This window comes from Lethenteron reissneri, chromosome 19 (genome assembly GCF_015708825.2).
Source record: "Lethenteron reissneri isolate LAM-NWPU_2019-01 chromosome 19, ASM1570882v1, whole genome shotgun sequence".
NCBI lineage: Eukaryota > Metazoa > Chordata > Hyperoartia > Petromyzontiformes > Petromyzontidae > Lethenteron > Lethenteron reissneri.
Window position 1 is genome coordinate 12,842,707 of NC_083797.1, and position 72,089 is coordinate 12,914,795.

Sequence of the window (72,089 nt, forward strand, 5' to 3'; positions counted from 1 at the left end):
GCTGTCCATGTGTCTTGGAAGAAGTGGGATCACCCACATTTAACCGCACCACGCATGACCTGGCGATCGACTGTTAGTGTACCTAGATTCGCACTGCTGAGTGGACGGAGGAGAGGTGGAGGGGCCATTGAAGAAGCTTCCTCCATTGTTTCAACTGCCCATAGGACGAGATCCAACCGGCGACCTCTGGACTGGCACACTAACAATCGCACTAGGGCAGCATCCGCGGATAAAGAATAACGCGGAGAAAATCCCCGGACTATGGGCGCGGGAAGATGCGCTGGAATCCGGGCTTGTTTTAATAGGCGGAGAGGGAGAGAAAACCCTGCCTAGTCTCATTTCATAAACACCGTGAGATGAACCTCCCGTCGTAGGCGGTCATTCTGATGCATCGCTCTTGTGTTTTTCCATGCCCTAATTACATTCCTGGGAATGTGAACAGAAGAGCTCTCCTGGCACCCTCCCCTCCTGCACCGCGAGTGGAGGAGTGCGAGCGTGGAGAGGGCGCGTGGCTGTCAGCGATTCTCACGCTGCTCTGCAAATCCCACAGCTGGGTTCAATTCTTGGGACGAGGCCCACGGTGATACCGCTGGCAAAGGGACAGAGTCTGAACCCTGGCATGGGGCCTCGCCAATGGTAAATTGCTTTGCTTCTCCCACTGCTGGCCTCTGCGAGAGATTACCTCTGCGGCAGCGGTTCTCAACCCCGGGGGTACGCGAACCCCCTTGGGGGTAACGTGGCAACGACCCAGGGGGGTAAGTGGGACGATTTATGAATGAGCCAAATTAGACCGTACATGGCAGTCATTGGTGAATAATCATGTATGGATCTGCCAATATAAAATATGTACGCTAAAATGTAACTACATATTGTAACCTAGAACAATATTAACGACCTTTGTAAACTCATTGTAACGTAAAAGAAATATGTGGTCCCAGCGAGCGAGCGCGAAGACATTATGTCGCACGTGCAGAGCGTCCCTTGAATTTTGTTTTGCTCACTCGCGCTTACCAGATAGTTAGGATGCCTACCATAATCGACAATTGGTTAAAATATCGATGCTCATTATCCATACATTATATCTCAGAACCATGCCGGGTCAGGCAAGGGGGGAGTACTCGGTTGAAACCAAATTCAACAAGGGGTAGAGTAGCAGCCAACCAAAGGTTGAGAGCTACTGCTCGAGAGAGGCCCTCTCCTCTAGCCCTCTCTAGAGGACATTTGGCCTACCCTTCCACGTTCGCCAGACATTTTGTAAGAGGGGAGGGGGGGGGGGGTACCCACGGTTTACTCCACCACACACTACCTGCCGATCAACAACTGTGCTGTACCCATTTATACTGCTGGGTGGTGGACAGAGGCTGTGGGGGGATGTTGTGAAACTCGCAAACGTCCCAAACCAGGGGATTGAACCTGCGGCCTCTAGATTGCGAGATGTTAGCTACATCGCCTGGAATACAGGAGTGCGTGGGTTCGATCCTGACGCCTGTATATTTAAAGTGTGCGTGTCTCTCTCTCCCCGTGGTCGCATTTATGTTTTTTTCCGGGTCCTCCGGTTTTTCCCTCCACATTTAGAAACACGCGTTTACAGTATTTGGCTTCTATATTCTAGATTTGAAGTTTTTGTGACTGCAAGGATACATACTGTTAGGTTCTTTCGGTAAAGTCACGTAGATGAAAAAAAATGAAAATAACTAAATTAAATCACGATGTTTTGGAGGCAACACAAGCCTCCGTCATCAGGTGGAACCGTAATTTTGCTGTGGCTGCTCCACCTGATGACGGAGGCTTGTGTTGCCTCCGAAACGTCGTGATTTAATTTGGTTATTTTTATTATTTTTATTTTATTTTTTCATCTACGTGACTTTACCGAAAGAACCAAAGAGTATGGCTTCTATATATTTAAGCCACCTCGTTTGGCTATCGTTTGTGGTCAGGTCGCTTCTATCAAAGAGCTACATAGCTCAGTGAGCCTTAGCTGGTAAAATCAAAAGTTTAGTTTTGGTTAAGTCCGGTGTGTTGAACATTGCACTGCGGCAGCACAACCTTCTAATTCAACATTAACCTTCATTGAATAAGTAGCCTTGTGTGTAGATATCAGGTAGACAAAGGTGGCTGGTTGTGCTTTTGGTCTCCCCACTAACATGTGTGCCACATTGCTCTTAACAGGTGCTTGCTTGCTCACGTAACTTAAACGCCTACAACAGCGTTTACGACTATCCGTGATACCCTTGTCTTTGGCTATTCGTACAAACTCATTGGCAATGTGGGGAGGTCTCCTGTGGAAATAACCCAGGCACCTGTAGTGGGAGTCGAACCGTTACTTCTGTACTCAACTAGCTCAGGGTTGAGTGATGTACTGTAACCACTGGGGCAGGTGATCACTCACGCACCACGTTCTCCATCACGCGTATGGACCACGGTGACAGTTGAGTGCCTTGTTAAACAGCAAACAGTTAATAATTACCTTGATTTGTAAACATACGTTGCTCCTCCGTTATCTGTGGGTGTTGTGTTTATAATGTGCGTGAAACAACAAAGCGTCTCCTGCATATGAGCGTCTCTGTTGGCTGCCCTAAGCCACATTTCACATTCAAGAGATGAAAGCCTTTCGATTCATCTCCAACATCAGCCACAATTGATCCACTGCCGGATAAGGCCTCCCAAAGTCATCACATATTCTATCCATATATGGTACTATATAAGCCCATGACCTCATCACCCGAAATGTGTCTGATGTCACAATATCTCATAAAGCAAAGCACTCACAGCTTTTCAGTGTCCTTGGCCCTCTACATCGGTTTAAATACCCCTTGACGTGTTCCCAATGCTAAAAGGTGCATAAATGAATGAATGTCAAACGGTACATGCGGAGGCAAAACACATTTAGGCACGCAAAGCATCGTGGGAGAACCCACAATACGTTGCTCGTACTATGCTGGTGTGCATCTGCAAAGCAGCCGAATATTAAATATTAAAAGCGATGTGTTTTTTTTATTTCCAATGTTGCAATTTATTAGTTTCCTGCTCCCACGTATGTATGTATGTTGAACTTATTTCGTAACGCAACGTAGCCAGCCGTGCTGATCGGAGGCGCGATTAGCACGGAGCGAGAGGCAACGCTCGTCATGCTTGCAGCCCTGAGTCAGAAGTGCAATACGCATCTTGCTATGGCGGGGGGGGGGGGGGTTTGCCAGCCCCTAGGACAACTAACGGCTGACTTTCCAGAGTGGAGCTCATTTGATCGACCCTGAATGGACAAAGAGCTGCTTAGATGACCCTCGGCTGGGATTTGAACTCACGACCCTGCGAGTCGCGCGTTGGCGTGACTTCTTCTCCCGGTCGATTTCGTGTTTGTACTGCTACAATGCTGCATTTTAAGCCGCTAACTCGCGCAGTACTTTCCAATCCTTTATAACTCGCGTCGACATCACACCTTTAGCAAGCTCACTCTTGCAAATGAGACCTATCCTGGCCTCTTGAGTTCTCGCCTGATGAAATTAAATACACTTCACTTGAATCCCGAGATTGGGGCTGGCGACCTTCTGTTTGCGAGCCGCTGTGCCAGTCCCCTAGGCTATTCGATTTTTGGGCAACATGGGAATGTGTACGGGTCTCAAATGTATGAGGAACCATTAATAGAGAACTTACCTCCGATTTACCGCACCTCCTGGCTACTGTAGCCGGTCCGTCCTTGTCCCTCTCATCCCGTGAATTCTAACGAGGGAGGGGGGGGGTCGCCTAAATAGACAACAGCAATAAATAATAATAATAAAGTTCGGAGACAATGAGTAGACATTTCCGCGTTGTGTTGTGTCCTCCGGAGAAGTGGGCGACTCCACAACAGCTGAGCACGGAGGAGTTTGTGAAACGGCAAAAAACACTTTATTTCAAAGTGTTCTTCTGAAGGGCATTCGCGTACAGGCAGGGGGGGGGGGGAGTGTGTATTTGTGTGTGTGCCTGTGTGTTCAATAGAATAATAGATATAACATATAATGTGTGTCTTGTGTGTTCAATAGAGGTGGGGTCTTACCATCAGTCCCACCAAAACTAAGCACCTGCCCTGGGTATTTTGTGCCATCAAACTCTCCACCCCCTCAGCTCCCCATTGGTGATAGAGCAGTTGTGGAGAGAGTGGAGAGTTTCCCATACCTGAGCAGTGTGCTTATGACCGGCTCCGGTTTGACAGCAGAGGTCTCACTCCAAATCAGTCGGGCGGCATAAACTTTTCGTCGACTGCGCAATGATGTGTGGAAGCTACCTGGTCTTTCGCTCCGCAAGAAGCTTCGGGTCTTCTCGGCTACATTCATGCCCCCCCCCCCCTTCTCTATGCTTGTGAAACGTGGATCCCTCTAAGGGAAAACCTGCGCCGGTTAGAAACATTCAGGCTGGCATGCCTACGATCCATCCTGGGTTTAACCAGGTTGAATTGTGTGAGGAGCTCACAAATCCTTGAAAGATCTGGACACTCTTTATTTTGGAGCTTTCGTGACTGCAGGAATTATTCTTTGGTTATTTCGGTTAAGTCACGTATAAAGATAAAATAATAAATAAATAAATTGCATATTACGACGTTTCGATTGCAACATAAGCAATCATCATCAGGCATAAAAGAAATAGCAACAAAAATCTAACTAGAAAACTATAGACAGACATACAAGCAGACAGACATCACAAGGACACACAGAGAGAGAACACATATCGGCACAAAGAGAGAGGTCGTTTCTGTGACGGGGCCTTAAATATAGAGAGGGGGCGGGGGCGGAGAGAGGGAGGGGGCAGAGAAAAAATTAGCATATCAATAAGTGGACGACAACGTGATGCTGCAAGTAAGATGACGACGCGCAACGCAAGCTTGTTCTCTCTGCCTGTGTCCTCTCTTTGGAATTTTCACACTTAAATTCTAACTTAGCAATCTTTGAAATACGTAATCAACCGGGCTATGCGTTAATTGCGTGTTGACCGACTCTCTGTGTTGCATTACATTACATTTCGATATTTTACTCGGTTATTTAATTTTAGTGTGTCTTTCTCCTGATTTTCAAGCTTGCGTGCCATGCCGCGTCGTCTATAGTTTTCTAGTTAGATTTTTGTTGCTATTTCTTTTATGCCTGATGATGATTGCTTGTGTTGCAATCGAAACGTCGTAATATGCTATTATTTAATTTATTATTTTATCTTTAGACGTGACTTAACCGAAAGAACCAAAGATCTGGACACATTCCCATCAGTGAGTTCCTCCGGCAGGCAAGGCTGGGTTGGTTGGGTCATTTAGCCCACATACCTAGCCACCACATGCCCAAGCAGCTTCTGTTTGGCCGGATAGAGGGGGCTAAACGGGCACGACATGGGCTGGAGAAGAGATGGACTGATGTGGAGCTAAGTGGACTTGCCGACGACTGGTACCAGCGGTGTCAAGATCGGCCTCTATGGAGGAGGCTCATGAAGGACGCTACTAGGCAGTCGCCCTCCAGCAACAACGGAGGACAGAGGAGCGACGCTCACAACAATGAGCGGAGCGCCGGGTGGCTAGAATGCAGCAAGTTGGCACAGCAGGGGGTACAGCTGGTGCATCTACCAGTCATCTCAGTTAGCCAACCCATGGCACCACCTGGGTCTGTCTCGAGACCTCCTGTCAGCGAGCCTTCGACACTTCACGTGCATCGGGCCTGGCACAGTCGCCGTGGTGACGCCACCGTCACTGAGTGGTGAATGGCGGGTATTTGTATTGGTCTGTGTGTGCGCGCGAGCCCCGTCTGTGTGTGCAATTGTGGTGACTCATTACCCCCCCCCCCTCTTCTGACTTCAAGCTAGCTTAAAGACTCAAGCTAAGTGGAAAGAATTTTTTTTAAATATGTGTTACTTTTTTATGTTGTATTTACTATACAGTAATTTTCAAATTATGAGTGTAATAATGCATTCCTTTTGTGTTGAACCGTAACACATTTCATAACACTGGCCGTATGGACATTTAAATGCGGTGCATTGTCGTGTGCCGATGAACAGGCCTGAATGAACTAATTCGAATTCAAAATAATTAAATACAATGTTTATTGCAGTGCGACGATCGCCTCGCTGTACACGAGAAGCCGTTTTAATCACAGGCGACTGAAACCTGGATTTGAAGCCAGGATTTTAGTGGTGCTGGCTTAGACGCCTGGTCCAGTATCAGCCCCGGGAGCTAATTGTACATATTGGGAAGGATGCTAAACATCCAGCTGTGTCAGAGGTCAGATAACTGAGCCGGCACCACAGAAATACTGGGCTTGAATTTGGGCAGCTCCACTTGATGACAATGGTCTCCCAAGTGTAGTCCGGTCACCAATAACACAACATAAGTAAACAATTACGTACAATATTGGTATTTTTTTTCAGTTCATCTAATTTATTTGCAGATGTGAAACTCATTTCAGCTTCACACGCGAAGCAGAGTAAAATATCTTCGATGTTGGTGTCTTCAAGAGCTATCTCTGCCGCCGCGCGTAAAAGCCACGCTCTCCCAAAACGGCTCTCTGTGCCAAACGTTTCGTTTCTCTCAGACTCACACGAGGGTATTATAAATGACCTTTGCAAATATTAAATATAACAGTCCCTGGCCCACAAGTTTGGTAATAATCATCTGACAGCTCAGATATTAAAAAGGCAAAATGATAAGCAAACACATTTAAGGCTTCATCTAAAGTCTTTGCCTCTCAAATTATTCACACTGAGCTCATTCCTCCGGCTGGTGTACAGCTATAGAATAATAATTATTATTACACAACAATAATAACAATACAAATATACATCCCTTTGTAAATCCTCTGTTGGATTGCAGGCCTCCCCCATGCTGTGCTAGTCACGGGGCTTATTGTACCATACTTGTTAATTTCCTGCTCATACGTATTGCATGTATGTTAAGTATTTGCCTGCTGCTATAAATTTCCCCGTGATAAGCCACTTTGTTGAGCTATCATTTGTGATAACCAGGTCGCTTCTGAAAAACAGAGCTGTATAACTCAATGGGCTTAACCTGGTAACGTAACATTTGTTTTAATTTTATGTGTATAATTAATAATTCACCATTGTGGTTGGCACGGGTTGGTTGCAAGGTTTGGAGGCCGGTGACTGATTCACATGCTTCTGATGTCAGATGTGGCACAAACCGCCGCAGAAACACCACCACCTCCACCCCCACCAGAGCCCCAAGCCGCCCCCATCAGGGCTGTAAATCTCCCGTTGCTGTTTTTCTTAATAACTCCACTTGCATTGGGGTTGAATGGTGCCCGAATTTATTAAGTGATCTAATCCCTTGCACATTACTCATCCCAAGCTCATTTATTTTGGAATGTAAAGGCAGTGTCTATATGAGCGGAGGCATACTGTTAATGTGTGATGTGGACACAGGCTACAAAAGATGTGAAAGTTTAGGTTACCGACTCACATTACTGCTGTGTTTGTACATGGGCACGCATGTGTACATATGTGTACATGCACGGTACGTGTACACGTCTGTGTACATGCACAGTGTGTGCACATGTTGCACTGCTGACTCGACCACACCACAAGTGGTTGGAGAGCGCAGCTCGTGGTCTGAAGGTTGTGAGTTCAAATCCCGGTGAGGGGTCGTTGGAGCCATTCGTCCTTCCAGGGTCAATACAAATATGTACCGCTTTGTGGAAAGTCGAGAGTAATGGTGCTGTGGAGAAACTCAACCCTGCCATAGAAATGTGGAATTTCCACCACTGGTTTTGGGCTGTATACTGGAAAAATGTTAATGTATTGATAGTGATTTTTTTCGGTTTTGTCCACTGATAAATATTTGCTCAGTCTTTCGACGAACAGGCCTTCAAAAAAGGCAGTCCGTAGTAACAGGGCCCTGTCGTTCAGATGGAGTGCCCTTCCTAATGATATCTGGTGATGCAGTAGCATTTGTTAAACACGCCTGTCGACTGATAATACCTCGAAGGTTGATTGATACCGGTACAGAATTTGAATTTGCTTGCTTAAACAAATGCCAATCAGTGGACCTTACCTAGTAAGCTATATAGCTTTTCCCGAAGCGACCTGCCCACAAATGACAGCTCAACAAAGTGACTTATATTATGGAAATCGAAAGCCACCAAATACTCTAAGCACTTTTTTCTAAGTGTGGAGGGAAACACCGGAGGACCTGGAGAAATCCACGCGACCACGGGGGGAACATACACATTCCAAATATACACGCATCAGGGTCGGGATCGAACCCACGGCCTCCTGCAAACCAGGCGATGTAGTTAACATCTCGTCACCGCGGCGCCCATTTTGCAATGAACACATTCCTGCGGAGGGAGCTGGTAGGAACGTTTGGTTGCTCGGTCAATGGCCAGGGTCAACGGCGGCGTGGTGTATTCCGCAAATATGCCCGACTGTTAGGGCGGGCACAAGCCGGCGTGAGTAGTTTAAACGTTGAGTTTTATAAGGGCACCACGGGGTGACCAGCCCCTCCCCACCCAGCCCCTCCCTCCCCACCCAACCCCTCCCTGCACGACGGACGGACACAATAATCCCCTGTGGGCTGGTGGAACCAGTGGGTTCCTAGCAGTATAAACGGTTCATGCCCCTGCTATACATTTCTAAGGGAAGGCTGAAATGCTATGATGGGTCCTCATGCTGCAAAGACTGCCAAGGAGGGTGAGCAGCATAATTTGCCGAGCTCACCACAGCTACAACATCGGGCTCCTGAAAGTTGCATCCACAGTTATTGTAATGCGCAGTTTCTCTGCAGCTCGTGAACCTCGGCGTCACATGCTGGTGTAACACGAGTCTGCAGAATTTCTGAACTGGATGTCGTCTCTGAAAAGTGATCAGGATGTTGATAGGCATTGTTGATCATGCCTTGTTAATGAGGCATTGTTGATCAGTCATTGTTGATTAGACATTGCTGATCAGTAATTGTTGATCAGGCATTGCTGATCAGGCATTGTTGACCAGGCATTGTTGATGTCGGTGTTGGCTGCCTTCCCGCTTGTCTGTGGTCACCCGCAATCGCTGAGTCGTGAGCAAAGCGGTGTGGTGCGTTCCAGATGGTCCACTGTGATAGTTACATTGAGAGGGGATTGTCTGGATCATGCGTGCAGGATGGAGCAGGTCCGGTTACCGAGATGCACATTGGAGTGGCACCCAGTGGTCAGTGACCGAGCAGAAGGCCCAAAGCCAGAGAGATGTTTTGACAGCGTCCGGCAGCTCGGTTTCTTCACCTGAGGACGGCTGCTTGCGCTATGGCCGAAACGTCGTGAGAATTTTATCTTGATATGTTTTATTTTTATTATTGTATTATTTCCCTTCTACGTGACTTTACGGAAAGAACCAAGAATATGAATCCCTGCAGTCACGTAAGCTCGAAATGTTTTGAGATGTTGTAGTTTGTCCGATTATTAAGCTGGTGGTGGTAGGTGGGTGGAGTGCATACTTATGTTTTCAGCAATATCTTAAAAGCCAGAAGTATTTTCATAAAATATGTTCCTCCCCTGCTGATTACAGATTAATTAAGGATCTTCGTTTAATTGAAATACAATGGGAATTCCATAATTATGCATGCACTCGCGTTGAAATACAATGGGGGTCTGAACACGTAATGTGCTATTAATGCTTTTATGAGATGGCTGCTTTTGTGTGTTTTTTTATACTTCACAAACACTTAACTGGAAATATATTTGTATTTATTGTGATAATTAGAATTCGATGTGTATTACATTAGCTGGTTTTATTGGGAAATATCAGGCGTGATGTTAAGAAACAGATGGGGGGGGGGGGGAATTATGGAAAATTTATTGAAGATGAATTACACTCCCACGTTGATTAATTAAATAATTTGCATAAATAAGTCTACATCATTTAACTTAATGGCTTCTTTTTAAAATCGGTGCTCATGCATGCTGGAGTCGGTCCAGCTTTAATGTAGAGATCGGCAAGGGCTGAACTGTCATCTGGAATCTCAATGCGAAGATCCGACGGTGTTCGTCCAGTCCTCGCTGAGTTCCGTTGGCTTCCGGTTGCCGAACGAAAACATTTGAAGGTCGCACTCATTTACACCCAAATATCTCACCACAAATGAACCACAATACATTTCTGATCTCGTCAAGGAACATCAACCATCATCACCCTCGCAGCAATTTCTGGATAGCCATAGAACAAAGATGGTCATCGCATCGGGCGCTTTCAGATGTGCTTCTGTGGCCATCTGGAACGCTCTTCCTTCCGATATTAGGAAGCCACTGGAGCTATGCACTTTTAAACCTCCGTTTTGTGTTAAATTTGTTGTCCTTCCCCCCGCACCTTCCATTAGCTACGTACGGTGCGAAAGAAGTTCAACATACATGCTTAGAACACAGTGGTTTATCCTCTGGTTGGAGTTCCCCCCCCCTCCACTCAAAAGGAATGTGGAATTTCCTCCGTTGCGCTCAGGACTCAACAACGGAGGTGTGAGAAATGCCCCCGTGCTCCGCCGAGTAGGGGACACGCAGGTTGAGTGAGACGGCACTCAAACGGCGCTTTTATTTAAACCAGATGAGAGTCCACTGAGAGATTGTGGGGGCTAAGTCGAGTGTTGGACGAAAGGCAGAATCCACGAGGTAAGTAATGATCACCAGGAGTTTTCCCCTTGGCTGATTGCAGCAGGAGCGTTGGCTTGATTGAGTACGACATGTGATATCTCTGCTCGTCCCCGAGATATAAATGCTCTGAGACTTGCATTGTCTTCGTACTGTTTGCCTTTTGGCGTTCTCTGACCTGACACTGGCGGTGAGACAAGGCCATGAAGGAGACCGTCACTGGTGTAGACCAATCAATTTCAAGGACAATGCATATATAATCAGAGCATGTTTGTCTGGATGTTTTGCCACATGTATGTGTGGTTAATGCAGACTTGATGCCTTGCAAAATGTTTCTATTTTGGTGTTTGAACATCTACCTATTCTTATCTTTCATCATAAGAGATGTGATGTCAAGTGATTTTAGTTTCAAGGTCGTTTAAGTGAGCGCTCCGTAAATGCAAATCCCGATCCTGAACAAAGCTGCAATTCTCATGTCCATAATGCACGAATGGAATTGTGGATGTGACTATCGTTTATGATTCATAAAAATTATTGTACTTGAATATGACATGATAATGTTATGATCATGACACATTTAGGCTAACAAAAATGTGCAAAAACCTCCAAACGAAACATAAATATAATTGGACACATTACAAATTACCCAGTAAACTTAAGACAAAAATACGTATTGTTTTGATTGAATAACAACCCCAAATCATGCCAAGCCATCATATCCTTTGGGGCGAATCGGTGATCTCATTAATTTTGGCTAAAATAGCTCAAATGCCTCCACTGAACCCAGAAAGTAAAGTGTCTAAAATTAAACAGCCAAATATTAGTGTAAACCCAGAGGGGGGGAGCGTCTCTATGAGTTTCAATCCACCAATGAGTGCCCATATATGAAACACCGCGTCTGTGGGCACCGGGGTACTCATTCTGACCCCCCACCCAACCCATGCCCTCACTTCGATACAGCTGTCTGATGAGCCCTCCCCACGTGCCGTGCGTGCTTTACTCCATCCCGGGAAGTCGCGATCCAACCAGGCTGAGATGCGCCGCGCCCTCACGTCTCTCCCCTGTTTAGAGCGGCGTCTAAACAGAGGAGAGACGGCTCACGAGGCACCGGCTCTGCGTTTACGGCATCGGTACGGACGGCAAACAGAATCTTGGCGCTGCAATTCCCGGGGCGGCGGAATGTAAATGAGCAAAACGCTCCTCCGCTCGCTGCCCCCCCCCCCCCCCACCAGTGTCCCCCCCTCCTAAAACGTGGAGCGGAATTCTGCATTTCGCATTGCGAATTCCCGCGGGCGAGCGCGTGGGACTGCCGGCGAATTAATGCGGGCGGTGATGCATTTGCATTACCGGGCTCGAGCAAAGTCAGCGGGTTTCAATTTTTTTGTGGTTCCCTTCCCGGAGAACCGTGCCCATGGAAATCCCACGCTTGAAGTCAAGCCATTGGGTGCGCGAACGCTTCAACACGTTCGAGACGGCGGCGCGAGCCCCGCTAATGCTGCACGCGGTGGGTGCCTGGGGGTGGCTGGAGGAACGTCACAAAGCGTGGCAAAGCAACGCTGGAGCTTCGGGTTTCGCGCAGCTCTCAACTCCACTCGGGAGGGCCCATTCGTGGTCGCCGTCGTTGAAGAGTATCTGGTGTCGAGCCGGGGGAGATTTGTGGGGTGATTTTTTTGAGCCACAACGTCTCGGCTGAATGCCAGCATTGCTTCACGTGGGACGATTTTGCTGCCGTTCGGGACGAGGCCATCCCCCCTCACCTCCACGTGTGTGGTGTAGGAGGCGGTCAATGAACTTCACTCGTTCAGTCCTTCGCCCACGCTGAGGAGTCGCTCGTGCCAGGCCGACTGAGTCGTCTCAATCCACATCGCCCGCGTTCAACCACCGCACCGCACGGCATAAACACTTCGCTGTCTGCTTCTATCCTCACTGTGCCCGACTTTGGAATTCCCTCCCAATGTGTGTTGTTGTTGTTCTATCAAACTCTTACGATAACCTTGCTCATTTTAAGAAGCGTGTTAACTCCGATCTATTCACACCGTAATGGTGCTGTCTGTGGCTGTGGTCGCTTGGCTTTTTTGGACAATTGGGCTGTGCTCAGCAACTGTGATTTTAAAAGAACAACAAACTCGATTAAATGTCCCACAGTCTTGAGATTTCACCAAATCCCACACTCGGCGTGCGTCGCTGGGAGCTCACAGCGCGGCCGGCCCAGCTGCACTCCCGTCACTCGCCAAAAGATTGTCCGTCCGGTAGCGCTGCGTCGAGCAAAGTGACACTATCCCCTGCCAGCTGTGATCTCTCCGTGAACTTGTAACATCGTACGGGATGCAGTGGGGGTTTGCTGGTGGCGGCGGTGTTGGTTCGCTTCCCATGCTTGGCAATGGCGATGGCCGTAGACTTGGGCCAGATCCTAAGGAATTGGTGTGTTGGAGGAAAAAAGTGGTGCAAAGGCAGTTTCGTGGCTGGGTCCTGTGGCTTTGCCTGCGTTTATGAATGAGAGGCCCCGTGTTTAATCTTGTCAACAGTGGATCTCGTTAAGTGGCTGACATCACCGCATCGCGTGCTTTTTAAGGTGCGCTTCTACGGCCGTCTGGAACGCTCTTCCCTCCGATATTAAGGACGCCGTTGGAGCTATGCACGTTTAAATCGTCTCGATTGAAAACTAATTTCGTTAGAACTGCTTTTTTGTTTGTTTAATTTGTTGTCCTTCCCCCGCACCTCCGATTAGCGCGGTTGGCTACGTACGGCGCGAAAGAAGTCCAACATACATACCAGACGAGGCACTTAATATCTCGCCACAGTGGTGCAGCCGCCATAGAACATGACGGCTGCTGCTGATGAACACGATGATACGCTGTACATACTAACATTTGTGAGCAAGCTTAGGCAGGACGATAAATCAAAGGCAACAACAGTGGCTGGTCTGTGAAGACACTGGCCCCTGTCAGAGGAATGTGGTATTCCCACTATTGACTCAAGACTAGGAGTTGGGTACAGCACTGCTAAAATCTCGTTGTGTACAAAACTCGTGTTGCGTGTAAAATTGAGCGAAACCATATACAGCATAAGCAGAACCCTCCTGTCCTGTGTCTCCACATATATGCATACAAATAATGCTTTGAGGCCACTGGCCGAATCGCTTTCCAAACCAATATTATTAATCATAATTTGTTTAGGTCAGCATACTTAAGGTTGAAACCGGTCCAGAGTTGGCTTACTTAAACGAATGCCGCTGGATAAATATTGTCCTGGCAAGCCAATAGGCTGATGGGCTTTCAAAAACAAATGCTCATATGATCAGCAAGACACTTGTACCGTTGAGACTATTTTTTAGGGTTAACCTGATCGAGGTCCCTCTTGCCTGCTGGGTGTAAACAGTGGCAGCAATTCAGAATCAGTGTTTATCCTGGATGAATCCGATGAGCTATGAAGCTTTTTTCACAGATGTCCATTAGGAGCAGCTCAGACGCGAATAGCTCAGTGGGCTTTACCTGGTTAGATAACAAAAACCTTGTTTAGTTGTATTTGTATATTGTTCAAGTGATTTGTTTACCTCTTCGTATGCTTTGCACTCCTATCGTGTTTTTTGTTGTCTGTTGTTTGTGACGTTCTTACCCGCCCCTACTGGACGTCTATGATCAAGAGCCTCAAAGCTCATCGGATTCCTCCAGTCTTAAATAAACATTCCGAGTCGGAAAAACACGATGGGAATGCAAACAAAGTGCGGTATAGGGAAGACTTAGGAGAGGGTGGCGGGTGGGGACCGTGAGGCACACTCCAGGAGAGGGTTTGAGATCGGGTTCGGGGGAGAAGGGGGGGTCTGGGTCGGCTGGGGCGAGAAGCGGGGAGAGATTCGGGGGGCTGGGGGAGAAGGGGGGGACTGGGGGGGGGGGGGCTGGGGGAGAAGAGGGGAATGGGGGGGCTGGAGGGGTTCGGGGGAGAAGGGGGGGGGGGGTCTGGGGCGGCTGGGGCGAGAAGCGGGGAGAGATTCGGGGGGCTGGGGGAGAAGGGGGGGACTGGGGGGGGGGGCTGGGGGAGAAGAGGGGAATGGGGGGGCTGGAGGGGTTCGGGGGAGAAGGGGGGGGGGTCTGGGGCGGCTGGGGCGAGAAGCGGGGAGAGATTCGGGGGGCTGGGGGAGAAGGGGGGGACTGGGGGGGGGGCTGGGGGAGAAGAGGGGAATGGGGGGCTGGAGGGGTTCGGGGGAGAAGGGGGGGTCTGGGGGGGGGGCTAATGGTGAAGGGGGGGACTTGGGGGGTGCTGGGGGAGAAGGGGGGGACTGCGGGGGGGGTGCTGGGGGAGACTACTGGAGGGGGCTGGGGGAGAAGGGGAGGATGGGGGGATTAGGGGGGGGGGGCTGGGGGAGAAGGGGGGACTGGGAGAAGGGGGCTCAGACAGAGCAGTGCAGTACAGTATGTACAGTGCAAACAGCAGCTCGAAATAGAAACTCCAGACCCCCCCACCAATCCACACAAATTGCCGTGGGATTAAAGTTAACCAGATTCGGATAAACCCGCTTACGTGCCGTCTGCTGTAGGGAAGACAACGTGTGTGTGTGTGAAGAGTCGTAGAAGCAGTAGCTGGCACGCTCGTGGTGCCGAATCAAAGGGGTTATCTCGAGATCTTGAAGTATTTGGGGGAACTTAAAATTTTTTTTCCCCATTTCATATTTGCTTTTGTTGTTTGTGTTACCCATCTGGAAGTGACTATTGCGACAGTGGCTTGCCTGTTTGTTCGGCTGGCGCATTCAGTGGGGACCAGTCTATGAAATTGGTCTGTGATCAGTTTGGATTTTTGTTGACCAATAAAACCACATGCGGGTTTTCTCCCACGTGAGCTTCTGTGGGATGTGTAAGATTTATTATCCCAGTTTTCTCAGCGAGGCCCTGTGTGCTGGTTACTTAAGCAGAGTGGTATTTACGATTAACAATTGCCCGCGGTCGGTATAACCGAATAATCGAACTCGCCAAATCTTCGAAGCTCTTGAGCAGCATTGAGCCGAGTCTGCGCTTGGACATGTGACCGCGAGAGATTGCCAGGTCTTGTCGACGTAGATTTGTAAAGGTGTGGCGAGGAATGGCACTGCTGTCCCCTCGAATTGCCTGGCCTTTTCTCTGGGTTACTGAAACGAAGCCACCGAGGATCCGAATAATTCCAATTGGTTGAGCCGAGTCCGCGCTTGGACATGTGACGGCCAGAGATTACGGGGTTGCAAAGGTGTGGCGAGGAATGGCACTGCTGTCCCCTCGAATTGCGTGGCCTTTTCTTTGGGTTACTCAAACGAAGCCACCGAGCGGTTGAGCCGAGTCTGCGCTTGGACATGTGACCGCCAGAGATTGCCAGTCTTGTCGACGCGGGGTTGTAAAGGTGTGGCGGGGAATGGCACTGCGGTCCCCTCGAATTGCATGGCCTTTTCTCTGGGTTGCTCAAGCGTCATCCCACACGAAGCCACAGAACATCCCGAGCATTCCAAGCGATTGGCCGTGTACGGTGCGAAGGAGGTTCAACGTAACGTACATACCCATACCGTTAAAAGTTAACTGTTGAAATCTTGAGCATGCTGTCATCATATTTTGACTGTATATGCTTTAACTAATTCTCAAAGATGACCTTTATTACTGGAGAAGATTTAAGTCTCGAGATGTGGCAACAAAAACACAGCTTCCTCGTATAGCCTTAACAGACTGTTGGGGAAAGTGCTGTTAGCGAGCACCTATGAAGGTCTACACAGCACGCGAGTGGGTGGGTGGCCAACACCACGCCCGGCCGCCGTTGTCTCCCCAGTGGCAATATTTACTCACCGCACCAGATACCGATTTGAGGCTGGGTCGACCTAGGGGAGGCAGGCCAGGTCCAAGACCGATTCAGATAATCGTCACTGGTGTTGCTGGCCATTAGCGGGAATCGAACTCGGGTGGCCGGGTTCGCAGTGCAGCTACACTACTGCTGAAGCACACACACTCACACGCATAGCGCGCTAATCTCGGTGTCACAGTGCCCGTGTGTGTGTAGATGCAGTGGAATGCAATCCCACAGCCACTCCTGCGGCCGAGGCCCCTCGGAGACCGCTGAGCGGGGACAGCTTGGGAAAAGGCCGGCTGATTATGCGATTGCAAAGTGAATGAGGCGTGCATTACTGTGCCGCGATGTACGGGATTATTAACTCGCTCCTTTTAGTCGAATGCCTCCCGCGGGCTCCAAAGTCCTCCGTGTCACGTGATTACCAAGACTTGTTGTTAATCGGCGAGCTGCGCGTATGCGTGCACGTTGCGTGCCGCTCGCGTTGACGCGGAGGTGCACGCGGTGCTAATGCTCTGCAGCGGCGGGCTGGTTCGTACAGAGAGTCTCGGGCCCAATTTCGCTGACTACGCATTGACAAGTCGAGCCAAAGAGAGACTCTGCTCGAATGGGCTGGGGTGGCATTCGTGTCTGCGGGTGGTCTTGAGCCAAGTGGTAGAAATGTTACAAATTCAAGATTCTCATGGAAACAATCAGACTGAAAATATGTATTTACACGGAGGAACCCGATGAGCTATGAAGATCTTTTTCACAAATGTCCAGTAGGGGCAGGTCAGAGCCTGTCCTCTCCATGGGACAACCATTTGGTGGCGTCCCCACAGGCCGGAGGGGCCCAAGGCGCCGGACTATGAAGAATTGGACAGGGGGCCCATAAATTCCTTCCACCAGGGCCCATGCCAACCACTCTGCACTGCTGCCACCACTGTTGACTACCCATGAAGTGGTGCTTTTGCATTGACACCTGAGGGATGGCAGGTTGCGTCGACCCCCATAAATGGGATTTGAACTTACGACCCTTTCACTGTCATTCAAGAAGTCTAAGTACAGCGCCACCCCACCCGAATGTCACGTCTACAAATGGAATGTATAAAAAAATGGGTTGGATGTAGAATTTGTAAGCGGTTTTGGGAAAAACAATTATTAAATTACCCATGGTCGAGATGTATACAGGGGCACGGGGATGTTGCATTCATAATCAACCACAGCTCAACAAATCTTAGTTAAACACAATCTTTATTAATTAGATAATGTCAGTGACAAATGTATAATATATTATACGTTTACACTGTTATTTGGATTTATAAAGCATCGTAATTCAACTTCATCTCCAGTCATTGGATACAGCCTCGCAAAATGTCCAGGTAGACATTGGCAGTGAAATTTCAGTAGATTCCCACTGGAGCGACTAGCCACTTCTTTGATCCAGTGCTCTCGAGGCCGGGTTGGTGGATGATACAGAGATCATTATGTGCTGTGAGAATTAAAAGCTGCTGACCTATTAAGTGGCCGGTATATAGCAGCAGAAGCTTTGTTTTCATCATCAGAATATGTACTTATACTGGAGGAATCCGATAAGCTATAAAGATATTTTTCAGAGATGTCTAGTAAGGGCGGGTCAGAACTTTATAACAACTGTTTAAAATGAATAATAATTACATCCCTATTCTAAATTCACAGCAGGATGAAGGCCTCCCCAATTGTGTGCTAGTCATAGCGAGTTGTTTAACCATACTTCACCACGCGATTCAGTGTGGCTTAATGAAAGAGAGGGGGGGGGGATCCAGATAGCTCAGACATCACCACTCACGTCCGCAATGGCCATCAATCTGGCTAAGGTCGCCGGGTTCATAGCGTGGTATTCTAACCACTGCGCCCTTTACGAACTCTGCATATATCGATCGATAATAATTTGTTCCACTTCGTGGGCAGTCAACATTGGTTCCCTCCGCAGAGACGACTCCTTGCCAAAGAAGTGTTAATGTTCCATTGGTGTAGGGACAGACAACAAATATGAGCATGGAGGGCACATTCTTTTTATTTTATAAAAAAAACAAATTGCCACTAACACAAACAGGAGTGTTTGCATGGTGTTACAAAAGCCCCACTTGCAAGTAGATTTTTCTACTACACCACCGATTATAATATAGCACTGTACATTAATTTTGCTCAGAACTGGCACTGCGGACACTGCTGAAAATGGCCTGGGGACGTATATATATAAACCCAATTTGATTCGGTTATAACGAACACCCCATTTATTCAGGATGTATTGTTGAACTCGCGCGTAGAAAATGTAAAGCGTACTGTGACAGCGAATGGGATCGGTGACTTACTAGAGCCCCGAGGTTGTGACCATGAGGGCATGAGTTAAAGCACAGCCAGGAACAACTGAGCCGGTCAACAGCACCCATACGGGGTGGATAAAATAAACATCACCTGAGAAGGCTGCACCACTTGGTCTGAAGTCAATAGCGATGCTCCGCTCCATTGATCGCCCTGAATCAGTGATTGCAATTCCACACTCCATGGTTTGGGCGAGTCTCTAAATCCTACCAAATGGTACTAATTTGTCTCTATCCTGGAAGCATCATGGGCAGATTCCTTACCGGACTGGGGATTCAAACTGGTAACCTAACGGCAAGCAGAGTGCTCTACCACATTAACACTCGGTTGGATTATCAAGGGCATAGTGACACAACGGAATCGTTTTTTTTTGTCCAAAGAGGGAGGAGGGGGATCATTTTGTACATGCAAATGAATGCGCAGCGAAGACCTTGTAAGCATTGTTATGCTGAGCGCCTTAAGCACATGACCACATTTTGTAAACATACAAAACCTTGCTTGTGTTCCTTCTGCTCGACTCTCGTCCTTCAGCCAGCTGTATACATGGCTTCAATAACCCCTGATACATTACAGTCTCAGTATTGAATTGGAAGATAATTATTCCAGGAATGCACACTGTACAATAATTGATTTTACTTTCAATGTGTAAACCGCTTGGTTTAAGGCTGGAGGTCATGTGATTAAGTGCGGTTATTAACAGGTTTGTTTATTTTATGCATATTCCCGTGTTCAGTGAGTGCTTAATATAAATCAGCCCGGGATAGGTGGCGGTGCGGTTAGAGCAATCGACTCGGGTGGCCCCCAGGCTGTGGGATTTACTTCCACTGGACATTCGCTCCACTGGCTCCCTCGTTTTTTTTCAAATCGGGCCTTAAGCACCTATTTTTAAAGGCTTTTTTCTATTTCTGGAATCCTTTGTTGTGGGGTTGGATCTGATTGTTGTGAGCCTGCGTGTGTGTGTGTTTTGTGGGGAACGGTAGTGTCGCGGTTAGTGCGCCACGCTCTGAACCCGGCGACCCGAGATCGATTTCGCTCACGGCCAACACCGGTGAATATCTGCGCTAGTCCTGGTCCTCCCCAAGGTCGACTCAGCCTCAAAATGAATTTCCTAGTGCGGTGTGTAAACATCGCCACTCGAGAGACAAAGGCGGCCGGGCGTGGTACTGGCCACCAACCCCCTCGTGTGCTGTCCCGGCCTTCAAAGTTGCTCGCTAACAGCACTTGCCCCAACAGTCTGTTAAGGCTATACGGGGGATGTTTGTTTTTTGTACAGGGCCTTGTGATCTCTGGTTGAAAGGCGCTTTAGAAGTGTAAATTATTATATAATGTCACAAAGTTTAAATGAGAATGTTACACTCTGGTGGGTCTTCCCAGTATCCATCTAGGGCGGATAAATAAAGTACAACTTTGTGGGGATTTAACAATGGCTGTCAAATACAGTGGCTGGTCGAGAGGAATGTGGAATTTCCACTACTGGTTCATGCCATTGGAGATGAGCGCCAACCACTCCGTGCGTTTTCCCGCGAGGAAAAAATATAATGCACGGTGTCTGGATTTCCATAATGTTGTCAGCGAGACAAATCTCAAATTAAAATCTTTGAAATGTTTTCCCCAAAGGTGGTTTTTAATGAAAATTTCAAAGCTGTCTCTTCCGTTCATCAGTAATCTGATGTTGCAACCACGGGAGCGGCGTTCTACTCGCCAAACATGGTCGCTGTCAGAGAATTTTTATAAAACTATCCGAGTTCTTTCCATTTAAACTTGCTTATTCATGCCTCCCGCCACTTGCAGCCCCCATGTTTAATTCCTCTGAATTGAATTCCGTGAGGGGTATAAACAGTCTCTGGCCACCCAGCAGTGTAAACGGGTATGTTTTGGCCAAATACCAGTGACATTGTGTGTGTGTTTTAGCTCCGGGAGGAAACTCGAGGAAACCCATTCAGAACAAGAGGGGGGAGGGGGGACAGACTCCTTCTTGCTGTGAGGCACGAAAACTAGAAACTATTTATATTTTATTATACCAGGTAAAGCCCACTAGTGTTACACTGTGCCACCCTGCCGGTGAATTAAACATTTTAACAGAAACGTTGAAAAGGAAAGCCAGCCGGTTGCGTTTGTGCACAAACTTATCCCATTCTTTTTGAAGGATCAATACAATTAATGCAACTCTGATAAAATTATAAAATTGTGTAACATATTTTTTTTGTTCCTGGGTAGTAAGTGTTATTTCCTAATTGCTTATGTCTCAAAAGTACAGAAAATAGCTATTATTCCCCATAAACTTTACTTTTGTGACCAGGACATTGATATTTTGAAATGTATCTATTTTACAGAAGATTGCAGATGAATCTTGACTTAAAGCTTTCGTGACTGCAGGAATTCATATTCTTTGGGTCTTTTGGTAAAGTCACGTAGATAGGTTCAAAGAAAATCTAAAAAATAACAAAAAACTACGACGTTTCGATCGCAATGCAAGCGGTCGTCATCGGGCTGAATAAGTAAACCCGTAAAAACCAAGTTTTTCACTATAAATCCTTTATATGCGTGGCGGCTAGAGTCCTCTCGTCCTCTGGCTTGAGATGGCTGCCACCTATGGGTCAGATGATTGTCTGCCAGTATTAAGCAATTAGTAATTAAATATTTAATTTGTTTTCACGAACATTAATTGTCTCGCACAACGAGTCTGTGTGCAAAATGTCAGCTCGATTGGATCACGGGAAGTGGGTTTAAAAACGACCAAAAGATTTGCACGGTCGTAAGCAAGCAAGCAAGCACGCAAGCAAGCGAACTTAATATAAAGGATTTAAATAAGTATAACCCGTAAAACTAAGTTTTTCACTATAAATCCTTTATATGCGTGGCAGCGAACTTAATATAAAGGATTTAAAAATATATTCGCCTGTGGAGGACGCGGGGATCGATCCCGCGACCTTTGGCATGGGAAGCGAGGGCGCTACCAACTGCGCTACTCCGCCACGGCCTGTGGAGGGGTTACACTCTGGGCTCTTATACTGTGACGTTCAGCCAAAGCCAAGAATGAGTTCTTTTGAATATATGTAAAATATATTTTTTTTGCCTAAAAAGTGTAACACTTTGGGAATTTTTTTTTCACGAACATTAATTGTCTGGCACAACGAGTCTGTGTGGAAAATGTCAGCTCGATTGGATCACGGGAAGTGGGTTAAAAAACGACCGAAAGATTTGCACGGTCGTAAGCAAGCAAGCACGCAAGCAAGCAAGCAAACTTAATATAAAGGATTTAAAAAGAGGAAAGCTGCTGAGGCAGGCTGTTTTAAAGGTTTGAAATGGTTGTAGCCCAAGGGGCATAAACAAAGTGGGGGTTGGCTATTGATGTTAATGTGAGAAATTGGCATGTTAATGTAAGATCGGAGGGCGACCTCCACACCAGGAAGCTACCAAGGACGGTATCACGATAACATGATTGGAGACTACATTTGGGGGCTGATTCGTGAAAGTGATTTACAGTATAATCGTAAATCTCGAAAAACTACTCACTTCTAAATATTGTGTAGTCATTGTTGTATTACTTTAGTATAAATACACGTACATTTTCATTCATATGTGAACGAAAAGACACATATCCGCCCGTTTTCTCATTGAAAATAGGCAAATTTCTAAATATCACTGTCCTGGTCACAAAAGAAAAGTTTGTGGGGAATAATAGCCATTTTAAATACTTTTTAGGCATAAGCAATTACGAAATAACACTTACTACCCAGGAACAAACATTGTGTTACATAGTGTAATTGGAGTTGCACAGATATAACCACAGATTTATAATTATTATCTTAGACTCCTCACCACCAAGCATGGAAACGTGGAATTTGTAACCGCTGGCGCATAACTGTCTGTGGCAATACTCAGGGAGATACTTTTGACTTGCATTGGTCCTGATTATGGCATCGCTCCTGTTATTGGTGTTCTTTATACAGTATTCATATTACATCTGTACTGTCGCGAGATGCCCATGAAAAAGACCCTAACAGCGTGTTGGGCCCTTCCTGCTGAAAAACATACAATCTAAAAAAAACCCTATATTCTCCACGAAGACGCTGATGATCAATTTAAGGTGCCTTACCAGTAATATCTGGCAATTCGCTAGCATTGATTAGAACAAATCCTGGGCTCAGATTTTTTAGCTTATTTTTGCATCAATGTTGCTGGAATTATGCACTCTCAGAAGGCCGTGGGCGTCGGATGGGTTTGTGTAAGAAATATTATTAGATTTTATTTTTGGATGGACGTACAATGCTGAGAGAGACGTCGTCCGCTTTATCCCATTGAGTTATCCACAGTGGCTCATTACTTAGAGAGCCCCCACGTGGTCACGGGGGGGGAGGAGGGAGCGCGTGGGCAAGGGGTGGGGCTGCCGTGCGCACACAGCACCCCCCCGCCCCCACTCACTCAAAATCCGCGCGCTCCCATTGGTCATCGCTCAGGATTGGCGGTCACGTGCGCACTCGCGTCCCAGCCAATGGGCTCTCGAGCACAGGGGTCACCGAGTGGTGGTGGTGGGGAGTGGGCCCTCCATCTCATGTTGCCAGATCGGAGGTTTTCCCCTCTGCGCTCACCACCACAGAAGCTGGTGGGGTAAAGTGTTAATTTTCGATTGAAAGCTTTCGTGACTGCAGGGATTCACATTCTTGGTTCCTTCGGTTATTGTTTTATTTTTATTATTTCCCTTCTACGTGACTTTACCGAAATAACTAAGAATACAAAGGTTTAATGTTAAAACGGATGAGCAATCTATTTTAGTTACTCGTCCGTCTCTCCACGTTATGACATCAATAAAAGAGGCCCTCTTTCTTACGCCCACACCACCCCACTCCTCCTCCCCGGCTCTTTCAGCAGCATTGATTCAGTGCAAGCAACACTCTTCATAGGGCCGGTCTCGGCACTGAGTGTCTCATCAGCAGTCAGCCGGGTTACTTTGAATCAATTGCTGGTGACCTGCCAGACGTCAATAGGCAACGCAACATTATGTAATTCTTAACACGCATTCATTATAATAAGCGTAGAGAATGTAAACTACAGTTTTTTTTTAACCACCAGGTTTAAGGGTCTAATTCACTTTGGGTGGAGCATGTCAATGATTGCCAAACGTGTGGTTAAACTGTGCGGCTGGGTTTACAATTACAAGTAGAAAATCACTCAACTCCACCCAAATATATTTTGCGCAATTTATTATTTAGATTCTTATTGCCCTTCAAAGATATCATTTTTCAATCGGGTGTACACTATCCCACGAGGTATGAATTACTTATCCACCCGGTGACTTTACAAACCTGTTTTACTCGAATGAACGGCACTTTATTCACCAAACAAGCGGATTTAAAAAGAAAAACCCAACTAAAACATCCAGAATGTGACAAAGGCAACACAGCCCTCTACGCCTGTTTCGCCAAGACGTGGCACACATTGCGCTCACTTATCTAGAGTACAACTAAGCTCTCCTTTTTTCCCATTCTTCTTCTTCTTCGCTAATAAAACCTTGGAAGTTTGTTTTGCTTTAGTTCCAAGGATTTAATTTTCCGAGAACTATGCCCATCAAACGTTGGAGTGGAGTGGGGCAAGTCCCCTCCCCCCACCTCCTCCCCCCCTCTCCTCCACCCCCCACCTCCCCTCCCCCCTCCTCCGCCCCCCACCTCGCCCTTCCCCACCTCTCCCCCCACCCCCCACCTCCCCTCTCCCCCCACCTCCCCTCCCCCCTCCTCCGCCCGCCACCTCGCCCCCCCCACCTCCCCCCCTCTCCCCCCACCCCCTCTCCCCTCTCCCCCCACCTCCCCTTCCCCCTCCTCCGCCCCCCACCTCTACCCCCACCCCCTCTCCCCCTCCCCCCACCTCCCCCTCGCTTGCCAATGCGCTCTGGGAAATGCAAAGGGGTTGGCGCCAGCAAGAAGCAGTCACCCCCCACGCCCATCTTTTTCGCGTCTCCTTCATCCCTTCCTCATCCCTCCTCCTTCGCTCTTCTTCTTCCTCGTATCCCCCACCCCACCACCCCATCACGCGGGCTCCCGGTCTATCTCTCTCTCAGTGTTCTTCCTAGTGGTTGCAGCAGCAGTAGCAGCAGCACGTAGAAACGATATCGGCAGGCGTAGTTAGGACATTTCGTTTTGGTTGTTCGCCTCTCGGCGTTGCGTTGCTCAGGACAGGCTGTGTCCTCGTCAACTCCACAGCACTCGCCGGACGATTAAGTTGGGTACTCGCTCGGTACATGGATGTTTGCACACGTGCAAGCCTGTAAAGATAGCTTACTCGCTGCACGTATCGTCATCACCCCCACCCACCCCAGCCGATGATTGCATCAATGCTTCAAGCGATGTACTTATTCAACGATGGCCCAAGAGTTGCTCGACACTTATCTGACAAATCCACCGCAGGACATTATTGGCTGCTGTTGCTGCTTCTTCTTCTCTCTCGCTGTCGCTACCACCACCGCCGCCGCTGCTGCTGCTGCTGGTGGAGAGACTCAAGTCTGCGAAGTGGGCAAAGCGTGATCATGTTAAAGAGGCAAGTAAGTGAGAGGGGGGTGGTGGTGGTGGTAGGGGGTGGTGGTAGTGACGGGGGGTGGTGGTAGGGGTGGTAACACCCCTCTGGGCAGCCCGCTGAGAGAGGAGAGGTCACGGCAAAGACAAAGAGGAATGGCGTCCGGCAAGCTGAGCCGCCACCACCACCACCACCCCACCACTAACCCCGGCCGGCGACGAGACGGAGAGCAGCAAGGACATCTCGACATCACGTACTCCAACACCACCACCAGCACCACCACGCCACCATTCACCAACACTTTGACCACTCGCGATCTCCATCGTCCCCGCCGCAGTCGGTGACTTCACATTCTCGTGTGTGTCCCTCCCACGCACTTTGCTCGTCCCGCTCGTTCCGTCATTGCCATCCGCCACACGATTTGCCACTCGCTACACTATTTGCGATGCGATCGCAATCCGGCACCGTTATTAACACGTGTGTGTGTGTGTGTCCACGTTGCTAACACTCGCCCACCTTCACCCAGCACACTCACGAACCAGCCCAAACAACGAAGCCAAAAGCTACGTTCATGCCACACCACATAACCTTCATCTCAACCACTCATCATCAACATTATCCACTGTCCAGACATCCTCGACGTTCCCCTTCACCACCACCACGACCACCACCATCATCATCATCTCCTTGGTGGCCACACACCGACCACATGGATGGGACACGCCGATGTATCCTGTCAATGTGAAGAGGGGCTACTTTGTGGTTGGCGGTGTTGGTTGTTGCTGCCCTCTGACCGTCGTGGTGAGTTGCGTTGAGTTGACGAATTGTTTATTGTTGTTTGTTGCTCTGTCGTCATGTACCCTTGAACTTCTTTCGTGCCGTACGTAATCCACCCGTGCTAATCGGAGGCTCTCTTCCTCGTGTGTTTTAGAGAAGTTGGTCGTCGTGCTTGGGATTGCGACTTGCGAGGCTTGTGTCACCGATGTTGTTGTTTCTGCTGCTACTTCGTGTCCCATGTTCTGTTGCATTTACTGAATTGTTTATTTGTTGTGCCATGGGTATTGTGGTGGGTTGTTTGCGACTGCTGTTGTGATTATGATAGTTTGTAAGCAAGCAAGCAAGTCATAGCATTTGTTATTGCGTACTCTTGTGAGTTAAGTCCATCAGGAAATGCGTATTGATCACACATTGAAGTAAGACTCTGGAACAACACAAGTTGTGTTGTGTGACTGCTGATGAACAGCGATTGCATCGAGTCCCGGTGATTTTGTGGCTGCTGTATGGCAGGAATTGCGTTGAGAGAGAGTCGTACGATAGAGATGATGTCAAATGTTCTCCTGTTCAAGATGCCTGTCGTTACCTTGACTGCTGCGTTGGGAGAGCTTCGTGCCCTCGTTGTGTGTTAGGTCCAGGTGGACCGCGGATGTCATGGCAGAAATTTCGTGGTCACATCGTGTTATTTGTTATTGTATTGACTTGTGTTGTGGTATTAATGGTGACCCGTGTGGTGGGTGAGTGGGTTGTGCGCTTCTGTGCTAGTGATTGTGTAGAGTCTTGTTTTGTTTCTACTTCTGACGGCGATTGTCTTGGCTTCTTTGTTGTGTTTGTTCGAGTGTTAAGCGTTGTGTCGATGTGACGATAGCTATTGCGTTGAGCACAGAAGTGTGTAACCCATTGAGGATTGTAACGAGTGTTATATGCTGTCAATCAAGACTTAAGAACCGGGGCCCCCCTTCACCTCCGGGTTACTAAAACCACGTAAGAGATGTCCCATATCCACGCTTTCTGGCCAACGAGGTGTTAGCGAGGCTTCTGTTGTACGTTGTGTCAACTTGTGTCGTCTCTTTACGTAACTTTTAGTCGCCGAAACGTGGCGCTGACGTTCGCCTGCACGGTGTCCATGCCGCATGCTCCGTCCTTTTCGCAAAAGCTTCGTGCCCTGCGGGTTGAGAGAATCCAGAGTTGTGTGTGTGTGTCGAGTGTTAAATGTCGTGTTGTGACTTGTTTAGTGCTCCAATGCCCTTGTAACTCAGTTTTATTAAATATTGTATTGTAATGTTAACGTTATTTTGACGTTGACTCTTTTCGGTGTTTCCACATTCATATGACGGGGACCAGGCTATCCTTAACACGACAACCAAACATCAGTTTACTCCGCCAATATCTTAATAGTTATCGATATATACAGTTACACATAGGGTATTATAACTTCCAAAAGCAAAGACAAGTTTTCCCGTAAAACGAGCCTTGGGGTTGGTGCTCATAATACATTTAATCGGATCGACTGGTGAAAATTCCACATTCCTTACATTACAAGAAAGTAAGTGTTGTACTCTATTGTCTGTTTAAAAATATATATGAATTAAATTTCGGCACGGATAAACGCCCTTCCCGAGCCCTGTAAGTCATCAAACCCCCCTCTTTCCCGCCAACTCTGAGTCGTGCCGCGCCCCTGATTTGCGGCCTTCCCTGCCCTGCGGGGAAATCCGCCACGCCTTGGGTAGGGAGTCTAGGCAAGGGCGGTGTGCAGGCTGGAGACCGAGGCCCACGAAGCCGAGCTTTTGGCACGATCTCGACTCACGGGTGACTTGAGAGAGTGACCGAGTCACTGACCGAGTTTGTCAATGACCGAGTTGGTTAATGATGAGGGAATTCACTTACTAGAGGGAAACTTGTACGGGGGACGCCCTTTGTGTGGGGCCCTGGGCTTGTGACCTCTGTGCGCAACCTTGGGCAATTTCAATTCATTTGTCTCGATTGTGTTTTTTTATTATCGTCTACCGTGATAAACAATGCGCAATGGCATGCATAGCGTTAATGTGTTCTTGTGTTTAACCTCGTAACGTATTAATTGCTGCCGCCTGAATGACCTCGGCACTGGGTCCGCTTGCAGGTAGAATTTTTTTTTACTTTTTGAGTTTTAACCTTGGCGCTTTAACTTTTTATTTTATTTAAATACTCCACTGGCAACAACACTACTCTATAATAATTATAATAGTTGCCAATGTTCATTATCCCACGGCCGGCTAAAACAGCTGTCACATTGCCTTGCCCTTGGGTTTTGGCAATTCCCATGACTAAGAATACAGTACAGCATAAAGCGTTGAGTGTAATTAACGCTTTTGTTAATCCGCAAATGCCTCTGAACATTCACGTTTCGCCCACTATTTGTGTATTTGTTGTTACACATAACTAGCGCAGTCTCGGACACGTCTGGCAACATCACAGGTTGACGTTTAAAAATCATCCTAATTTTACGGTAATGCAATTACTGTACCGTACTTACAGGGTGTACAATTTCAAAGGCACGTTTACATAGTTTAATGAAAATATTAACCGTATTTATGGAATAAGTCAATGGGTTGACACGGCCACAAACTTAATGCACCATCGTCCCAGCGTGGACTTATATACAATACTGTACTATTGATATTTACTGTATTGTATAATTGCAGCAACGGCTTGCAGTTTTCCAGAGTTAAGAGAGACGATCACAACATTTATGTATTAACTACATCCCTATGGGTTGAATACTATGCCCAAGTAAAAAGCCACTTCGTTATTATACCAATGTTTACGCGATCTAACCCAAATAAAAACAAACCTCTGTTTATCCACATTTAAAATGTGTGAAATCTACACGACTAGTACAGTACGTCCAACATTGTGGAACTGCTCCACAACTACCGTGGCTTTGTCTTTATGTGCAGGAGAAGACGCTGTCGTTATGCATGGTGCATCCTGTACAAGTTGGGTCACAACGGTGGTGATGATGGTGGGTGAGTATGAAGTAGAAGTGGTGCTGGGTTTCTTATCCCAGCTAATTATAAGTTTGAATATTCACTGAATTGTGACGTTAAGTAGCCGTGCATTGATGGTGTGTCTCTAGGCGTGATGTGGATGTTCAACTTTGACATTGAATGTGTGCTCCAGTAATTAAACGCCACAACGTTGAGTCGGTGTGTTAGGTCCCTGGGTTTCCAAATAACTTGTTTTGCTTGAATAAGTGCTGCGTGTTGGTAAACATATTTGGAAATATGTATTACTATAGTAATAGCTGACCTCATTGAATATATCCCATTTAATACCAGGATAAGTATGTATACAGTACCTTATTTTTTTAAACCTAATGCATTTAGAATACAGTACTGTACAGTAGACTACATGTTTGGTAGCAGAGGGCAGTGGTGCAAATTCCATTGTTGCAATGTGTTCCTATGCTCCCACATCTATGCTACCCATGTGAACTGGCCTGCACAGACGAGCTTGGTTAACTACGGTCAAATAACCTGCATGGTGGGGGAGGCCCTCATTCAGCAGTGGATATATAGAGGGCTGCACATGTGCAGTAGAGAATGAGAAATTAAGTTGTGTTTATATAGGGTGGTGCAAAAGTCAGGACACACAGGGTTCTTTCATTTATTTTAACGCTGGCATTAAATCATTTTAATTGTTTGTTCTTTAAATTAATATTTGATCTGTTATTGTTAATATCTATTTTTATTCTTCATGTGGGGGTCACCTCAAAGCCGTTGTTGACACAATTCTACCAAGAACCCTGAATAAATGGAGACGAAACATAATGATGAATGTTCTAATATTTCACCTGTAAACTTAAAAAAATCATAAATTTAAAAAAAGAATGAATGCATGCGTTAATGTATGTCGTTTTGAACATTTGTTAAAATTAACGAAAGAACCTTATGTGATTGGCTAAAATAAATATAACCGGACGTGTCCTAAATTTTGGGCCACCCTATATTAGTGAACATTTCTCCTGCCTCAATTTGATAGCAGTTTATGACCCATGTGTTTTGCAACAACTTTAAAAACGTGTAATGTCGACAGTGTTGTTGGAATTTGTTGAGGACACGTGGGTTTTACAGTGTTTGACAAATTCAACGTCTGTTTATATGCAACTCGTAGAGAAAGATACAAACGTTATATGTATGTTTCATCACCCAAATGTAATGTTTAGGTCTATGAACAAATTAGGTTGGTTTTAAAGGAAGACTAAACCCAAAAACATAATACTTAAGCTGTGCTTTGACAGCTTTCCAATTGACTTGATTTTCATTGTTGAACAAAAGAAGTTAAATATTTGATTAATGAAGAAACCCAACTGGCATCACTGACTAATCCAATTCATTGTAAGTGTTAATTCTCTGGTGTAAATACACGATAGCACTGAAGAAGAACCTGATCATACTTTTTAATGTTTTTTGTCTGATCTACAAAGGGTCAAACTCATGTCAAACAGCCTGGTACACATCCTAGATCGGCTGTTCATAAGATGTTATCTTTGTTTAAACAACTTTGGCTTTATCTTCTGGCGTTATCTTCATTTAAACAATCTCGAACCAGTTTTCACTTCTCTGTCGTAAATGGTACTGCTGAAATGTTCATACAGTTACAGTAGTTATTGAACACTGTCTTGTACAATGTATAGTTATTCAATACGTTCTCTGTAATTAAAAAAAAATTCTGCCTTGCCCTTTGCTATTTCATTGGTTTGATTAGGCCACAGGTTTCTTGTCGAGTGTGAGTGAGCTGTTTTATTTAAGCTCGAAGAGTGGTTTTGAGGTAGATTCTTTTGGCGTATCTTAGTCCATACTTCAGTGTATTAATGGTATATAAAAAAGACACTTAAAATGTACAATTCTTCTAAAACATGGAAGAAACATAGTTTATATAAATTGAGTTTTTAGAATGAGTTGTGCCACATGTAAAGATTGCAATTAAGCTAGTCGGAAAAATATCTGCTTACAGAAATAATTAATTAGCCCAAAAAACTTGTATTTGTAGCGTCTTGTTGGGACCAACATGAATGCACTATTTTGATAATGAGAAAAATGCTTAAAAGTATTTAGAAGGTGGGCTCTAGTGAAGTTACTGCGGTATGTCTGCTGTAATTTTAAATACTCCAGAGTGCTCTGAAAGTCACTTGTGTCTGTTTTCTCATTAACTCCTGTTGGGCAGCCAGTTACAGCCGAGATGTGCAGCTAAAAGATAGGCGATATTTGTTTTGTGGGCTGCCTCTTTAACCTCAGAAATGAAATCTTTAAAACAAATATTTACACAGAAAACCTACACCTGAGTGTTTTAAGACTTTCAGAAGACTCTTTTTTGGGATGTTAGGCAAACATTGAAAATGTGAAGGCTGGTGTTAATGAAAAGTTGCAATGCAGTTCAATTTCGCTTGCAGCGAAGTGTGCTTAATGTAGCGTCAGGATGGCAAGATCCTGGGGGAGTGACTTAACAGCTGTGTTTTGCATTTTTTAAATTCTTCACGAGACAGATTGCCCTCTGGGGCTAAAGATCTGTCTGTAATCAGTAGGTATTTTTTTGCTGGAGACACAATCAGGGAATCTTTGTGCCAACATGTGTGCTTCAAAGCTCTCACTTTATTTTTTAGAAAAAAAGTCAACATCAGCTAGTTTTGTGAATTGGAGAAGGAATTGCTATTGTTACATGTGTTGTAGAGCAGTTAAAACAGAACTGCGGCAACTGATATGTCTAAAAAAACGTTGGTTATACAGCAGATGGGTGACCTAATGGTAAGTGGTATCAGCACTGTCAATTTGCTTGATTCTTGTCACAAAGTTGATTTTCAGGATTTGTCTAAGTCCTCTGCTGCATTGTGGACGTTATAAAAATAATTTTCCATCATAATTTCCTTCCTGTATCATAGTCAAACTTATTTTCTTCATATGTAACATAACTCTTGTAAAACAAACTAACTGCAATTTCTCCTCAAGTAATGGTCACTCTCGTCTCCTGATAAAGAGAATGAAACTCAGTGGCGTGATACAGTTCTCCCAAATTTGGGACGTTGAATCAGATTGGTCGTGGAACATATATTTTGTTTCCTATTTATATGTTTATTTATGAAGTGCTCATTTTAGGCTGGCATGGGAAGAGAGGAGACAATGTTCCCATGGCCACGAGGCATCACTGAAAAGTTTGTGTCTCATGTCTGAGGAGGAGAGGCCGCTGGCAGGGATGGTGTGCGAGCTTCTGTGTGGAGAGCGGGTGTCCAGCTTGCCTTGGCGGGGCGAGCAACTGTAAACATCCTCGACTGAAAGCTGTGCTCCGCTGCTGTGAAAGGGCTTTCAGTCAGATGTTTGCGTTTGCCGCGTGTCAAAAATCGTCTCATCGGTGACCACCCTTGCGCTGCGTTTAATTGCTGTCTCGTCTTCTGCCGATGGCGAGATGTGGGATGATCGAACGTACAGTCATAACGAAAAACATTGCTTCCTGGTAGAGGGGAAAACATATACTGATGTTCCGTTTTCATTCTCTGTCCTCCTTGTCCATTGCATACATTTCCTGTTGATGCCATCTATTGATGGTATCTGCTGCTGACGGATTTAAAGCAAGCATCTCAGATTGCATGCTTGCAATGCAACACCATGCCATGCTTGGCTGGAGTTATTTGTGGTGTACTCTGTGTTCCGGCCTTTCAGTATACAGTTGCCGCTTTCTCGAGGAATAGTGTGTCCTCTGTGGCCTGTACTTTTTAAAAGTATGCTTACTGATGTGGGGGTACATTTTTCTGGGCAAACTAACTTGTGTTATCGTGTATGTTGTGTTTAGAAACTAATTTCCGTCTCCATGTTTACTTAGTGTTTTTTTTTTTTAAGAATGTATGTTGGAACATTCAACGCAAGTGACCACTCCTACAATCTGTTATCCTTGGAAATTATCCACTTAATGTTGGTGTATTTGCAATTTTAGTCCCTTCAAGAAATGTAACTTTCACTGGGAGCGTAGCTTTCACTTGCATGCTATCTCTGCGTGTTCTAACCGAAATGAAATGCCTTGGGGATACCCATATAGCAGCACATGTTCAACTTTGGCATGAAGGCATTGCGTAACGTTGAGTAATGTTACATGATGTTACCCAGTAAGTCGAAGAGCAGCGCCATGACAGTTAATTATGTTGTGTTTGCAATGCCAACACAACATTCCTGAGGCCTTGCTGGGAGGGACTGGCATCTCTGTTAACAATTTTACATTTCTAAGTACTAAGTTTATATAAACAGACCTCCAGTGTTAAAATTTACGTGGGAAAGGCGTGCACTCAATGTTCAATCAGCTTCCATACCGTGCAAGTTTGTGTTAGTGTCTTGTCTTGTGTGTTCAGAAAAATAAGTTTTAGTTTAGGTTAGCGTATTTCAGTTTTGCTATCACAGTGATTACATTAGAGAGTGCATCAAGTTTCTACAAGTTAAATGTAAGCTACTATATATATGGAGGTTGCTTCCCCCTCGCTTACAGGGTGCTTGTGTTATAGCATTTTGTTGTTGGAGTTTGACTGGAACGCAAAGATCAGCCAAACACACAAAGCTCGAGCTCCTACAGATTCAGGGCCACCTTCCAACATACATTTAAGCCAAACATTCACACTGCTCAGATGGCTTTATTTTAATAAGGTGGGCAAGCCTGCTAAAGTTGGCGTGCTAAAGTAGTACCAGCTTGGCACCGAGCACAACAAAGATAATGTTGGATAAACTTAACCATGGTTTCCTATTGTCTTTACTGCAAATATGTAAAAAAATGCAAATATTGCTTGGAAGTACTGTCGTTCAGTTGGCAAAGCAGAAAGGCTGTCAGGATTGAATCAACCTCATCATCATTATTCCCCTGGGTTTGGTAAAAATGTTAAGGCTGCACCATTTGGTAAAATAAAAATAAGTGATTTTTCCTTCGGAAAGTCTGGTCCCCACCTGAAAATTGTAGAATTGTATTGCTTATGGACTGCTGGTGCAGATTGGCGTTACCAAAAGTTAGTCGACTAAAGGTATGACCTTTTTTTACTGGAAATCTCTGCCAATGTGAGAATTGCGTGTGCAATACATTAGTTTGAACATGATGGGTCCAGCCCACAGTTTAATTGCTTACAAATTGTAGCATGTTACTTGCCCGTGAAAGATTGCGGAAGTCGGTAATTGATTCGGCCCTCGGACATGCTCATGCCTGCTCCCACGTTGGACGTGCTGTGTACTGGGTGTGTGTATAAGGAGATGCTGGCACAGGAGTGGATTTTTGACGTTCTGCGATCATTCTTCACACCTGTGATCTCAAGTAGGAAATTACATTTAATTGAGACACGGCGGCGTCTGGCCAGGCGGCTCTGGTTCCAACTTCCGACTACAAATAAAAGTTCAATTTTCGGGCAGTTGTTGAAACGAACCATTCTCTTAACATTTGATAAAATGAATACCACTGTGTGGGAGTCAGGAGTGGTTGTCCTATGGAGAGACCGGTTCTCATCATGGGAATTTGTAAATTCCACCACTTGATGGAGATGAGCGCACAAATTCGATAACTTGTGCAGGGAGACAAGTTGACCTTTGAATGCAGTAGTGGCATTAGCTTTTACAGTAGAGTGGGTATAGCAATCCCCACCGTGTGTGTGACTTGTTTAAGATGACCAAAGAATATTGAATTGGTGACGTAGTGGTCAGCTCACGAAGCATTAAGGCAGTTTGTGTCCATGGTCGCCACAGTTTCATACGTGCCCAAGAGGCTACGTACGGTGCAAAATAAGTTCACCATGCATTAATTTTTTCAATCAATGCATTCTTGTGGTTTCATGAGATAAATGAAATCGTACACTTCCTACTCTAAACCATAAACAATTTAGACTGTTCCCGCCTTAACTGTGATTGTCGAGGTCTTTGGCGACCATTTCACATACTTTACTGTGATATTTTATATAATTGGTTCTTTACCCTTAAGCATAAAGGACCTCGACTGAGTGTGTATGCTTTTTTGGGACAGTTATGCTCAAAAAGGGTGTTTTTAAGTGCACTCGTGCATCCAAAAAGAAAAGTGTCAACAATCTACTCGATGTACTTCCATTCGCAGACCATCTCACATCTCTGGAGGTGTGGGTATCATGAAATGACTGCCAACCTCGCCTCAAACGTGCTGGAATTCAGGCATGTGCCACCACGCCTTGGTTACATTAAGAACAATGCATCGAGGTTTCTCAGCTTGGCATCCACGTTAAAGCTCTATAGCGTTGACGTTAATATCGCGTTTAAAATGTGCAGTGGAGAGTTTATATTTGTATGGCTGCTTTGAAAACACATTGGTTACAAAATTTGACCGCTTGGGGGAGATGGGGGAAGCGTGCTGTATTGGCACACTTGCGGACCCATATCGTTGTCCGGTCTTTTCAAGAGTGTCGTGGGGCCTCGTTAGGGCCGCACTCGAGCTGGACAAGGGAGCGAGCCGAATGCCTCCTGAGAAGCACGTGCTCTTGACTTGCTGCTGAGGGCCGGTACGAAGGTTCGAAGCGGTGAACCTTGTATGACCAGCGTTCTATGGGCCCTCTAGGAATGAGCTTAAAGATTTTTGGACAAAGACAGTTGTTCTGAACTGCTCAGAAGCTGCCATCAATTACATTGTGCTGCTGAGTACATAATTGAAAGCCTCCTTGTTTGAAAAGATTGGAATGGGCATTTCCTGTGCTGCCTTGTTTGGGCAACTGGGCCAACTGGCCCCATTTGCAAGCAAAATATCAAAGTGAATATCTGGGCGTGCCAGGGAATTTATATTATCTTAATGAGCCTGGGGATGTCCCACAAGGAAACAGCTTTAAATATACTTGAAGCATTCGCAAACAAACAGAATTACAATTCCTCTCGATTGTAGTTTTCACTGGTCATTTCGTCGAATAACCTGCATAAAAACGATGCTTTAACATCACGAGCAAATTTATGGATTTGCTAAATAGCGTTGAGTGTGGTGTTTACGCCGAGGGTGCGGAGGACTTTTTTGTGTCTTTTTTTCTTATACCAATTATATTTCAGTTGGCTTATTGGCATTATGTTGTGAGATTTGCCTGTTGCATTTGTATCAGGGAATGACCCTGCAGGATGAATTCACGGAACTGTCAAAGTCACTTAGATGTCTTATCCAAGGTTTTGCACCATTGTGCTCTGAAAAAATAAAGGTAAAAGGGGAGGGGGGGGGCGGGAGTAAAACCATACATTTTTCATTGTCAGAGCTAGAATATGCTAAATTTAGTGACAACCAAATTAAAAATTATTGTGTAGTCATTGGTGACCAGGCTGAGAACATGGACTCTGCTACACTTGAGAACCCGTCTTCATCACGGGTTGGTGAAACTTTTGACTCAAACCCTGGAATCTCAGCGGTGCATGCTCAGTGCTTGAACACAGTATATTAGACCCCCATCCTGAGCGGTCCAGCCACCTCCAGTATGCACACATCTTGATCGCACCTGTGCCTCTTCACTTAGCCCAAGTGAGAGCGACGTGAACGCTGCAGTGTGGCCGGCTGTATTGGTCGCTGCAGGTGTAAATTCTGGCCAGATGCCACGGCCTAAATTTCCTCTCCCTTCTAGGCCTTGGGGCCGAAATGGAAGCTGCTGTTGAGCCATGTTAATTCAGCGTAGTGTTAATAATATCTCGTTACTTAACCGCCCGCTTTCCAGTGTGGTGTCTATTCGTGGAGTGTATTTATAGCCCGAGGTGCAATAATCCATGCAGTCATTAAGCCGGTTGGGCTGGGCGGGGAAGAACTCGCCTCGTCTCCCCATCTGTAATTGAAGCTGTGAATGCTCAAGGTTCTTTTCATGTTTGCTGCAGACCCTTTTGGAGATGGCCGTGTGGTTCTGGGGGCTAATGTTGTGTCAGAGCGGTGCTGACCTGGCAGCATTGAGATTCGGGGGTTTGCATTTGGGATTCAGTCGTTCTTGATTATGCATGATGTTCTCAGTCTGTCACCAATGACTCTGGCATCTTGAGGATTAAACATGTCAGCTAACCATAAGAAAAAACACTGTCAGGACTATTAAAGGTGTGTCCTGAGTGTGTATAAAGAAGCATCTCGAAGTGATTTCATTAGTAAGTTTTGTGATGCCATCTTCTGGGGGTCATTCTCCCCCCTCCCCCCTGGCCTTCGACATGATTGGCTCACAAGTGAGGACACCACATTCATCCCTCTATTTAGGACCGAAGCAGGAGGATTTTTCCACAACTCTGGCTGTCTGCCTGATGATGCTAGTTGTATTTGCCTGCGAAACGTCGTACTCAAAATTGTAAATGTTGTTGGTTTTACTTTCCAACACACGGGTGTGCTGAACTAGTAACGAATTGGCATTTTTTGTTCGTGACAAACCTTACTAATTGGCTGTGTTGGGTGATGGTGGGTTTAACGACATTTATATTTATGCGTTCTAACACAAAAAAACTTGTATTATGGACAAGATGGTGCACTGCCCAATTTTCAGATGTCCCCGTTTAAATGCATTTAGCTCAAAACATTGCTCCAATATGAAAAGTGAAATATAATTTTGGGAAAAAATAATTAAAAGTTCCCCATTTTCACCATGGAATATTTGAAGTGATTAATCTATTGGGCTGGTTTTTCACGGTTCTTGAACGGGGTCCGCTTGGTCCTTAGGCAGCAAGGGGAATAATTGTACTGTAGCCACTTTGCTTGAGCTAATTCACTGACGTCATCAGTAATTCTCATCGCGCTTATGAACTAATGCACTGCCTGCTGCAAAAATCTGTTTATATTTACAAATGCGAAGATGAAGGCTGCAAAGTAAATACCTGTACAGTAGTCCCTCGGTTAAGGTTTTTAATCCGTTCCACGAAAACTACCAGTAACCGAAATAACTTATTCGAATATAGGAATTGCATGTTAAAAGCATTAACAACAAAGCCAGTCGAGGTCTAAACGCTCAGAAATGGGCATCGCTGATTGGATAACGTAAACATACCGGTAATCTAAATTTTAATGTGAGTTGAAACTATGGGGTCCTATGGGAGGCGAAGCGTTTACCGAAAACCATTAACCAATGTCACTGTTAACTGAGGGACGACTGTATTGGTAATTGTGTTCCATTTAGGCACGTGTTATGTGGCCTCGTGGTGCTGGGCTCGCTGGCAGAGTTCAAATCCCACTCAAATATTAACTCAGCCCTTCCGTCGTTCCTCTACGTTAAAAATATATTGACAACCGCGTTGTAGGAATTCCAAGCCATCTTACAGGGAGATTGTCCCCCCAACGATGGGAATGAAGAAATTTCACCACTGGTCCGTTGTTGTCAGTGGAGATGAGCATTATCCGATGTGCGTTTGAGCGGGGAGACACCGACTAGAACTCATTTGCAAGTGGCTAGCTGTTGCTGAAACTGCTGCTGTACTCGCTGTACCTTGACCATTATACGGACTGCCACCATAACTGTCTTGTGACTGCTATTGGTTCTTTTGAACCTGAAACTCAAAAGGAAGTGGAAATCTGCAGGGACAGATTCTAAAGCAATGGACTTGACTTGCAGTGCACTTGCTGGCCTCACTGAAATTTGGATTAAATACAGTATTTAAAAGATCTGCTCATGCATGTGTATTGACAGTGCTTTGTTGCTTTTTCGAGATTGACCGCTCTACCGGCAATAACAACTTTATTGTGTAACCCTTTGCGAGAAAAACCTGGAAAACCAGATACGCATGGACATGTCATTTATTTAAAATACCCCAAAAATAGTTGCAGATATTTCAAAAGAGGATTCGCCTGCATGATAACAATAAAAATATAATTTATCTAGAAAGTGTCGCCGAGTCTCAAGACTTATTTTTAGAGAGCCCAGCATTGCTCTCGATGGCTTATTCGTGTTTAAGGGGTGGGGGGGGGGGGGTTAAGGCGCGAGCGTTTATGGTAAAGTTAAATTTTGTGACAAGTCGTGTGTATTCGTGGGGAGCTGTGGGTTAGTGGTGAGGTCTAGGTTCATGACAACCTTATGTTGAAGCCACTCCCTAAGGCATTGAGATAGTTACCTGCTCTTGTGAATTTATCTACAGCATGCTTAAAATCTATTTTACAAAATGCTGTGCACTTCGGTGATTTTGGGGGATGTCTGTGCACAAAGATCTGCTTAATACACCAACTCAATATTCAAAGCACTGGATCACAGACGTGTACCACCACCACCACCATCATCACACCCTTCTTCATAGTCTCAATCGTCCAATATAATATATAAAGTTTGAACATCTGTCATTACTGCCACTGTAAGACCAATATCCATACACAGTGTTTTCACCCACTCTCAATCACTGCCATACAAAGACATATAAAGTGTCGCGCTCAACTGAAACAGATGATGAATGACACTGCTAAATTAGTCCCCGGCATTGCGATGGGACTTCCATGCAGCCCGTACTCAGCACGTGTGTGACCCTTTCACTTCCTTGGACTATTGATGGCGTTCTACTCTCTCTGTGCAAGTGTGGCTGCACTTAACTGTGCCCTCTGGAAAGCCCATGTTGAGAGTCGAATCCTTGATAGGACGCACTGTGATGTGTGCGTGCGTGTGTTTTCTTGCTGTGTGCGGTCAATGTGCCTCTATTCCTGTCTTGCTGAGCATGCCTGTCGTTCGATTTGCTATCAATCCTTGGGCTCGGTTACTGAGTGAGCCACAGAGTGCTGAATGTGTATGTGGTTTCTTTACTTCTTATAATGCAATGAACGGGCATTAAATGTTAACAATTACAGTTTGACATTCGCTCACCTACCTCGCTCGCAACAAAGTAAAAACACTGGTTAACTAGTGACCTTATTTTTTTCCATTTTATTTTATATTCTTGCTCACTCCATTCGCCCGAAAGTAACATTTGTATATAATTTGTATAAATTTTGCATCAACCATAAAGACATTGAAATTTCACCTGTCTACTCTCCTATTGTCGACGCTTATTAGCCGACGTTATTATCTGCGCGGGATGTTTTTTTGAATGTGTGAATAACATGAATGCTCCCTGAAGACGGGGGTTTACCACACCCAGACGTGGCCCTGGTGCTAGGAAGTGCGAACCAATAATCTACGCTAGGTTTGTGCGGCCTCTCGACTTGGCTCTCCCATTTTGTTTAGTCTTTGTTCGCAATGCAATCATTGATCGTATTAACGCATCGGCTGATCCATCCTCGCCATACAGTGCAGTGTTCCCAACCTTTAATTCTGTTACTCGTTCATCCCCCCGCGCGGCTGCATTAAAACTGCAGCCCGTTGTGCGGCCGCTGTCAGCTGTTAACATGTCTCACTGAAGCAGGGAGCTGAGTTGATACATTTTTCATGCGCGTGCGAGCGGTGAGGGGGATCTTCGATTAAGTTTTGGTCTTGTTTCGAGCAAACACGAAATATTACGCTCAGTTGGAAAGTGTGGAAGTAAGCGTCTGTAATTTTCTGTGGCTCATTAAAACGGACTGCAACGATTGCAGAAGTAATTTTTTTTACATTTTTATATTGATTCCTACAATAATTAGATCAGTAGTGTCGTGTTTATTGTGGATTTCTTTTGGAGCGTTATATTTTACATTGCTTTACTTCTTGACATTTATTCATAGTGCATTTAGGTTAAAAATAAGTCAAATCTTTGTCCGTTTGTGTTCAAACAAGCCTTGGGGGAGGTGGCCTTGATCCAGTGGTGGAAATTCCACATTACTATGGCAGGTACAAGTCTCTTGTAGAAGTCACCAAGATAAGCTCCAGAGGCTTGGCGACCGATGGAAGGCCTAGAGCCACGATACTAAAGATCAGCTGTGCGCTGCGCAACAGTTTCCGGAATCTAGCAGCAGGGAGGAAGAGATGGCGATGTGTGGTGGAAACAGCGGTAATGTCTCTGGTCGTCTTCTGACCTTTGGGTGACTACTATTGACCTCTTACAAATCTGCATACTTATTTCCCTTGGGGTTCTTTTTAATACTGATTTTGATTTACACATTTGTTCCACTGACAAATCTTATTGTTTCTTTAAGCTCACCTGTATTGTGTTACACCCACGTCTTTCTAGATTGAGATGTGCCGTCTCAATGGGCTCTCACACCTGGTTTTCACAAAAAGCCTTTGTTTAACTGATGGACCGAATGATGGGCAAAGTGGCTGGAGTGCAGTGCCCTTTTTGACTGTGAGGCTCAGTCAATGTAAACACCCTACACTCTCAGCTGTGCGCCATTGGTTAGCTGGGAGTGGGGTGTTTATGTTGACTGCCTTAAACAAGCTGCACAAACTGCAATGCTCCTGGCGAGGGATGGGCAAGCAGGCTTCCATTCAGCCCACACAGTCGCTCACAGTGGTGAGGTACGGGACCTGTTTAATCCGAACCTACTGATGCCCATTGTTTATGCTGGTTTATTCGGTAAGTTGCTTGTTTACTTGTAGGTTGATTGGTGGTCAGAGAAGAAGTTGCTTAATTTCGATAGCTCTTATATTTTCTGCGTTGAAAATTAATACGTAGGCCTTGTGTTAAGGGCTGCCCGGGACAAAGTTTGAAGCATCACGTATGGGAAAAAAAAGCATTTAAAGTCACGGTCAGCAGAGATGTAGTGATGTCGTTGCAGTGTTGTATTTGATTTTACATAGTGGCACAGCACTGATGTTACCAGAGCACTCGTGGGTAACCTTAAATGCCTCTTATCTCAGGAAGAAAGCTTCAAAACTTGTGTTTCACAGCCTTAGCCGCAGCCTAGGGGTGTAACTACAAGGCAGGAGCTGTTTGTTTTTGGTTGTCTTTGTACATTTTTCTGTGTATTCCAAGATTTTGTGTATAAATACATAACCTGCTCAGTGTCTGGATATGCTATGCTTTTTTAACAGTGTTCATCACTGAAATTGTGTTGATCCTCAAAACAGTTTATAAATACGCATATTTTTAAAAAGAATACCACAAAAAAGTCTGGCTGGCTTGTACAGTGATTTGAGATCACACTTTAAATACTGGAAAATGTGAATAAAGTTGACGGGTTTAAAATGTTGACAGATATAAACAGGTTAAAATAAACAGTAGTTTTTCATTACCAGATATTGTGTAGGAAACAGACCTTTAAACAGCCAAAATGGACATGTATACCATATTAGGATAACAAACCAGTCCTTGTTGATGCTACATGTGTGGACTCAGCAGATGACAATGCAGCGTGTATCTTGAGAGTATTTTGTAATGATTCAATCACATTCTTACCTTTGCATGTTTTTTTTTAGTAGTCTTCCATCACGGAGTCTCTAAAGCATTGAAATACAGCAGGGCTGAAAAACACAAGGTACGTATGTGTGTGTGTGGTGTGTGAGGTGTTTGTGTGAATGTTTCAACAAAAAGCTGGCCAAAAGCTGATAAGGCTTTCAATATGTGCGTGGGACGCACTGGCCAACAAAGTTCTTGCCATGCCTCAACCCTCACCAACTTGTCAATCGGACATGGGACCCACCTAACATTTGTTCTACCCCCACACCCGGTGCTTGGCCATGGGCTCATTTTGACTTACATTTTTTTTGTTTTATTGCTTGCAGAACAATGCATTTCACACAATGCATGTCGTGTCCGTGACCTGACGCATACAGAACTTTTGCGGTCAGCCGCGGATGGTCAAGGCACAAGGGGGTGCGATCAGCTAACTGTACCTCAATACATTTTAGATGAATCGTCACATCCTCAATGAGATCTTGCGAAGTTTGGGTGGACCTCTAGCAGTTTGTGAACATCGTTTGCTTTGGTGTCTTTTAACAGGCAACCACAAAACCACTGTTCCCAACAGTTTGTAAGATTATACAGGAATAAGGGGGTCGCAGGTTGATGTAAAATAACGATTGTGGTGAAATTTCTAGGATTTATTATTGTCGAAATTTTAAAACTGGTACAAAATGCGGAAAATGACACAACATTTATTTTTATTTTTAAAATGTACACCACCAACATTAAACCATATAATCCATTGTTACTAAAATTATTCTAACAAGTAGAAAATTTAGTCTGGTAATTCTATTAATGGTCATGTTTCATGTGAAAATTGTCTTGAGGTTCAATAATAGCGGCACACGTTCACAGTAAGTGTTTAATTAGCAGCTTCAATACGCCGTCTTACTAGGCTTTACTTAAAAATCAGGCTCCATTGCACGTGTTTAAAATTAACAAAATTTTGCACAATTGACATTTTAATTTCCCATGAGACGGAAATCAAAATTGTTGAAAGCCATCCACAAAAACAACAAATACTGCCACGATGGTGTGTAACGGTCAGTACACTCGGCTTGCAATTCAGACGTCGCCGGTTTGATCCATCTGGCGCTGCAGTCAAAACAACGATGCAAGTTTCCAAATGCTCTATCCGCCCATCGAGTGGTAGAGATAGATGCACCGCCATTAGTCGACCACTGGCAGGTCACGTCGTGGTGGGGTAAAGTATGAGGAACTCCCCATCTCATCCAAGACGTTTGGCCAGCGTGGAAGAGTAGACCAAATTCAGGGACTCTCCAGAGCTGCCTCGAGTGGGGAGGCACTTCAGTGAGCAAGCAATTTCAGGGCTGCAACTTTGCCTTGAAAAATTACAAATAAGTATGGAGATTGTTAAATTATTCTGTAATAAACACCCCTGTAGTTGCAGTGTTAAGTTTTGAGACTGTCACTTGGAGCACGGCAATGTGAACCTCGCACTGAGTATGTGGACCTGCACAAACTTGTTAGTGTTACTTGCCGGATGGTGTGGTCAGCACAGCGTATGGCCCGCAATCAGGAAGGTTTTGTGTTGAAATCCCATGAAGGGGGTTGACCTAAATGTACATAAAATGAGTACCACTTTCTAGGAATTCAACAGAGGTCGCCCGCTCCTGTGGAATAACTTTTCTCTGTCATGTGAATGTGGAATTTCCATCAACGGTGCAGAACTATGAGCATTGAATGAGTACTGCCGCATCTATTTGAGCACAAATCTACTGACATTTATTTTCTACGTCCTTTTCCAAAGGCAATGCCAATGCAAAGTAATTTGCAATGCATTGTCCTATGTCTTCACAAAAGTGCAATGTGTACCCTGTAGCGCTTGGCATCTGGAACTTGTCACATTTTTACAGTGCGTTTGAACTTATCTTAGAATTATTAATTGCGTAGAAATAAAGTTTTGCTTTTAACGGCCGTTAAGTTAAATGCGGAGTGTAGTAAATTAGAAATCTTTAACAACTGGGCATTTACTTTTGGGCTTCCAATATTTAAAAGTGGGAAAACTGTAACCGAGCTTGTTTCCAAGTTTTAAGCTTTAATGTTTACGTTTAGCCTTATAAATCCCTGTAATCGCTTTCTGCTGTCGGGCTGAAGCTGTTGTATGGAAGAATAATTTGTGTCGACGTTAACTGTTGGACTGGGAGTAAGGGTGAATTATTAGGCTGGCAAATTAATCTCTGTGGACAGGCTAACAATGTGCAGAGGAACAGAGCAAACTTTGGCATGGACTTTTTTCCCTTTTGTGGTATTCAACAATGTAACAGGGTCTTTTGTGTATACATGTCTACACGTGTGTGTGCATGTTCGCTCATTACGATTTTCCTGATTATTGTAGCTACTACGATTGTACCGGACTTTTATTCCTGCAACCTGGGTTCAATATATTGGCAACGGTTCACTTAACCAGTGCAAATTGGAATGTGAACCCGACCCGTTGACTGAACCTAAAATTATTATGACCTGTTTCAGAAATGTGCTAATATCAGCAATGAGACAAAGGCAACTGGGAATTGGCGACGTCGGTCACGCGAGGCGTGTATAAACTCTTGAAGTTGGGGTTGCACGTAGCCATGGGGGCCATGTCGAGTAGCCGAGGCAGTTGTAAAGGCTATTGAGGGGGGCTCAACATGTGGGTTTGGTCGTCCCCCCCCCCCCCGTCTTTAAAGGAGTTAAAGTTGAGAGAAGCAACGTCTTTTTCTTCCCTCTTTGTCTCCAAATCCATAGGCCTTAACCTCCTTCTCACTGTGTGCCATGCTGGCCTCAATAGATGCTGCTCGCTAAGAGCCCTTCCTCCGATAGTCATCGAGGCTAAAATGGGACATCTTTGTATTGGAGATAGCTTTCCACTTTGGTTCGGAATGCCGTCTGTCCCTCTATCAGTTCTTTTGTTTGGGCATTTGAGGCATGCTTCTGTGCTGGGGAATTCTTCTTCAGGCGATGATTGAAGAGGCTTGGCCACGCCCGCGGCTGAAAGACATCCGTGGAAGCAGCACCCTCCTCTGTGTAACGTTACTGAGCTGTGCTGCACAGCAACAACACGTGTTATCAGCACACTGTCCCGCATGGCAACACTATAAGTTTGAGTGGTGGAGTTGATGCATCACGAAACGCAACCCCTTCTCTGTTGATGCGTTTAGCCATTCCACACATGCCACTTTCCCTGCAACACTTCGACCCTGTGAAATTCCAATATCGCACTTTAAACAAACATTTTTTTTAATACCAGGCATTACTTGGCCCGCTTTTTCTGCATTACATGTCGGCAGTTATGAAGCCACAAAAAAGCTTGTCTCTGTCTCTAGCTCTTAGAAACTTTCTGGCCTTTGAATTCAGGTGAATGTGGGAGATGCTAATGAATGTCACACGGCAGGAGAGGGTAAGTGACTTGTACGTTTGGAATAGAATGTCAAAAAATGGACGCTTTATCGGGAGGATGAGGTTGCCATGGGTGGGACACGTACAGGATGGAGGAGGGCTGGCTTTTTTTATTTTAACAAAGTTGCCGAGCACCGGCCCAAAATGTCAAGCAGCCAGCAACAAATGACGCTTGTAATAGATAAGGATTAAAGCGTTTTTTTTATTTAGCAAGGAAAAGAGAATATGGGAGGGAAATCCCAATTCAAGCAGTGCGATGAAAGAAGCAGAAGAAGTGTTTTGATTTGCAGGATAGTTGAACGCAGTATGGAGGAGACAAAACAGTCAGTCCTGGAGGAATCAGTAACTATGCGAGTAGCAAAACAATAGCGACAAGGAGAAGGCATGGAGTGGCACCCAGAGGATTGGTGACTGAGGGGAAGAGCTCGTGCCAGATGGTGCTGATGAAGCATGTTTACGATGAAGCCAGTGCAAGAAGAGTGCCCTGTATGTGGCGGTTGTCAGCTGTCTAACGACTGAGGGGTCGAGTCGAAGAAAGCAATGGTGAGCTGTGTCAACGGCAGCATTGGTTGCGATGATAACTTAACTCGATGTTTTCAGATTCATGGAAGCTGCAGCCCAAAAAAATCTAATGATCTATTTTTTATTGTCGGCATTTACCTAATGGTCTATTTTTTTGTTGTCGGCATTTACCTCGTCTGTGCAGCTTTATTAGTGAGAGTAATTAATCTAAAGTCACTGCCAGGCACCCTACCACAGCACTTAACGTTGCTGAGATAATGACATTAAAGGGTACAGCAGTGACATTGCTCTGTCATGGCACACTTAAAAGTAATGTAAAAACAAATTTTGTCTCAATGAAGCTTAAAACTTTTGTTGGACAATCCCAGGATGGTCAGCTTAGGTACATGTCTACAGAATAAGTGCCGTGTACAGTACTTGTTTTGGAATGGATTGCATGAGGAAAGTATAGGTTTAAATTGTCACAGGTAAAACCTATTGGGCAATAAACGCTTATGTTCAACGTGGACTCTGTTCCACCATATATAAACCTGGTTACAGCAGCAACAACACAACAACAACAACAAACCCAGGAGCGGCCATGAGTGGCGAGGAGCATTCAGGGGCTTGTTGCAACCCTCAGAGGTGGATGGAAAAGCGTCTAAATACCACTCGACATTTTTAAGGTTCCATCTCGTTGGCCCTTATCCCATCATGTGGGAGGAGGAGCTCTTTCACTCTTCCTGAGCAAGAAGAGAGGCTTTCATCAACATAAACTTGGAGCGGGTTTTTTGGGTCACGTCCGCGAAGAATGTGGCTGCTACCACCGCTGCGTGCGTTGTGTGTTGCGCGTTGCGACGGTGCATGTCGTGTGCGGGAATTACGGGCAGACACGTCACCGCTTTCTCAGTGTACTTCTCCTTTCTCATCTGAACACATGGCTTTAACACGTTTGTATTTCTGAGAGATGCAGGGTGAGGCCGTACAATGTCAAATCTGTCTTGTATGAAATATATGAATAAAGCTTAGGCAGCTAACTTAGTCAAATAATAATTGCATATTCCACGTAACTTTAGAGTCATCTTGTGTCAATATTGTTGTGTTCATGCTGTTTTTCTACCACTACTTAATGCTGTTAAATGCATTTCATTGTTGTGCCTAAATTGCGTAGCTGCACAGCAAATCCTAGCCATTTGGTTTTCAACATTATAAATAGGGCTAAGTGCGTTGCCATCCTTAAGTGCCGAGGAATGCAGTGCGCATCGATATACTATGCTGCATAGTAAACGCGTGTTTGCATAACCGGGCCCTGAGCACTGGTCGCATTAGAGGAATGAAACATGAACGTGCGATAGGACTGCAGGCTATCGTGGAGAGGTGCGACGTCAAGCGGATACCAATAGCCTTCCTCATATTGTGTGAACTTTCATGGAACAGTGCAGGACGTAGTGTAGGTGTATGTAGCACGACAGGGTTATGTCAGCAAAAGTATCTCTTAAGTGGGGGAATGGTGGCACAATGGTTAGCACACTGCAATATTTAACCCAGCGACCCGAGCTTGATTGCCAGCCATGGCTACCATCGAGTGACATTTGTACCGGTCCGAGCCTCCCTCTTCACCAACTGACACTGACCAGCGTATGGTCAAACAACCCCCTGAGACCAACACGACATGGGCGGGGGGGCTTCATCGAGCAGTAGATGGATGGAGCTGTAGAATTATTTTATTTATTAAATGTGACTGCGTGAAATCCGATTTACCTGTGCATTCCTAAGCGGAGACGCAATCCAAAAACAAGCAGCCATTACTCTTTGGTTCTTTCGGTAAGTCACGTAGAAAGAAAATAAAAAATAATAGAATGCGACGTTTCGATTGCAACACAAGCAGTCGTCATCAGTTGTGTTTGTCTCTCTGTGGGTCTCTGTGTATGTGTCTCCGTGCCTGTGTTTGTCTCTCTGTATATGTGTCTTCTCTCCGAGCTTGCATTCACACCTGCTTGTGTTGCAATCGAAACGGCGTATTCTCTTATTTATTTTCTTTTTTTTCTACCTGATTTTACCGAAAAAACCAAAGAGTAATTCCTGCAGTCATGCAAGCTTAACATCAAGAAGCCATTGTGGAAGCGTTACCTGAGCAGCGTGCCCTGGACTCTGACACAAGCCTGTGCTTCTTTGTCGAGGAAAAATACTTTTAAAGTTGCAGTTTAGTGTGCCGACATCGCTGGCGTGTACTATGGTACCGCATTGTTGGAAAAATGCATGAGAGTGACATCACTAGAGTGCTATAATGGCATGCCGAGCTGTTAACGTTGAGTAAATGTCATTAATTTATTCAGAAAAGCCTTAATGAGTCTCGGCACTTCTCATCTGGCGCGTACCCCTGTGTCGGAGTGTTTTGTTCCTTTTCGTTTCGATCGTTGCTTTGCATGCGTGAGGAATCCAGAGCACCCTGGAACAAAATGTATGCAGACAGGTCCATTAAGGCAGGTCAGCAACCCACTTGCTCTACTGCTACCTCCTGCTCAGCTGTCATTCCCAGCGGGTTTGGAATTCTCAGAGCACGGGATTTCAGTCCGCACGGTTCACCTACCCTGCCTGCAAGAGGGCTGGGCTCTATAGGCGTGCGTTACAACGACCAGCTGCAATGGTTTACAATGGTTTTATGTTGATATGGCGCTGCTACCTGTAACTGGGAATGCCTCTTTGTTGTGATGTCTATTGCAGCTTGGGTTCCATGCTGTCGGACAAGGCTTAAGTGATACCGATGAAGACTGCAAGACAGGAGGAATACCCCATAGGAGGCACTGCGCCTTCAGGTTCAACCCTGGCATGAATTGGAGAGAGTTACATGGGCTGTTGCAACTCGTGGCTAATTATTATTATAGCCACCTCGAGCTCGGAGTCTTATGGTGAATGAATAAGTTTCGTACGCATACTTTAAGGATGCAGTATTTTTTGAGCTTATGAAAGAGCAGAATTTTGCCAACGCTGAGCCAAACTATACCACCACAGTGAAATAAGCTTAAAAGGTTAAACAAAATATACTGAAGCACATTAGCTGGTTTAAATGCTGACGGAAAATAACTGTTTTTGTCACCTACCGTTAGATTCCAGAAATTCCACCATTGGCTCCGTGCTGCAGTGGAGATGAGCATTGTCCCGCCCTCGTGTGACTAGGGAGACATGTTTACTAACCCATAGACCTGCATGGTGCAGCATAACCCAGTGGCAATTACTTATCGGGTAATGACTAACTGAAGTTAAAACAGATCTAATTTGCCCTTAAAATTGTGTTCTTGCGATATGTTATTCCAGAAAACACGTTGATCATGAAAATACATTCTACTTTATTTTGGTTACTGATCATACACATGTTTATTCGTGAAAAAAGGTTGGCTTTCTGCGGGCTACATGGCTTCTGCTGATAGCTCTAACGGTATCTTTACTGCCAACTGCGTTCTTTTGTACGGAAATTCTAGTCGCCTAAAATGTTATCGTCGGATTAAACTCGTCACCTCGGTGGTTTGTAAAGAGATTGGGCTTAACCTTAGGAACCTAAGTTCCACCACTGGCTCATGCTGCGCAGTGCTCGTGAAATCACTTTGACTTTGAATCAATGGAAACTTTACCAATTGTTGCTAGCTCTGGATTAGATTTTGTAAAATTAAACGCGATGCTACAATATTGCACTGAGGTAGCATATGTCACGCGATATTTTTTTTTATCAGTCGTTGTTTTCCATAACACTGGATTATTTTCCAAATGTTTCTTAATTTTGGGACATTTGGTACGGCGCTTTAGTTTGTAAGACCGGCTTGGCTCTGAACATGGCACTTAGCGAAGCTTAATCTTTGCCTGCCTTACCTGGTTCCCTTGCATAAGTATAATTTGCAAGAAGCAAAACTTGAAAACCTGTTCGTGTACACGCGGTGCCTGGGTATTGGCTCGTGTTGTGATGCACAAGCGCGCTTGTGTGTGTGTGCGCGCGCGCGTGCGTGTGTGTTTGCGCGCGCGTGAGAATAAACAGCAATGTGCTTGCTCTGCAGCGAGCGCATTGACGCATGCGTTGCCAGCTGTGCTCTGCGGAAAAATCCATATGCGCACATCTACCGTCACAGAAGGGAAGTGAAATTGTTATGCTAATTGTGATGCGATAATAAAATCAAATTGGACGATGCCGAAACGTGCAACCCCCCCGTACACAAATAAATCTCTTGCGCGGTGTAAAAAAAAGAATTTTAGCGGGTAAAACCGTGGAACAGATGACACTGATGTCTTGACCATATTGCGGTGGCAGTTGGTGTGAGTGAGACTTCGCGGAGTGTGCGAAGTGCATATTGGCAAGTCGATGCGCACAGAAACAGGGTCATTGACAGTTGCGCTGCAATAGAACATGCTTGAGCTCTCGCTGCTTGTGGTTATCAAACTAATCATTGGGTCTCGTCAACATTCTTGCTTTGACCTTTTTGGTCATTCCAAGCGTGCACATACCGCACGTGAATTTATTTCATTGGTGCATAAGTGGACTGGTGGTGGAGTCTGCTCACGGAGTTTACGAATTACGTGTACAGTAATGTCTTTATAAATCTGTTGTGACCTTATCAGGTCTGTCCTTTTGTATGACATTTTGAAAGCCATTGGACCGCATTTGTGATGATAATGAAGAGTATGGGTTTCCTTTGGTGCAAAAATGACAACGGAAAAAAAATGTTTACTTGCCCGAAAAACCAAAGGGTACATGTTGGAGTTTGCAGCTGTGGTGCAAATTGTATTGACAAGGATGCATCATCCGTCATTATTTGTAATAATAAAATAATGACCGCCTGGAAGCTTGCGTTGTCTCGTGCGCTTGTGTGGTGCTTAATGTGGCTTCTGAAGGGACAGGATTTCACTTCGCTAATGACAACAACAACAAAAAAGCTGTTATCGGTGTGTAATTATCAGAGTGGTTCGAAAGGAGCATTGCTGCCCTTATGCTGTGGCTCAGCCACGTTAAAATCGTACGCACTATACTGTTGTACATTGACAACCCGTGGTGTTCATTTTAATAAAGGCAGTTGGATCCTTAACAGTGAATGTTACGCAAAAAGCGATTTGATCTGGTCATAATGCGACGATTTACCGTGCATTCTGATTGAATCGCCTCCAAAAACCCGAATTGACGTTCGGATTCCGATGCACACAATAACAGTGTATTTGACCATTCCTATTGCAGATTGGAATAACAACAACGTGCGTGTTTTTTTAGGGGAGAGAAAAAAAATGCATTGTCAAGCTGTTTAATTTACTTCGTGTGAACACGTGGTTTAATCCGATGCTGCAATGGGACAAATTGCAACATACCTCGAGACATGTATTGATTCAATTCCAGCATGAGTCAATTCAAAATTACATTTGTTCACCCTCGCGGGTGCCTGATTAATCTAGAGTGGAAGTACGGTTCCCAGGAACCAATCACAAACAGCATAAAAACAGTCGATGACACGTGCGATGTGATGCATCTCGTGAGCGTCGGGCTGATTTTTTTATTCAATGAATCGTAACATCCCTCGTTAATAATGATGCACAGGCAGTAGACAATTTACTGTTTAATTCGCAAGAGTTGCTGATGCGACGTGAACTCACAGACGCGCGTTATTTCCATCCGGGGATTACAATGAGGACTTCCATGAGCCTTGAAAAGGACTGAACGGGCTAAAGGAACAAGGCAGCTTTTATAAAACATGGACAAACGTATCTGTACTGGGTGAAACTACAGTCTCATTGACTTAAAGATTTCGTGACTGCAGGAATGTATATTCTTGGGTCTTTCGGTAAAGTCATGCAGATAGATTTCTTTGAACCTATCTACGTGACTTTACCGAAACCTTTAAGCTTTACCGAAAGACCCAAGAATACAGTCTTAATTTTTCAGGAGGGTCCTGCTTTAAATGTTTGGCCGATCCATAATTGAAACCTTCGTTTGTGGAAAATAACAAGCGAATAGGAACCCGCGGCCCGAGTTTGATTCCCACTCACGACCAACACCAATGGCGATTATCGGAACCGGTCCTGGGCTTACCCTAGGTCGACTCAGCCTCAATATGAGTACCTCGTGCGGTGTGTAAACATCGCCACTCGGGAGACAAAGGCGGCCGGGCGTGCTGCTGGCCGCCCACCCCGTCGTGTGCTGTGCCGGCCTTCATTGGTGCTCGCTAACAGCACTTGCCCGAGCAATCTGTTCAGGCTATACGGAGGATCTTTATCTTTTTGTGTGCAGGATGGAGGTGGACCAATTGACGAGATAGACATTGGGGTGGTCTCCACAGGTATGGCGATCGTCAGTAACACCGTTAAAGCCTAAAGGCAACGTGTATATAATAGGTGACGCTTTGGGAAATCGCCCCTGTTCGTACGTTAAGAAGTGCATTAAGAAGGGCCATTGCCCGAAACGTCACCTAACATACTTTTCATTTTGAGGCAGTGTTGATATATGCGTTGAATAGTTTTTAAAAAAATTATATTTGTGCTTGTGCACCTCTGCCAACGCAGCATCGCCGACGCATATTTATTGTCGGAGTAGGCATGTATGTTGTACTTTTTTCGCACCGTACCTGACCAACCGTGCTAATCGGAGGTGCGGGGGAATGAGGACAATCTGAACACAAAAGCAGTTCTAAAGAAATGAGTTTTCAATCTAGGTCATATTAAGATGCATAGCTCCAGTAGCTTCCTAATATCGTAAGGAAGAGCGTTCCAGATGGCCACAGAAGCGCATCTGAAATCGCGCGAGGCAGTGACCGTCTTTGTTCGACGGATAGCCAAACGTCGCTGCTGCGACGATGACCCGAGTTCGCGTGATGGTTTCTGCTCCTTGACACCGTACTGTGGTTCATTTGTGGCAAGCATGTGCTGCCCCCTAGCGGATGTCTCTCAGGATGCGTGTGTACCGGCACACTGCGGTTCCAACGGGGAAATGCGCGTGCTTGGAATGCTTGCTGGTTCGTGTTGGAATGCTGTACAATACGCGGCTCCGTATCGTTCCTAGAAAGGGGGATTTTTTTTGAGCCCCCTAGGGCGTGTTTTCTTGCGCACAGCCAGACGTAAGCCTCCACATCTCACAAAGCTGATATTCGAACAGAGCCTCAAAGGCATGAGGCTTGTCATCTTGAATGTTCATTTTCATGATTTGTTTTGTTGCAAAAAAAACTAACTAACCGATGTCTAAATTTACCGACGAGAGGACAAATTGCCAAGGCGATGTGTTTAAAGTGTTTGGGCCCAGAGTGTTACCATGCTCCAACTAGCCATGGGGCAATTTTCATCCCCACTGCTAATGAGTGGTAGAGTTGAACATTCTCATGGCAGGAGACAGAATATGCACGTAGGGTAATCGCTGTTCATTGGCTTTCCACGAAGCTGAGTCGACCCCAAAGTGCATTTAAATTCATGGCATTATGTATTGTGAAACAACATTTGTGAGCCACGTCGATAAAACTCGAAAGTGAAGCTGAAATGACCGTAAGGAAGCCGTGCGTTGCTTTCACTTTTATTATGGACCGTGAATGCAGTCGCCCAGGCGCGCTTCTGCCATAACTGATGCCTATCGCTGACAAAGAGCGGTTACGTCCTGAATGAAACCGTGGGGCCTTTGTGCAAATGTAAATTTGAGCATTCTTACAATGTCATCATCTCGAAGGAAATATAAAATTACACGAGTCGTATTTTAAACGACACGAGGTAAAATACCACACAGCACCGTAGGGAGAAATACCACAATGCCTTGGAGTGTCCCGCGAGTGAACATGAAGTAACGTGTGGGTGTAGCAGTCGTGCAAAGGTTTGCACATTGCACATGCCAAACTCAGTTCGATTTCTGGCCCTGGCTAACATGATGAGTAAATACCTCAACAACTCCTGATTCCCCGTCTCACTACCAACCTGCAATGACCAGCATGGGAAGCTTTGGTCTGACTGGCAAGCGAGACGTCTAATATATGATTCACACTTTGCTCAAGAGATATCGACGTCGGGCATAAAATCAGACGTGGAAACGAGCCCATTGTCCTCCACGGACATATCCCACGTGTCCAATGAGAGCGGTCTCCGACGTGAATTCAAATCTGTTCAAGATGAGAAAACCCATCACGACGGAAAACATTACTGCAGGCTGGAAGAAAATGTACAGCATCGCGTGTGAATGATTTATTGTATTGTTATTCAATGCTTTGCTGATCTTATACTATGCTTTGTTGATCTCGTCAAGGAGCATAAACCATCACGCAAACTTCGGTCACCCTCGCAGCAGCTTTTGTCTCTCCATCGGTCACCGCATCGTCACGCTTTCAGGTGTGCTTCTGCGGCCGTCTGGAAAGCTCTTCCTTAGGAAGACACTGGAGCTATGCACCTTAAAATCACCTCTTTTGAAAACGACTTTCTTTAGAACTACTTGTTGTGTTTAGTTTGTTGTCCTCCCCCCGCACTTCTGATGAGCACGGTTGGCTACGTACGGTTGCGAAATATGTCAACATACATACATACATATGGGGCTCCCAGAGGATTATGGTAGCAGCGAACATTGACGACTATGCTGTACTGATGAGTCCTAACGAAAATGAAACCGATCTACTGTTTTCACTTGGTTTCGCACCTCCAATTAGCACGGTTGGCTACGTACGGTTGCGAAATATGTCAACATACATACATATGGGGCTCCCAGAGGATTATGGCAGCAAGCGAACATTGACGACTATGCTGTACTGATGAGTCCTAACGAGAATGAAATCAGTCTACTATTCTCACTTGGTTTCGCACCTCCAATTAGCACGGTTGGCTCCGTACGGTTGCGAAAGAAGTTCAACATGCAGACATCCTGTACAGGGTGATCCAGATGTCTTGTGACCCCCAATTAATTGACCCATAACACTTTTTTTTTCTTTAGCTCAATTCATTTATGTTTTAAATACAACCTTACTCACAAAACAAATGTGAAGTTTTACATGATTCAATGCGGGCCACAAGACATCTCTGGACCACCCTTGTACATCGATTTCACTGCTGCCTGTTGGAAACCTATTTGTACACGGTGAAGGCTGCACGCCGTGGTGTGCGTTGTGAAATCTGTCGCCTTCCAACACCGCAGAACTCCAGGGCTCCCAGGAGCGAGAATGTGGTGATTTGACAGCGATGCAAAATGTCATCCTGAGCGCGGAGAAACGGAGAAAATTGCGCGAACGCAGAGAAATTGGTTGTCGAACGACAAACAGGATGGTCGAACGCTAACGTGGAGCCTTTGCGGCCACAAGGTGGCGACAGGACACCAACCACATCCGGCCCCTCTCGCGCGAGAACGCTGCTTCTGAATGTACCACGCGGTTGGCTGTCGTTCTCCGGCCTTTCTTCATTTTACCACAACTCAAAACAATCGCTTGCATCATTGTGGAGAATGTCCATAAATAAACAAACACTTAAGCGTATCTCAAACCTGTCAACCCCTTCAGAGTGCCTCCCTTATTCTTTGGTTACTTCGGTAAAGTCACGTAGATAGAATAAAAAAATAAAGTTAATACAAATTATAAAATTAATAAAATAAAATAAAACACTAATGTAGACTGTAGCCTGGTTCTTAATCGGAGTGAGTGTACTGGCAATCTATAATGTAGACTGTAGCCTGGTTATTAAGTTTGGTGAGTGTACTGGTAGTCTATAATGTAGACTGTAGCAATGGGTATTAAGCTGGGTGAATGGACTGGCAGTCTATCTATAATGTAGACTGTAGCCTGGTTATTAAGTTTGGTGAGTGTACTGGTAGTCTATAATGTAGACTGTAGCAATGGGTATTAAGCTGGGTGAATGGACTGGCAGTCTATAATGTAGACTGTAGCCTGGTTCTTAACCACGGTGAGCGTACTGGCAGTCTATAATGTAGACTGTTGCCTGGTTTTTAAACTGGTGAGCGTATTAGCAGTCTGTAATGTAGACTGTAGCAATGGTTATCAAACTGAGTGAGCGTACTGGCAGTCTATAATGTAGACTGTAGCCTGGTTTTTAACCTGAGTGAGCGTACTGACAGTCTATAATGTAGACTTATTATTGGTTCTTTCAGTAATAAAAATTAAATAAAAAAACAAAAACCACGACGTTTCGATCGCAACACAAGCGGTCGTCATCAGGAAAAGAAAGAACCAAAGAATATGAATTCCTGCAGTCACGAAAGTTTTAAGTAAAAAAATTAGTGCCTTCCTTATTATAGACCAATTCAGACCTTATTGGTCACTCTGTGCCATTATACATCTCAACGTTCATCCTACAAAGTCCAAACACACGGAAGAAACAAATAGATAAAAAAAAATTGTCCGTATTGAAATGGCTTTACGCCGTATGGACCTGAAAACTAAATTTCCCTGTACAGGAATACGGGATACACCGTATGGGTTGACAGCCATGGTATCTGTCTCGCCACATGAACAAGTATTTCTGAGACAACTCGTCAACCGCCCGGCATTCTGTGAGTGCATCAATTGAGAAGCATTGTGCTCAAACACACTCTGTGCCGGTTCTACAACACGCAGTGTCTCATCGGCGCAGTGAGGCTTGCTTGAATCGATGATAGTGCCAATGCTCTACTTCACCAAGCGAGACCCGCGTTATGTCCAATTCGCATGCAGCGTTATATATATATATGAAAAAAAAGCGTTACCGAATATATTCCTATCCAATTCGCGTCATGGAATACAGCACACGGCGTTACAGGAGAACAGCACTGCACTGCGTAATAACCTTCGTTGCCGTTACACACACCGGTTGCCTATCTCGGCAACGCGCCGCCGCATGAAGGAGAGAGAAAAACACTTTTTTGCTACCCGTAAGCGCAACACCGCCGCTTCGATTTGTGGGATTTTCTCGAATGAATCGACATACCGTAGTTCCCACAACCCCCCCCCCCCACCCGCCGTTGCCCCCCGTGTACATTTGGGGCAACGCCGACGCTCACTGAGCCTCGGTCACAGCCTCGCCAAATCGGTCTTCAACCTGAACACCGCAGGGATTGAGAACTTTCCACGCTGCCGCTAGCGCCTGGGTTGATGCATCCAACGGGACAGAGCAGTATTCCGTGCCTCCAGGGGTGGCGAGTATTTAACAATACTAATTTCTGTCTGTGGCTAATACAAGTGGATGATATACTGATAACGCATTTAGTAAATTAGGATCATTGCATCGTTCACTTTTATTTGATCGATGTAAAGATGTTGGTACAACTCAAGTTTTGAAGTATCAGGTGGTACCAATGAGTCAATTAGTTGATCTATTTATTATGGGAGAGCCCACCTTCACAAAGGTAAGTCAAATACATATTTACTGTCGTTAACTTGTTCACATGACTCTGTTTCTTTTTGCTTCCTTGAGTAGCTCTGTTGGAATAATGTTTATAATTCCTCTCGCTTCAATCAGCTTGGGTGAAAACTTCGTGCAAATACCTACAATATCTTATACAGTATCTTGTGATTTGAGGAAGATGTTTTGGAAGTGGAGGCAGGCGGTCAGACAACACATCTTCGGCCTTCTTTGAAGGTACAACCTTGCCTTTTAATGCTTCATTTCGCTTGTTTGATCATGTATTCCTGTTTTCTTTATCGTGCAAAAATATTTCAGTTGTTGTTTCCTGTCCCACATTGTTGAGCATTTTTGTTCAGCATTGTGAAATAGGGTACAATTGTTTTGAACAACTTTAAATATAAATCAAAACTACAGTCCTTGTATCACCAAATCAGTCACGTTCTATTCACTGCAGGATGGAGGAGGCTCCCAAAATGCTCACCATCTCGCTCCTGCTTACGAGCCGATCTTAACACTCAACCTCCGTGGTGGTGGTGGTGATGTGGTGGTGGGTGCATTGGTATGCGTGTTCACCACTCTGTAATGAAGGCTATGAAGGGGTTAACTTTAGCAGCGAAGGACTGATGAGATGTTGGCTTCTTCTGGGGGTTCAGCGTCTTTCGGAGGCGTATGCTGTTGTTGGCACGTATGCAGCTCAAAGCCCTCCAGCTCACGCAGCCTCAACTATGATGACGCATCGGCACTCGCATATGGGCCCATTAAAAATAACCTAATAAAGGCAATAGGAATTATCATCATGTAGAAATGTATAGCAAACACAGACTCTAAACGCATGTTGATTCTAAATGTGGAGGGAAAAACCGGAGGACCCGGAGAAAAATCCACGCGACCACGGGGAGAGAGACACGCAAACTCCAAATATACAGCAGGCGTCTGGGCCGGGATCGAACTTACGGCCCCTGTATACCAGGCGAGGTAGTTAACATCTCGCCACCGTGGCGCACACTTTACTATGGCGGGGACAATTATATCCATAGGACAACACACTGCTGACTTCCCTGTGGCATGTGGTACGAATTTTACCAACCCTGGATGGATGATGATGACGATGGCGACAAAGCCTCTCCGTTAACCCTGGCTGGCTGCAATTTTAATCATCACAACCCTGTAGGTCATTATTACGTCACAGAATCATCACAATGCAAGGATCATGAGAGGCGACGGAGACTTGGGGAGGTCTTCATCCAGCAGTGGATTGACCATGGCTGACGATAAACATTACGATCAAGAGTCGTACAGCCAACTGAGCTACACCCTCAGCCAGCATTTTCTAAGAGCTTTGTTGATGTGAGCCATAATAGAAATGCGTATCTACTAAAACGAGTGTCGTGGTGATCGCTACCATCTGTGGCCTTGAGCCAGTGCGGGTGATTCCACATTTCTCTCGTGCCAGCCCCTCCGTAACACGCTGTTACTGAAATTATGAATTTGGTGTTTGTTGATTTGACTTTTCTTCCAAAGGCTTTGATTTTTTTTCACCTTTGATGTTCAAGTCTATCTGAAAAGGCAGAGAACTGTTTATATGAATGCAAACACATACCACTGGACGGGCTCTGGTTTTAAAGTCACAATGCCTCCCATTCTCAGTTGCTCATGGTGGGACATCTAAACCACTGGTGTAAACTCCACATTTCAATGGAGTGCGTGCGCGCATGAGTTTACCCATATGCCAGCAACCACTGTTTACATCTCACAATGTGGTACTAACTTTACCAACCCGCATAGTGCGATGGCGAGCTGAGTTGTCCCCCCCCTCCCCCCGATCTGGGAGTTTTCACGGCCTTCGATGTTGAGTTGAGTCATGGAACCGGAGCAGCAGCAGCAGCAGGAGCAGCAGGAGCTCACTCTTGAGATGTGAAGAAGTGACTCGCAGAAGAGACTTCACGCGGCTTTTCTAAAAGTCCATACCTGTCACAAAATGTCAAGGAATGTTTGTGGCATTGCAGTGGTGCCTGGCAATGTGGTCAACATCTCCGTGGGGAAATCGCCCCAACATTCTGCTGTTGGTTGAAACTTTTATTGCTTACTTTTAGCGACATCTGCACTTTGCCTTGCCTCGCCCAGAGTGAAGTTTAAAGATGTTGAGAATTGTTCCATCCACGCGTGAAATCCCGGGGTGCGAGTAAACAGTGTGAGGTATGCGAAAGCTTCGTGCTCCGCGTTAGCTCAAAAATAGGGAAGATTAAAGTTACCGCTTCATTACGCGAAAAGAAAGACTCGCGCCGAGGAACAATCGGTGCGGGCCAGGGAAGTCCAATTCTCTACCTGCTGATACCAATGATAAAATCAAAGAGACCCGGCAGTGCCATTGTCAGCTTGACAATCTCAAATTCCTAATGTGTTCTTCGTTCTCAACAGTTGCACTTGAATACTAATCGTGCGGTGTCGTTTTTTTGTTTTTATTACTTTAAAGCCTTTGATGTGTTTAGCCTCTTGCAACCCTTTGATGTTTGAATATTTCTGCAAAGGTAAACGTGCTCAAACCGTGCCCAGCCTGCTCAGTTGCGTGTGGAGCAGTGGTCAGCTCTCTTTATAGCTGTGGCAGAAACTCCACATTCACATGGTGAGGATGGGTTTATTCTAGGGGACAACCGCTGCTGACTCCCATGAAGCGGCGATTATTTTATCCACCCTGGAGAAATCATAAGTCGACGATTCGACCGGGAATTGAACTTGCGTAATTTTGGATTGCGCTCTTTACTACGTTGTACAAATTAGTTGTCGAAATGGTTAAAATAGTACATGGCTGAATTTAGTGAGCCGGTTTATGATTACTACATATATTTACACAATGTTCTTTCAAATAAGAATAATCATTTACATTTTTAAACTGGCGTATTTCATCCATAGATCCCAATGCGCCACCGTTTATAGAGAGCAGCAAAATAAACAGAACTTGTAGGGTACACGGCCAGAACTCGGGCGTAAAGGTCAGTTTAAAGAGGTGCGTTTTCAATACAGAGTTAAACAGCTCTAAATACTCCGATTGTCTTATTACTAAAGGGAAAGCGTGACCATAATCCGGGCGCTACACTGGCAGAAGCCCGATCACCCCAGGAACAGAGGCCTTGACACGGAGTACAAGGTAAGGCGAACCGAAAATCCCATGGACCTCTTTGGGAGTTAAAAATGGATCAGTTTCTGCAAATTGACTTTTAATTTGTCTCCGTGAACCTCATGAATGTTGGCACGCCTCTTCGTCGCCTAAAACAAGTCCAGCGCTTTCATCAACATGCGTTCTTGCGATGGAGCTCAAGTTAATGCGCGTGTGTATACGGTAGTGTGGGGAGCGGTGGTGTAGCAGTTAACGCGCTGCGCTACGAACTTTGCGACCCGAGTTTGATTCCCGCGCACGGCCAACACCGGTGACGATCATCTGAACCGTTCCTGGGCCTCACCTAGGTCGACACAGCCTCAAATGAATATTTGGCGAGGTGTGTAAACATCGCTACTAGGAAGACAAAGGCGGCCGGGCGTGGTGCTGGCCATACACCCCCTCTGGTGCCGTGCCGGGTCTAATAGGTGCTCGCTAACAGCACTTGCCCCTACAGTCTGTTCAAGGCTATACGGGGGGACCTTTGTCTTTGGTATTACCTCGGCGGTTGTTGTTTTTTTGTTGTAATGTTTTTGTTGTTGTAATGTGTGCATTTTGAACAACGCAGTGTTGCTATTCAACGAAAAATATTTCTGGACAACACCTGTATAGACAGCGCGTGTCTCTGGAAATGGAAATAGATTGACAGACGTTGCTTCTGCAAATACTGCTGGTTGTGATGGCAGTGTTGTCTTGATATTTATTTCAGCGTATAGATGATTTAGAAGATGCCTTTGCAGACGATGGTGCCATTCCTGCTGCTCATGTTGACGCTGATACCGTTGCAGTTGCAATTGCCAATGATGATAATGGCGATGTTAGTGATGATGAAGGTCTTCTTGGTTCTTTCGATAAAGTCACGTAGAAGGGAAATAATAAAAATAAAACAAAATAAAATACAATTTTCACGACGTTTCGACCACAACGCAAGCAGCCGTCCTCAGGTGAAGAACAGGTCTGTCGGAAAAACAACGTCGGAAAGACAGCGTCTTGCGTTGTGGCCGAAACGTCGTGAGAATTGTATTTTATTACGTTATATTTTTATTATTTTATTATTTCCCTTCTACGTAACTTTACCGAAAGAACCAAGCAGATAAATCCCTGCAGTCACGAAAGCTTTAAATCGAAATTTAAAGATGAAGGTGTTGATGATGATGGTACTTGCAGCTCGCTGATGTTCCTGCTGACAATGAAGATGCTGCAGCTCCTGTTGCTAATGGTGACGATGATGACGCTGCTGCTGCTGAAGATGATAATACCACTGCTGCTGCAGCTGGGCAATGCTAATCACGCTGATGATTATTCTTGCTTTTTTTTCCATACCCAGCTGATGCCTGCACAAAATGAATAATCGCTTAGTTGTATTGTCATTTAAATGTGCGACTTGACGGATATAAATAACTGGTACGCGAGACCTCGCGTTGCGTTCCTCGCGCGCACGCGGGCAGCCCCGGCGGCCGCGATGATTAATTTGCGCGAAACAGATTGTGGCGTCGGAGCCGCTGCTAACGAGCGATTCCACTTTTCAGTGACATCTTCCACGACGCCCCCGCCCGCCCGCCCGCCGCCACCCGTCCCTGTCATTGTGCCGCACGTTAAAACATCCGCGCAGGGCACCGTCCGCCGGGTCCCATCGGCTCACGGATCACGGTGCCAGCTCGCTGGCGACGTAACCCGCGCCACCGCGCGCTTCTCTTGCCACCGCGTGCTTCCCTTGCCACCGCGTGCTTCCCTTGCCAACAAACGGCGTCGACGCCGCGCCAAACGCCTTGAAACCGGGCGCGCGCATTCGCGACGCACGGTCACTCGTCCGGCGCTTTGGAGGCAGGGTTGGTGGATCACGACGAGAGACGCGGAGTCGTTGTGATGCTTGCAGGTTTTTGACCTGGCTGTGGGCTGGCCAGGAGAAGGCGGTTTGGCGAGGGTGGTTGCTCGGGCTGAACGATTGATCGATTTCAAATAGAAATCTCAATTTGAAACCATGCGATTTTTTGCGATTTGAAAAGTCCTATTACTTTCTTATTGGAATTGTTTTATTTTTTATTATAATAACTTTCCGATTACTTTCTTGTTGGAATTGTTTTATTATTTATTATTCTAACTTTATTTATTTAACTTAACAATTGTTCTATGTTTGATTGTTATATTTTAATTAAAACATTTTAATAAATACATGTTGGAAGCAATTCATATATTTTAAGTTCTCATCCTTGCATTAGAATATATATAGAGCAGTTCGTATTTGATGGTATCATGTGATAATGCCCTATCACATGTTTTAAATCTATTACACAGTGAATATTGAACTGAAGCTTGACTTAAAAAATGTAATCGCAAATCAAATGGCAATATCTGTCAGAAAAATCGCAATTAGATATTTTCCCCAAATCGTTCAGCCCTCGCCCCACTGGTTGCTCGTCCCGCTGTGGGGGTCGTGAGTGTCGATTCGCTCGTGGGGATCTCTCGGCGCACGGCGACAACGCAAAGAGTGTAACGATGGATCGATCCTTACACACAAAGTTCACGTGTAGAATTGTAGGCGTAAGAATGAATTAATTTCATCGTATACTAATTGCATGTCACGATCATGTTAGATTTCATAGAATGGAGCAAACAAAACTGCTTGAGACAAAGCAACGAAAAAGAAAACCATTCAAATTAAGCTGTAAAAATAAGGCGAACTGAACAGATTCTTGAATTGAATTACAACCCTGAATCGTGATATTTTATAAAATCGCTGGATGGGTGAAGTGTAGCAGTCCTCTGGCGAATGAGAAAATGGTCGAACGTCTCAAAAGAGGGCCTACATTGTAAGCAATGTGTCTTAAGCCTCGTTCAAGGTTTTCCTGGATATATCTAACATAGTAATCTTTTGTATGTCATTTAACTGCAAGTAAGCTTACATTTCGGGATTTGACTTGGGAAACTATTGGGCAAATCTTACAAATAAGGTAATACGATCGTTACATCCGCTTCTCTATACAGATCATGTAATATATATATAATTTCCCGTATAAATTACCATGTGGCTATAGCAGGAATTGAATGGCAAATTTGGTGCAAATGAATCCAGTGGCTAGGCCACATACTACCCACTGCCTTATAACGGATGCCAACCTAATCTGTGCGAGTGGATTCGCAGGGCCTTTGTAATTGATGCTCATCTTTGAAATGAATTGACGCTTAATGAAATAATAATGAGATGGAAATGGGATGAAAGACACCAATAATTAGAAATCATAATCTACCCAAACAGGGTCAAATGTAGATTTTAAACAACACATTTTAAAAGAAGCATTATCAACATGTGACATTACTTTTCACAATTAAGATTAAAACAATGTTTTTTACGTGCACGCTTGTGTTAATTTGTTCATACTTGATTTTAATTTGAAGCAGATTTGTGTGGTAGATATTTAAGCACGTGGCCGTGACAGTTTTTTTCGTGCCAAAGATGTAATAACAATTTTTCCTCCTCGCAGTCCCAGCCGTCGCAGATGAACTCGTGATAAAAATACATGAGTTCATACTCTTTGGGTCTTTCCGTCAAGTCACGTAAATAGAAAATAATAGATCACGACGTTTCGATCGCAACACAAGCAATCGTCTTCAGGTGAGAGAGAAAAAGCTGCTGAGACAAGGTCTTATATAGGCCTGAGATGGGTGCATCAAGGTAGGTGGGTGGAGCTAGAGATGGTCCAACCACAGAGGCTGGGGCAGTGGACACCTAGCCTGGCAATACAAGGACATCCAACCTAGTAATGAAACTAGAGAGTCAGTTAACATCGGTAGAAAGGATGGAAACATCATCGCAAGTTAAGACTTTACCTGGTGAATCACCTCCCTCCAATGATTGCTCAATTTGTACCCATCTTCTCGGTTAAAGTTGTGTCTATGTTTATATATCTGGATGGCTTGATGAACAAATCTTTGATGATAGCCAGTGGGTTTACAGAGTACCTTCATCTTGGAAAAATCAATATCGCGTGAGCCCACAGCAGTTAAAACAATGATCAGCCATGGCCGAGATATTGGTTCTGCCGTGTTTTAGATCCGCCTTGTATTCACGAACACGGTCCGAGACATGTCGTTTAGTTTCCCCAATGTAACTACTGCCTTAGACACAGCTCAGTTTGTAGACCCTGGGGTATTGCATGTCAGGGATAACATTCTTCACAGATGGAATCAGATCACGAATTTTACGTACTGTACTCTTTGGTTCTTTCGGTAAAGTCACGTAGATAGAAAATAAAAATAATAAAATAAAATTAATAGATCACGACGTTTCGATTGCAACAACAAGCGATCGTCTTCAGGTGAAAGAGACAGATGCTGTGGATGAGGCATTATACAGACTGAGGGGGGAACGGGGGTGCCGAACGGCATGTGAGAGTGAGAGTGTTTAATAAAATGAGACGAAACGAGTGTGCAATGAAAGGAGGGCTTGTGGGAAAGAGAGTGCAATCCTACGAGGGCTTAGGTGAGAGAGAAGAAAGCTGAGACATCAAACTTAGCAAAGCTTAACAATGCAATGCAACTCAGAGAGTCGGCCGACACAACAGTTAAAAGTTTACCTGGTTTATCAAGTCCTTCCAATGATTGCTCAATTTGTATCCATCCTCTCGGTTGAAGTAATGTCTATGTTTGTATATCTGGATGGCTTCATGAATACAATCTTTGATGGTAGCCAGGTTTGCAGAGCACCTTGAATCGAACCTGGATCTTGTTTCTTCATGATTTTGTAAATATTTTGGTTACCCCTGCTATGTGTAATACCGTTGACGACTCTTGACGCCTGGAGTTGGAGGCACACGGGTTTATTTCACAGCACAACAGTGGGCATATAACACTCGAGGGGGTATCGGCCCCCTCACCCGGCTAGCTGGGAATACACACGCTAGCTACCCTAGCCTGCCTCTTAGTCCTCCACTAACGGGCTAGGGGAGGCTATCTGGCCCGACACTGGTAAGTCGGGCCCGGTACCCGGAGTCCCAGACCTGCTCTGACAAGAGCACCGGCTCTGGCTCTCGGAACCACGCCGCTGGCTCGATCCTGTTCGGCCCTGATAAGGACGTCGAACTAGGGGAGTCCAGGGCTCTAGCTAAGATGTCTTCAGTCTTCTCGTTAGCTTAACATTTCCCCCCGAGCTCTCTGACACATCCCCTTTTATACTCAACCCCCGCTGAGGGGTGGGGCCCCGGGCTGCCCGTTGCGGACGTCGTTGAGAGCATCCCCCCCGTGCACTCACATAGCTCCGCCCACTGTGTTTGTTTCCCATAAGCTGCCATGCATAACGGCTCTCTCTCTAACACCCCTACATCACCCCCCCCGCATAGCTTGCAGCCGTCCCGGCTGCCAACATACAAAAAAAACGACAATAAAAGCGCATTTACCCCCTGACCGCGCGTGTGCCTCACTATTTTTCAACAATAACAAGAACAACAACAAGAACACAACAAGAACGCAACAGCAAGAAGAGAAAACAACCCGACGCACCCCCCCCCGAATAAATACGAATTCCGTAAAACAGCATACATACGATTTGCAGGGAACCCACCACACACCCAACACATGGTGAGACCAACGCATACGCATCCAATGAGCGGGGAACACACCATTCACACAACACACAATGAACACAACCTATGTATACATCTTCCGTCCTCACAACAGTCTGCGCATTTTAGCGCGCGTCCTTGCAGCGGGCCCCTCACACAGGGTAACCCCGGGTGGCGGACCGTCCTGTGGCAACAGTCCGTCTTGGGGTGAGTCCTCATCCGACGCCGCGTGACCCTTGGCATCCCCAGGAGGGGTGATCGGGCGTGAGCCCATCACTCCTGATGCACCTGGAGGTGGCACAGCCGGCAAGGAATTAGGTGAGAGCGACGAAGACGGACCCAGTGAGTCGGCCGACCCCCCCACATGTTTGGCCACGCGTGTGTGAAGTGGGGATGTGTACTGCGACGAATGGTTTTAATCTAGAGGGGTGCACGAACCACCGCCGCTTTCCCCATTTGATATGCACGCACTGCGGTCGCAACACCTCAACTACCTCCACAGGGCCCCGCTACGGCCGCACCAGCTTAGAGGAGGTTGCTAATGGCACCTGGGGACAGTGCAGCCATGCCTTGTCCCCCGGCTTCCACTGCAGCATGTGCGCCCGACCCCGTCTGAGTCGCTCGTTCGCTTTCTGACGGAGGTCAGAGTTTTGTATGGCAGCATCCCGTGCCTCTGTCAATTTGGCCAAATTAAATTTCACATGGTCAGCCAATTTAGTTTTTCCCTGAGGCGCGGGGATCTGCAGCTGGGCACGAACAGGCGGGTCAGGTTCGCGGCCGTACATGAGGTAGAAGGGTGAAAATCCCGTAGCTGCGTGGGGGGCCATCTGGTACGCCGCCAATACCCCTTGAATTTGCAAGTCCCAATCGGTCTGTGAGTCCGACACCTGCTGTGACAACATTGACGTGATGGTCCGATGCAGACGCTCGACCATCCCGTCAGTCTGCGGGTGATACGGGGAGGTACGAATTTTCTTCGTGCCCAGGAGCTCACAGACTTCTTTGAGCAATTTACCGGAAAATTTTTTGCCCTGGTCGGTCAGCAGCCACTCCGGAGCACCTTTGTCCAGGACATAACCCTGAACAAAGGCCTCCACGATGGCTGCTGCCGACTGGTTGGCAAGGGGCCAGGCCATAGGCCAGCGCGTGAAATACTCCACACCCGTCAACAAATATCTATTGCCCCTGGGTGTGGCGGGGAATGGGCCCAAAATATCCAGCGCGACGAGTTCGTTAACTCTGGACACTTTGATTGACTGCAAGGGTGGGTTAGACACACGTGCTGGCGGTTTTCGTTGCGCGCACCGAGGGCATGACCCCAGTAAATCCCCGACATCCTTCGTCATGCCTGGCCAAAAAAAATCGAGTTGGAGTAAGGCGAGGGTCTTTTGGGTCCCCAGGTGTAGGAGGCGCTCATGTGCGGCCCACACCGCCTTGCCCCGCAACCCCGAAGGGACCACCAGCCGATGTCGATGGGATTTCCCGTCCCAATGCATCAGCAGACCATGCACCAATTCCCATGCGTCGGTATCACCCCTGCCCTGCCCAGCACAGCCGACGCGACGACGCAACCCGAGGAGAGAGGTATCCTCCATCTGGAGGCGCCCCCATTCATTGACGGGCAACCCCAACAGGGAATCTTTTCCCTGTTGTGCGATTGAATTAGGAACCAATGTTTCGTCGTCGCCGGCGGCCGCCAGGACCGGAACCGGTATGTCCCCTGCTGGCCTGCAACGTCCCGACCCCAGGAGGCATGCACATTCGGAGGTGGTTGGCATGCGCGACAGAGCGTCCGCATTGGTGTGGCGAACGCCCTTACGGTAGGTGGTTTCAGAATCAAAATCCTGGAGGATCTCCAACCATCGGGACAATTGTCCCGATGGCTGTTGAACTCGCAGGGCGTACTGCAGTGCCGCATGATCTGTGCAGACGGTGAAATGCTGACCGTACAGATATGGGCGATACTGTTGGATGAAATAGACAATTGCCAACAGTTCCCGACGGGTGACACAATATCTTTGCTCCGCCGGAGACAACACCCGACTGCCGTACGCAACCACCCGTTCCACGCCGTCAACCACCTGGGAAAGCACGCCCCCAATACCCGTGTTGCTCGCATCGGTGTCGAGCAAAAAAGGCTTAGAAAAATCGGGGTAAATCAAGGGAGGAGCTTTTACCAGGGCGTCCCGAAGGGAGCAGAAAGCAGCCTCCTCCTCCTGACCCCAGTGGAACCGAACCCCTTTTGATGTTAAAGCGTGTAGGGGTTTCGCAATCGTCGCAAAATCTGCGACGAACCGTCGGTAATACGACGCGAAGCCAATGAAACTCCTGACCTCTCCCACCGAGGTGGGAGTCGGCCAGGATCTGACGCACTGCGTTTTGGCGGGATCGGTAGCAATACCTGAGCGCCCCACGATGTGTCCCAAATAATGCACCGAATCGCGTAACAGATGACATTTTTGGGGTTTGAATTTCAAATTAGCAGCCCGCATCTTTAGGAAAACCGCCCGCAACCTCTGGAGATGTTCGTCAAAAGTTTTACTAAAGACGATAACGTCATCCAAATAAATCAGGCACGAATCCCATTGCAATCCAGCCAAAACCAATTCCATCAAACGCTGGAAAGTTGCCGGCGCTGAGTAGAGTCCCATCGGCAACCGGTTGAATTGGAACAGGCCGTGCGGTGTACGGAAAGCAGTTTTAGGCTTTGAATCATCGTCCAGAGGAAGCTGCCAGAATCCCGAAAGTAAATCCAATGTGGAGAAGAATCGCGCTCCCGCCAAGGCGTCCAGCGATTCGTCCATCCGTGGGAGCGGGTATGCGTCGGCAACCGAAATTTTGTTAAGGCGCCGAAAATCAACGCAAAACCGCAACGAGCCGTCCTGCTTTTTAACCAGGACGATCGGCGCTCCCCAAGGGCTGGTGGAAGGAGAAATGATGTCGGCGGCTAACATGTCATCAATAGCCGATTTGACATGGTCCTTTTCGGCGGGACTTAACCGAAACGGATTCTGGCGTATTGGCGCGCTGTCACCCGTATCAATATGGTGACGCAGCAGATGAGTGCAACCCAAATCGTATTTGTCCCGACTGAAAACGTCGGAAAATTCCCGCAGTAGCGTTTTAAGCTGTTGACGCTCTGAATTTGACAGGTCCGTCGATCCCACACAAAGCGCCTCGAGCCACCCTTCATCGCTGTCCGAATGTGGTCGTGGCGCAGGGACAGCACTCACGTGATTCGCGACGGGTTCCTCACAGGGCACCGGCGTCGCGTGAGCAAGCACGGTCCCCTGCGGGACCACCACCGTCTGCGAGCCCGCATTGAGGACCGCGATGAAGGGGTCTCCATCCCCTCTTACTATGGTCTGGGCCGGAAGTAAATGAGGTCCACTAACCCCGGCCCTAGACGGCCCCAGCAGAACCCCTTGGGCCCCAATGCCCTTAGCGAAGGGCCGCCGAAGTTTCAAAGGAACCAACATTTGTGCCCCCGGAGGAACGCGCACCGTTTTATCTACAAACGCCGGCACCGTTGCGAACGCCGTCCGACTCGTATCGGGGGATGGCAGAAACGCCATGCGTCGGCCCGATGGGAGCTCAATGCATCCCTGGTCGATTAATATCCTAATCGGCATTTTGGCCAGGAAGTCCGTCCCCAGCAGGCACGGAACCGCCAGCGAGGAGGAAACAAAAATTGGCCCAGACAATTTAATATCCCTGATACAAATTTGGGCTCGAATCTGTCCGATGATGCCAAGTGAGCCCCCGTTAGCAGCAAAGAATGGCACGTTAACAGGCATCAAAGGACGGCTCTGGGCAGGGAGAATATTGTAAATTAACTCCGAAATAATGGTCGCCGATGCTCCCGTATCGACCAGGATGCGCACCTCGACCCCGTCGATGTGCCCCACAACGGCCGACCACCCCGACGACGCGGCTACAACACGATGGGCCAACACGGACCACTGGCTGGGTTCAATCTGAGTACCCAGAGTGGTGCGTGTTGGTGCGATGGTGCGCGATATTGGCCCCCCAATTGGTGCGGTGTATGAGTGTGTGGCGGGTGTGTGCGTGGGCCAAACATGTGAGGTGCCGCGACTCGCCGGGTTATGATGATGGAGCTTGGGAAGATGGCCGGCGTCCCGTCGAGGTGTCGTCCCGCGCTGCCGAGGAGAGCGGCACCCCGAGGCGACATGGCCCCAGATGCTGCAGTTGTAGCAGCGCGGGAGCGCTGGTGATGACGACGGATGATCGGGATGGCTCGAGCCACCCCGGTCCGCCCGTACTCCCGCTCCCTGCTGCCGTTGATGGTCGATGGCGCAGATCTCCTCCGCCGGGAGGGTGGCTGCGGCCACGGTACGCCCGCTCGCCGCCTTGCTGGCCTTGCGTCGTTGCGTGAGCAGGTTTGCGTGGAGGAGTCGTGCCGCTTGGAGGGAGCACATCTCCGCGTCGTCCTGTGTGACGATGACGATCTCCAATTCGTCCGCCAGCAGGAGTATCTTCTCCGTAACCATGGCGTCGACACCTTCATTGTCCATCCGTGGAAAGGCCGCCTTTGCCAATGCCAGGAGGCTTGTGCGGTACGCCAGAGGCGACTCCTTTGCCCCCCGCTGGCGATCGTAGAAGAGTTGGCGACAGTCTGACGGCGGACCGTAAACTGCAGCCAGTACCTGCATCGCCGTCTGCAGCGTAGAGCGCCTCTCCTTCGGTGCCGATGTTAAAGTGGCGAGGGCGTCGCTGTCGAGGAGTGCTGGCAGCGCGCGGAGAGCCTCAGCGTCCGTCCACTTCGCCATCTCCTGGTGAGCGAGGAAGCGCCGCTGGAAGCCGCCCCAGTCGCCTTCCTCGCCCACAAATTCTTTGAGTGGAGGCAGTCGCTGATGTAGCGCAGCGGCTGCCGCAGAAGGTCGCCCTTCCTCGTTCCCCTCACCCGGCTCTGCTTCGGCGCGCACGACCGATGGCATCGCCGGTCGCACCCGTGGTGACGTCCCGTCTGTTGGCGATGACGCGGCAGGTACTGTATGCCCGCCGTTGGACGCGATGCTCAGGCCGGCCACGCCCTCAACTGCAGCTGCGGTGATGGCGGGATTTTCAAATTGGTGTTCCGCCGAAATGGCGGGAAGGCGCTGTGGTCGTCGGCTTTCGTCGCGCCGTGGCGGTCCAGCAGCCCCCAGCTGAGTGATGTGGTCCAGCATGCTGGCAGCGGCGTGCAGCAGCTCCATCAGCTTGGCGTGCGCCTGCCTCAGCCCCTCTGCCGACACCTCCCCACCCTCCTGTTGCTGCGGCGTAGCCGTATCTGGCCCCGACTGCTCCGTGCTCTCTTCACCCGTCCCGGGCTCTCCGACTGCAGCGGTGTCCTCCGCCCCCGGTATCCTGACTCGAGCTGTCCGGCGCGTGTCCATGTTCGTAGATTTTTACTTCTGACACCAGATGTAATACCGTTGACGACTCTTGACGCCGGATTGGAGGCACACGGGTTTATTTCACAGCACAACAGTGGGCATATAACACTCGAGGGGGTATCGGCCCCCTCACCCGGCTAGCTGGGAATACACACGCTAGCTACCATAGCCTGCCTCTTAGTCCTCCACTAACGGACTAGGGGAGGCTATCTGGCCCGACACTGGTAAGTCGGGCCCGGTACCCGGAGTCCCAGACCTGCTCTGACAAGAGCACCGGCTCTGGCTCTCGGAATCACGCCGCTGGCTCGATCCTGTTCAGGCCCTTATAAGGACGTCGAACTAGGGGAGTCCAGGGCTCTAGCTAAGATGTCTTCAGTCTTCTCGTTAGCTTAACATTTCCCCCCGAGCCCTCTGACACATCCCCTTTTATACTCAACCCCCGCTGAGGGGTGGGGCCCCGGGCTGCCCGGTGCGGACGTCATTGAGAGCACCCCCCCGTGCACTCACGTAGCCCCGCCCACTGTGTTTGTTTGCCATAA

At 46.5% G+C, this 72,089-nt stretch overlaps 1 long non-coding RNA gene across 4 annotated transcripts; it reads left to right on the plus strand.

Moving 5' to 3' along the window:
- Positions 1-25,267: 25,267 nt before the first annotated feature.
- LOC133344290 (uncharacterized) lies at positions 25,268-50,955 on the plus strand. 4 transcript variants are annotated; one of them, XR_009755335.1, is made up of 5 exons: positions 25,268-26,018; positions 28,414-28,476; positions 28,928-28,996; positions 42,241-42,299; positions 48,851-50,955. It is a non-coding gene; the product is annotated as an uncharacterized LOC133344290 (long non-coding RNA). The 4 variants fall into 4 exon arrangements; XR_009755336.1 differs by lacking the exon at positions 28,414-28,476 and having other exon boundaries at positions 25,268-25,573; positions 25,744-26,018; XR_009755337.1 differs by lacking the exon at positions 28,414-28,476 and having other exon boundaries at positions 25,268-25,470; positions 25,744-26,018.
- Positions 50,956-72,089: the final 21,134 nt, after the last annotated feature.